This window comes from Neltuma alba, unplaced genomic scaffold, assembly GCF_004799145.2.
Source record: "Neltuma alba isolate B1F8T4 unplaced genomic scaffold, ASM479914v2 tig00012532_pilon, whole genome shotgun sequence".
Lineage (NCBI taxonomy): Eukaryota > Viridiplantae > Streptophyta > Magnoliopsida > Fabales > Fabaceae > Neltuma > Neltuma alba.
The window spans coordinates 99-67,488 of record NW_021636997.1 but is presented as its reverse complement, the minus strand read 5'-3'; the positions used below and the strand labels follow the sequence as shown (position 1 = coordinate 67,488).

General features: G+C 37.2%; 10 protein-coding genes and 3 non-coding genes across 22 annotated transcripts in view; 4 read left to right on the top strand and 9 right to left on the bottom strand.

The window, feature by feature from the left end:
* The window catches only part of LOC114728305 (transcription factor MYB108-like), a 1,019-nt gene extending 765 nt beyond the window's left edge, over positions 1 to 254 (bottom strand). The window contains exon 1 of the mRNA XM_028915191.1: positions 95 to 254. Coding sequence (XP_028771024.1) covers positions 95 to 254 — 160 coding nt within the window. The remainder of the gene's footprint in view (positions 1 to 94) is intronic.
* A 7,768-nt stretch (positions 255 to 8,022) lies between these two features.
* Positions 8,023 to 11,064, top strand: LOC114728304 (uncharacterized). Its single transcript, XM_028915190.1, has 3 exons — positions 8,023 to 8,486; positions 8,593 to 8,626; positions 9,873 to 11,064. Exons 1-3 carry the CDS (start codon positions 8,023 to 8,025, stop codon positions 10,332 to 10,334), a joined length of 960 nt encoding a protein of 319 aa, XP_028771023.1. The 3' UTR covers positions 10,335 to 11,064.
* On the bottom strand, positions 10,639 to 10,741 carry LOC114728314 (small nucleolar RNA R30/Z108). The gene has a single exon (XR_003738661.1). It is a non-coding gene; the product is annotated as a small nucleolar RNA R30/Z108 (small nucleolar RNA).
* Positions 10,841 to 10,950, bottom strand: LOC114728315 (small nucleolar RNA Z107/R87). Its single transcript, XR_003738662.1, has one exon. It is a non-coding gene; the product is annotated as a small nucleolar RNA Z107/R87 (small nucleolar RNA).
* A 2,898-nt stretch (positions 11,065 to 13,962) lies between the features above and the next one.
* Positions 13,963 to 15,343, bottom strand: LOC114728303 (transcription factor MYB78-like). The gene is made up of 4 exons (XM_028915189.1): positions 15,187 to 15,343; positions 14,921 to 15,050; positions 14,424 to 14,780; positions 13,963 to 14,083 (listed from the first exon to the last, which is right to left on the bottom strand). The coding sequence occupies exons 1-4, from the start codon at positions 15,341 to 15,343 to the stop codon at positions 13,963 to 13,965; spliced, it is 765 nt and encodes a 254-aa protein (XP_028771022.1).
* Positions 15,344 to 21,548: 6,205 nt separating this feature from the next.
* LOC114728307 (galactinol synthase 1) lies at positions 21,549 to 23,435 on the top strand. Its single transcript, XM_028915193.1, has 4 exons — positions 21,549 to 21,612; positions 21,644 to 22,020; positions 22,281 to 22,736; positions 22,830 to 23,435. Exons 2-4 carry the CDS (start codon positions 21,691 to 21,693, stop codon positions 23,055 to 23,057), a joined length of 1,014 nt encoding a protein of 337 aa, XP_028771026.1. The 5' UTR covers positions 21,549 to 21,612; positions 21,644 to 21,690; the 3' UTR covers positions 23,058 to 23,435.
* Positions 23,436 to 25,743: 2,308 nt separating this feature from the next.
* LOC114728299 (nitrogen regulatory protein P-II homolog) lies at positions 25,744 to 29,275 on the bottom strand. Of its 2 annotated transcripts, XM_028915180.1 has the most exons (8): positions 28,928 to 29,275; positions 28,806 to 28,851; positions 28,630 to 28,657; positions 27,654 to 27,741; positions 27,257 to 27,324; positions 26,954 to 27,023; positions 26,112 to 26,147; positions 25,744 to 26,020 (listed from the first exon to the last, which is right to left on the bottom strand). In XM_028915180.1, the coding sequence occupies exons 1-8, from the start codon at positions 29,121 to 29,123 to the stop codon at positions 25,965 to 25,967; spliced, it is 588 nt and encodes a 195-aa protein (XP_028771013.1). In that variant the 5' UTR covers positions 29,124 to 29,275; the 3' UTR covers positions 25,744 to 25,964. The 2 variants fall into 2 exon arrangements, with proteins under 2 accessions (XP_028771013.1, XP_028771012.1); XM_028915179.1 differs by lacking the exons at positions 25,744 to 26,020; positions 26,112 to 26,147 and adding an exon at positions 26,666 to 26,852.
* Positions 29,276 to 29,399: 124 nt separating this feature from the next.
* TRNAF-GAA (transfer RNA phenylalanine (anticodon GAA)) lies at positions 29,400 to 29,472 on the top strand. The gene has a single exon. It is a non-coding gene; the product is annotated as a tRNA-Phe (tRNA).
* Positions 29,473 to 38,681: 9,209 nt separating this feature from the next.
* Positions 38,682 to 39,425, bottom strand: LOC114728313 (protein NIM1-INTERACTING 1-like). The gene has a single exon (XM_028915201.1). The coding sequence runs from the start codon at positions 39,291 to 39,293 to the stop codon at positions 38,913 to 38,915; it is 381 nt and encodes a 126-aa protein (XP_028771034.1). The 5' UTR covers positions 39,294 to 39,425; the 3' UTR covers positions 38,682 to 38,912.
* A 3,855-nt stretch (positions 39,426 to 43,280) lies between these two features.
* On the bottom strand, positions 43,281 to 47,098 carry LOC114728310 (polygalacturonase At1g48100-like). 2 transcript variants are annotated; one of them, XM_028915196.1, is made up of 7 exons: positions 46,297 to 47,098; positions 44,876 to 45,437; positions 44,629 to 44,796; positions 44,499 to 44,543; positions 44,197 to 44,404; positions 44,033 to 44,114; positions 43,281 to 43,956 (listed from the first exon to the last, which is right to left on the bottom strand). In XM_028915196.1, exons 2-7 carry the CDS (start codon positions 45,203 to 45,205, stop codon positions 43,455 to 43,457), a joined length of 1,335 nt encoding a protein of 444 aa, XP_028771029.1. In that variant the 5' UTR covers positions 45,206 to 45,437; positions 46,297 to 47,098; the 3' UTR covers positions 43,281 to 43,454. The 2 variants fall into 2 exon arrangements, with proteins under 2 accessions (XP_028771029.1, XP_028771028.1); XM_028915195.1 differs by lacking the exon at positions 46,297 to 47,098 and having other exon boundaries at positions 44,876 to 46,099.
* A 697-nt stretch (positions 47,099 to 47,795) lies between these two features.
* LOC114728311 (glycogen synthase kinase-3 homolog MsK-3-like) lies at positions 47,796 to 51,986 on the bottom strand. Of its 2 annotated transcripts, none has more exons than XM_028915197.1 (13): positions 51,813 to 51,986; positions 50,800 to 51,067; positions 50,589 to 50,681; positions 50,435 to 50,494; positions 50,063 to 50,335; positions 49,862 to 49,936; positions 49,322 to 49,378; positions 49,096 to 49,236; positions 48,943 to 48,993; positions 48,752 to 48,847; positions 48,590 to 48,673; positions 48,321 to 48,423; positions 47,796 to 48,223 (listed from the first exon to the last, which is right to left on the bottom strand). In XM_028915197.1, exons 2-13 carry the CDS (start codon positions 50,911 to 50,913, stop codon positions 48,138 to 48,140), a joined length of 1,233 nt encoding a protein of 410 aa, XP_028771030.1. In that variant the 5' UTR covers positions 50,914 to 51,067; positions 51,813 to 51,986; the 3' UTR covers positions 47,796 to 48,137. The 2 variants fall into 2 exon arrangements, with proteins under 2 accessions (XP_028771030.1, XP_028771031.1); XM_028915198.1 differs by having other exon boundaries at positions 50,800 to 51,012.
* A 2,483-nt stretch (positions 51,987 to 54,469) lies between these two features.
* Positions 54,470 to 62,264, top strand: LOC114728298 (probable protein phosphatase 2C 49). Of its 3 annotated transcripts, XM_028915177.1 has the most exons (6): positions 54,470 to 54,482; positions 59,223 to 59,227; positions 59,682 to 59,965; positions 60,723 to 60,920; positions 61,007 to 61,242; positions 61,473 to 62,264. In XM_028915177.1, exons 3-6 carry the CDS (start codon positions 59,777 to 59,779, stop codon positions 62,035 to 62,037), a joined length of 1,188 nt encoding a protein of 395 aa, XP_028771010.1. In that variant the 5' UTR covers positions 54,470 to 54,482; positions 59,223 to 59,227; positions 59,682 to 59,776; the 3' UTR covers positions 62,038 to 62,264. The 3 variants fall into 3 exon arrangements, with proteins under 3 accessions (XP_028771010.1, XP_028771009.1, XP_028771011.1); XM_028915178.1 differs by lacking the exons at positions 54,470 to 54,482; positions 59,223 to 59,227; positions 59,682 to 59,965 and adding exons at positions 59,976 to 60,090; positions 60,224 to 60,304; XM_028915176.1 differs by lacking the exons at positions 54,470 to 54,482; positions 59,223 to 59,227 and having other exon boundaries at positions 59,634 to 59,965.
* Positions 62,265 to 62,578: 314 nt separating this feature from the next.
* LOC114728300 (uncharacterized) lies at positions 62,579 to 66,369 on the bottom strand. 5 transcript variants are annotated; one of them, XR_003738659.1, is made up of 9 exons: positions 65,902 to 66,365; positions 65,426 to 65,525; positions 64,911 to 65,006; positions 64,743 to 64,795; positions 64,217 to 64,265; positions 63,903 to 63,950; positions 63,520 to 63,633; positions 62,698 to 62,797; positions 62,579 to 62,623 (listed from the first exon to the last, which is right to left on the bottom strand). XR_003738659.1 is itself a non-coding variant. In XM_028915182.1 (8 exons), exons 1-7 carry the CDS (start codon positions 66,138 to 66,140, stop codon positions 63,559 to 63,561), a joined length of 660 nt encoding a protein of 219 aa, XP_028771015.1. In that variant the 5' UTR covers positions 66,141 to 66,365; the 3' UTR covers positions 62,581 to 62,797; positions 63,520 to 63,558. The 5 variants fall into 5 exon arrangements, 3 of the variants coding, with proteins under 3 accessions (XP_028771015.1, XP_028771014.1, XP_028771016.1); XM_028915182.1 differs by having other exon boundaries at positions 62,581 to 62,797; XM_028915181.1 differs by lacking the exon at positions 62,698 to 62,797 and having other exon boundaries at positions 62,581 to 62,697; positions 65,902 to 66,364.
* Positions 66,370 to 67,390: the final 1,021 nt, after the last annotated feature.

Below are 67,390 nucleotides of genomic sequence, written 5' to 3'. Positions count from 1 at the left end.
ACGAAGAAAAACAACAAAGAAAGGTTGGCGTTGTGCAGTAAAGGATATTTTAACTGAATTAAAATTAAAAATAAGGATGAATACTTGCCTGCACAGCGAGCAACAGAGCTCCATCGGCCTTCGCCGTAAAGGGTGATGTAGTTGCTCAGAATAGAGTCCTCTTCCTCTGTCCATGCACCTTTCTTTATTTCTACTGTCTCTGCTTCATTACCGCACGGAGCGGATGAGCCACAATTGGACACACTTCTTGTCATGGTATGCTCCCCGCTGCAATCTATCTCCCTCGGTTTAGAGTAAGAAAAAATCCGGACTCGTATTTCTCAAAATGAATGTTTTGGTCTAATTATATAGTTCAACACGCTTAATTAAGAAGCAGATTGCTTGAAACCGTCGCCTCAATCTGTATTGGATTTAGAACTAACTAGACGGAAATTTAAATGTTTGCAGCCTACACTTGTTAATAAATTGTCATCAGTGCGGTTCATTGTTGTTTACATGTAAAACATGAATTAAAAAAATGTAGAAGGCTTAGCTACCCACCTTAGAGGTTGTGCTCTTTGAAATTTTTACGCTGGGAGCTAATTGAAGCACCACGCCATAATTATAATTTACATTTGCGAAATTAAGCCTAATATTTGATCCCTTGAACACAAATAGTCACACTGGTGGGTCCTATAATGCAAAAGGTTAGGGCAGTGGGATGCCAGTGCTGAGTCGCATAAAATAATTACCTTTACTTACAGCACAATTGATGATTACTAAATAAGCAAATGAAAAATGCTTTTTGACCTGAGCACTTTGATGTTTTTGACCTTGTTATTTTGAGCTTAGCCTCTGACTTATCGTTTTTCTTTTTTAGGGCAGGGTAGGAGAGGAGGGGAAGGATGGGATAAGGGAGCATGACAGGGTTTTAATCTTATCTTATTTGGTTTGATTTAAAAAAAAAACAAAGAGAAAAGAATATTTAAAGATCTCTTGTTTGGTTCAAGGGAGGAATGAGAATGATAGTAATAATCAATTTACTATTTTATCTCTATATATTAGTTTATATTTTCATTTATATAATCCTCTGGTCTATAATACAAGATCTAATTGTTAAGTTAATTTTTATCCTAAATATAAAACTTATTTCTCATATTTATCAATTTTTCTAAATTACTCTTATTGATATTCCCTCAACTATAATCAAGTAAAAGAGAGATGGAGGATATTAAAGAAGGTGATTATAGTGTTTTAAGCAAAACATATCATATTTTTTATTATTAACTAATTTACCCAATCAAATTAGTTAAATAGCTCTTGTATTATGGACCGAAAAAGTATTATATAAATTTATTTACATCTTATTTCAAATTGTAAAATGGTATAGTTCAATAATTATTCAGTCTTATCATATTAATATTTAAAAATTAGTACAGTAGTTTTTTATTTTAATAAATACAATATAATTTAAATAATCAAATTAATAAATTTTATATGCTCCAAAAAAAATTAAATTTTCTTTCTTTTCCTATTATTTGTTTTCTTTCCAACTTTATCTTAATTAATAACATAATTAGATTTGTAAAAATTAATTCATTTTGTAATAATATAATTTTTCGTTGCAATATTTTTATTTTAAGTTAATTTTTATTATAATATATTTTTAATTATAATAATATCTATTTTTTATTTTTTCTTATGATAATATATTTTTATTTAAAATAAATCTTATAATAATATATTTTATAGATATTAATGAAATATCACAAAAATATAAGAATAAAATGGTCTAGTATTTTGCCTCCATTTCAACAAATCCCAACTCGAGGAAGCCAAAATGGGGCAAGGGAGGCTCTCTCCTCCCCTCCAAAATTTCTAAATTTTTCCTCCCCTCCCCTATCATTCCCTCTAACCAAACACCCCCTTCCCTTGGGGCCATATTCATAGACGCAAAAAGGAGAAACCTCTAGTATATTCCGCAATCCTGCACCGGGAGCGGGAGCAACCGCATGGCTAGAACATGGAATCCTTTATTTTCCATCAAACAAGCATCCGCGTATTAGTGAGCTCAACTATTGACTCTCTATGGTATCTTCTCTGCAGCTATTTGATCTTTCTGTATTCTTGCCTCAAACATGAAAGTCCCCTGTTTCTTGCAAGTAGTCCAACAATTCAGCATTCGTAGCATCACTGATCCCTAATGGGAGTAATCAACAATCCGATTGTCATAAACTTATATGATAACACCGCCACAGCCTGCACAGCCACGACTTCCTTTACCATTTAGCAGCAGCATCATCATTGAATTTCACTCATCCGTCCCATTCAACTCATTAACACATTCTGTCATCCTAGGAGTAAAGATGCCCCTATAGAGCTAATTCGGATCCTCTACACTATTCTGCGTTTCTACTACGCAGTCTTAAAAAAAATGTTTATTTAAACCTGTATCAATTGCGGCAGAACTTTCTTGATGATCTCCAGGTGCCCAAATCTTGAAGTCTTTCGAAGTTGAGCAGCGCAATAATTGTGCATAAAGAAACTTGGAGGCCAGCATGAAACAGTCAGATGCCACACTGGTTAAAGAGAATTGCTCCTTCAACTATGGAACTGGTCCGTGTAAGATTTCTTGTGGCATTAAGAGATTCAAGTCCCTTTAGATATCTTATTCATGCTTTAACTGATTTCCTGACGGGCACGGTGATTGACACACTTATTCCCAAGGTGCTTTCCTGCTTGATTATACAAATGCAATCGATTTGCTCTGCCCTTCCCTGTCCTATTCTTGATTCGGTTCCCCATCTTTCTTTAGGCCAACTGTTCAACCTGAAACACCCTACTGACTTTTTTTTTTGGACAAGAAAAACACCTTACTGACTGAACTTACCGCATATATCCCGGAGGATTCGTTTAGCAGGGCAGGCAAGATGTTCCAGCCCGCAGTGCACCTTGTTTAACAGCAGGGGCTTCGCAATTCTTAAGTCATTCTTTGTTGTTCTTTTTACTAATCATCAAACAGTCTCGGGTTTCCACTCTAATCAACTTTGGGTTTCTTCCTTATTTTTTTTTTTTTAAAAAAACTTCTTAGATTTATCAATCGCTAAGCCTAGCAGATGCGTTTTCCCATCTTTTTCCCACCGAGCAATCATACTTCAAAACAGGATTGCCAGGATTTGGCAAAACAAAAGTCCTCAGGACATGTAGAATTGCGTCATTAATTTCAGGTGACGTTCTTTTTTTATTTAAATCAGCCTGACAGAAAAATTATCCACGAGTCATCTATCTTATTGACTCATCCAGCATTTGTCATAGTTAACAAAAGAAGACAGGTTCGGGTACCTGTATATGCAGAGTCAATCCGGCTGCCCCTGCACCGACGATTTCTGGGTAGAGACATGTATTTATTAGCAAATTTTCAAAGGTCATATCGATCAGATACTGATTTAAGTCCGCGATTTTACTTGTTTGTTAGGATTTAATTGTTAAATTCTAGTTGAAATATAATAGCATGATTGGAATAAAAATTGTTTCGTCTAATTTATTCCGTCATTATATTTTTACATATTAATAATAGAAAAATATATTTCATGACATGATGAATTTTACTTTAACTTCGTTAGCAAAAAAAAAAAAAAAGAATTTTGCTTTACCTGCGAGAAATTTCTACCTGCAGTAAGAATGTACATGTGTCTTCACCAAAAAAAAAAAAGAATGTACATGCGCACATGTTGTTAGGAACTGTGACCATTGGCCAGAAAAATAAATCATATATAAATTGTTTAAAAAAAGTTAATCTAGCATTTTAGCAGCAGCAGCGAGTTACTTGTTTGGTGCGAGGGGATGAGCTAGAGGAAAGAGGGAAGGAGGAAATAAAACATTTAACAAGTTTAATTTTAAAAAAATTAAAGAAATAGGATTTTAAAATTTTGGTAAAAACTATGTAAAATAAAAGAAGAAGAAAATTTAATTAAAAATTTTTAATTTCACTTTTTTAATTGTTTAAGTCAAGCTCAAAAAATTTTTCCTCTCATCTATTTCTCTCACACCAAATAGACGCTTACTCTATATTTGATATGAGAGAAATAGAAGAAAAGAAAAGGGAAAAAAATTTAATAAGCTCAGTTTAAAAAATTAAAGCAATAAGATTAAAAAAATTTTAATTAGTTTTCATTACTCTTTTATCTTACAATTTTTTTATATTAAAATTTCAAAATCTCATTTTTTTAATTTTTTTTAATTAAGCTTATTAAAAAAATTTCTCCGCTTCCCTCATCTGAGTCATGCCAAACGATCCATTACGGGATTTAAAATATAACAAAAATGAGAGCAAACCTTATTTTCATAATACTTAACTCAATTAATATTTAATGAGAACACAAAAGAGAAAGAAGGGGAGAACAACTCTTATGCTTTACCTGATGGGAATAAAAGTTGAGAGGAAGAAAAATATAGTTATGCTTAGATAGACTAGAGAAAATAAAAAAATTTATGTAAAATATTTATGAAAATATATTATATATAAAATTAAATAAAATTAAAATTGTAATAAGAAGAAAATTATACTAATATTAGTGTCATCAAATAATTTAAAATTAAGTTATTTGGTTTATATGTATTTTTTAGATCATTATATCTTAAAATCAAATTATTTAGTAAAAATGTTGTCTTAAGATTAAAAAAAATTAAAAAGTGAATACTTTTTAGAGAATAGTAAAAGAAAATAAATAGAGAGAAAATAACTTAAGAAAACATGTTCAGTGTTCAATGTTCACCCCTCGTTTAATTAGGGATGAGTATTCGGTTATTCAGTTCGATTAATGTAAATAACCGAAAAACCGAATATAGCATAAATACAACACCGAACCGAAACCGAACATGATAAGATAACCGAACCGAAATAACTGAAAAAATTTCGGTCTGGTTAGTAGAGTAATTCAGTTATTGGGCTTTTTTAATACTATTATGGCCCAACTAAGCTGGACCCTTTTTTTTTTGGGGTAAATCCGTTTAAATTGGTCTCTCCTTGTATGTTTTTTGCCTGCTGATGACACCAAACCCTTTTTGCATGTTGATGACACCAAATGACCCATTAAAATATAAATTTGAATCACCACTTGCATCTCACAAATTTTCCAGGTCCTCCATTTTCAATTTTTATATGTTAGTTACATATCAAATTTAAAATATACATATATAACAGTAGAATAAATAATAATTAACCTCTTTCAAGCATCAGTCTATAAGAACATACAAACCAACAAAAAAAAATCCAAATATAATTAAAATTCAAACAAACCAACCACGTACCAATAACATAACATGTGAAATTTAAAATTACAACAAATTCCAGCCCCTTGTATCCAAATTCCTTGCATGCAACTTGCCACCAACACCTAATTAAGTAAAAAAAAAAACAATTACAACAGATTATATAAGAAACCAAATGAAGAAACCAGTTACATGAGAGGTATTCTGGATTTAGACACATATCATATATATTGTTCTGGATTTAGACATATATCATATATCTATAATTTACATTTATGCGTATATATAGTTACATACTACCAAAATGACGTGCTCTTGTATACTGCCATGTTAATTTCCTTGAAACATCAGTTTTTGACTTGCTAACATATCATTCGGAGAATTTAAGGGGACATATCATTCGGAGAATTTAAGGGGACTAATGCACGGTAGAGACTAGGAAGGCCGCATATTGATCTTTAACATATGCTTTACTTGAAATTTCAAATTGCAAACAATAGTTTCTTCAAATTATTGATAATTCTTGTACAACTCCAACCCAACAATCCTTTGCTATACATTTTCATTAGCATAACATATCTTTGGTATTCTGGATTTAGACACATATTGTTCTGAAATAAAAGTATAGAAATATTTCTACTTAAAAAAAAATACTTGGATTTTGTTTTGTGAATTGTGATCTAAAGCTCACTTGAGCATAGTGGAGAGTGAATATTACGAAGTTGAAATGCGCTATCTTTACATCTATCTGGAGAAATAGATCATTATCTTTTAAGAAAGCCTGAAATGGAGGAAACTTCAGTCACATTTTCAAATATTCCACATAATAAAGGAAATCAAATGTTTGTTTATATATGATGGAGGAACAGATCATTAATCATGGACTCACGACTCATCACTCATGGTCACTGATGCAGATGAGGTTGTGTCACTGTCAGAGACTAGAGAGGACACCAGAGAACAGCAGGCTTCGTAGGGGTGGCTATTGGCAAAGACAAAGCAGGGGTGATGTCCAAATGGCAAATAAACTAAACTGACTGAAGGCGGCAGTGACAATTGAGGTAGGAGAAGAAGACGGGAAGTTGAGTGAGAACTGAGGAAGAAGGAGGGGACTCACAGGAGGCTGCGGCGTGCGACTGGGATTAAGGCAATGGGCGAGTTCGAGTGAGAGTGTGATCTATTACGTTCGATTGGGTGGGGTGTGAGTGTGCTGAAGGAGTAAACCTTGAGTCGCGTTTTGCGCGAGAGGTGAGGGTCTGAGAGAGGGACCGAAATATTTAAGGAAGAGGAGAAAATAAAAATAATAGAAAAAAGAGAAAAATAAAAGTAAATAAAAACAAATTTTAAATTCGATTATTCGGTTATAACCGAAATATTTTTATACACATTAAACCGGACACCGAAATCGAAATAACCGAAAAAAAAAAAAAACCGAATTAATTTCGGTTCGGTTCGGTTTTGCTCACCCCTGCGCTTAACCATATGCTGCCCCCAGTCCTCTTGCTCTTATTCTCATGAATAATCTCCGAATAGTAATTGATGATGGGAGAGGAATGCAGTGTGAGATGGATACAGGTGTCAGAATAGAGTGCGGTGAGAAAGATGCATGATTGACCTATCATTATTGGGAGCAAGTGGTTGGTCCAATCACATCGCTCACTCATGTAATTTTAGGAATCAAGGCTTCTCACTACGTGAGCCGTGAGCATACAAAATCCTGTCCCCTCCTCCTGTTGCATGTTTTACTGCCAAACCTCGTCCAGCATTTGGTCCCAGTTAAAAATATTTTACAAAAGGGGGAAAAAAAAACCAATCCAAACCAAACAAATCGAGACGAGAGGCCCTGTCTAGATTATATTGATGCTTCGCGGCAGACGCTACAAGACTGGAATAATAGTGTTCAAGTGAAAACAGACAAACCGCCACAGAATCACAAAGACAATTAGTTAGTTAATAACATCAACAATAAGATTAAAAGAAACGCATTGATCCTGCCACGCCCAACAGTGCCCACGCGATTACTGCTAAAGGTCTGCCTAACTAATGAGCAGAATCCTTCTTTATCCCTGGAACGAGGCTAATGAATCTGGTGCGTTCATATAATTTAGTTGCGTGCAGCGAGCAGTGGGCGGAGGAAATGGAGAACAGAGAACGTGTCTCAAGTCTCAGCTCAACAAAAAGCGCCTGAGAGAAAAAGGGCACCCGACAACGTCTTCTGCAGATATCTGAAAGGCCAGATTCTAGTATTCCAGTTTGCCAACATTTACTCAGCATCATCCGCTTCCCACTTCTGACCTTTCCCGCCAGTCCCGTATAAATATATTAATCAATACTCATTTACATTTTTTTTTCTAAAATATAGGTATCTTTTGATGGGAGGTAATCCTTCGAGGCAGAGAAGGGCATGCCAACATGTCTCACTTCCGACTTGACTTTGAGATTAATTGCTCCCACCAAGTAAATCCTTTTTCATCTCATTTTTACCCGAGTTAGCTTTTTTTTTTTAAAAAAAAAAAAGTCCACGCCTCCTTCGTTAAACATCCTTAACAAAAATCAATTCCTTAATTATTATATGATTACTAAAGTCACCCAGCACCCCCACCTCTGTCTATCATATTATTAATCGCCTCTCTCTCTTCCCCCATCTTCCTCCTCCCCTCCCTTATATATACACGCAGGCACACAATGCCACCTTCTCCAACCGCAGCTATCCCTCTGTCCATGTTCTTTATATCCATCTCTATCCTTTCGCATCCTTGCTCCTCCTCAGCTATGGTCGTTCCCTCTTCAAATTCCATGAGAAGCAAGAAAACAAATGCCGTGGGAATCCCGACTGTGGATCTTTCCATGGAAAGGTCAGAGTTATCGGAATTGGTGATAAAGGCATGCGAGCAATATGGCTTCTTCAAGGCGGTGAACCACGGCGTGCCGGAGGAGGTCATTTCCAGATTGGAAAACGAAGGAATTGAATTCTTTTCCAAATCCACCTCAGAGAAGCGACAGGCTGGTCCGGCCACACCGTTTGGTTATGGTTGCAGAAACATAGGCCCCAGTGGAGACATGGGTGACCTCGAGTATCTCCTTCTGCATACAAATCCTCTCTCCATCTCCGACAGATCCAAAACCATCTCCAACAACCCTACCGACTTCAGGTTACCACTTACTGCAACTACTTTAATTATTCTTTCATCTTTCTCCCATATTTATATATACTTCTTCATTAGTTACATATTACAGTCTTCAAACATATTAAAAAGTCGCGTCTTATAGAATTAGAATAACAGGCACAGACACAGGGTTGGCCAAAAATTAATCTATATTATATGGATTTGACTTGGATAGCAAACCCAAGAGGAAGAGGGGGAACAAGAGCTTGGTGTGTGTTTCTTATATGCCAAGCAGGATGGCGGGTCTGTGCTGACTCTCTGCTGAGTAGGACTAAAATTTTTCTCTCTCTAAACTACGCTGACGTTTGGACGATCATGAATTATTGTGAATCTTAATTCGTTCATTGTTTGTTACTGACAGCTGGCCGATGAACGTACAGTATAGTTTAAGCTGATTTTGCCCGCCAACTGATGTTTGTTATGTGTCCCAGACCAGACATGTTTTATTTTGCTGGTCTCTCAAGCGCGCAGAAAGAAAAAGTCAGGATATTAAGCTTCACGCTTATTTAGTAAATACATGATTAGATGATTGTGTGGACTTTCTATTTTGAGTAGATGTGTGGTGTATGTATTCTTGTTTTCATGTGGCTGCTTCGTCTGTCTGAAAGCGACTCGCACGCACTGTGTTATATGCGCGTCGGGACCGATTAGTCGGCCATCCCACTCTGGTTCCCGACTTTCCACGGGGTCCTCCGTTCTTGACGCGTCTAGGTTTTTAACTTAACATCGTCATGATTTTCTCACCCCTCTTTGTAATTATTTGATTGTCTCCCTCTGTCTACCGCTTGATTCCTTGCAGCGTATGTGAGTAAGCTAAGCTTGCTTACGGCTGAATTTTCTATTAATTCAGAACTGAACAGGTTTGCAGCAACACGTGCACTACTCCCACATGCACGTGTTTCATTTCATATTTGTTCGCAAAAATAAAATATATATGATTCTGTTTTTTGTTTACTCTAATCAACATATATATATATATATGTACACATGTGTTTTTACATATATATACTGACACGGCTTTTGTTCTGCGCTGCTATTGAGTAGTGTATATATTTTTGAGACACTATACGTCATAGCAAATCAAATAAAACTAATTTTACAGGAAGAAATGAAATGACTCTGCCGGGTGAGCTTCTAATCAAACTATAGCCAGCCAAACTGTAGACTCTGCACTAGCAGTGCACAACTTATTGGTAGCCAGGGGGAGTGGCATCCACCGCGCTCGTCGAGTATTCTGCTAATTTTTTCTGGAAGAAAAGTATGACCAGAACAGTGGGCCCTTCCCTTGTAAATCATCATGTGGAATTGCTTAATCTCTGGCTGTTCAGCTAACCACCGATGATTACTTCGTGGAATGGATACGTGAAAACTCCACGAGCATCTAAATGACTAAATCTTTTGAATGAGTTATGAGCCAGCCACCACCAGTCCAGAATTCATTAAATGGGACACTAGGACAAGTGGCAAACACGGGGGTTCACTTGGAATATACATATATGTATAAATATTTCTGCTTTGGGCAAAACGCCAAGTGAGCACATAATCATGCTGCTCAAGGAACATACTAGATTCATAACCAAAAGTCAGAAAGACATCAATAACTGGAGGATTATTATATTAAATCGAGAGCTGATCAGGGACGCTCAGAGCCACTCGGTGCTGAGGATCAATCACTACCCTCCATCCAAGAGCAGCGCCAAGCGGGACCCATCCATGGGGTTCGGGGAGCATTCAGACCCTCAGATACTGACGATCCTGCGGTCTACGGAGGTCGGGGGACTCCAGATCTGCACGCGGGACGGGCTCATCCATCTTATTGACTCATCCGCATTTGTCACCGTGAACACAAAAACAGGTTCGGGTACCTGTATATGCAGAGTCAATCCGGCTGCCCCTGCTCCAACGATTTCTGCGTAGAGACATGTATTTATTAGCAAATTTTCAAAGGTCATATCGATCAGACAGTGATCTAAGTCCATGAATTTATTTTCAAATATCGAATAAAACATCTCAAGAGGTCTCAGACTATAGGAGACATCATTATCTAAAAAAGATCATCAGCCAATGTCGGCAATTTTAATTCATCACTGACCTCGCCCATCAAACACCTAATCAAGGATAATATTTCAATAGGAAAAATATAAACAGAACAACATGAAATTTACGGTTTAAATAAGTGTGAAGCGAGTGGAGGGATCGATGATATAGAGGGGGAAAGAGACCACTCAGTGGTGGCTATGGAGTATAAGGTTCGATTCTGCCAGCAGTCTTCCTCAATTTGAAATATCAGAAGAGGGAGCTTATGTATCCGTTTCGTGGATTCTCTTTCCCCAAAATATGAAAGAAAAAGTCGATTAATTTAAAATCACACAGAAAAATAACATCGGGAAAGAATATAAAAGAAGAATAACGAGGAAGGAAGAGATCACTCAGGTCAGCGGGGTGGTCGACACGCAAAGTATCATCTCAATATAGAGAGAACCCTGCATTCCGGTCTGTTGAGCTTGAATTTTATGGGGTCATCACGGTGATCTCTTCATAAAGGTTACAAAAACATACTGAAAGATGAGAGAATTGCGTAGTAAAAGGGAAAAGGGAGGTTTGAAACGAAATCGGAAACCCAGAACCGCCAAAGCTTTTTCTTAGCAGGAATGACCATGACGGCTGCCTCAAGAAACTGCTGCCAGCTCCCGGCATCTCTATTTATAGGACGCATATACTTTGGGGCTTTTTTTTTTTTCTTTTTTTATGGCCAGCATACACTTTAGGTTTTCAGAGATTAGCGACCTATCCGGAATAAATTGCCGTCAGTATTTTTTCCCTCTTTTTTTTTATTTTTTTACTACTTCCAATCTTAATTATAAGAACTAGTTAACTAATTTAAAAAAAATTAAAAAAATAAATTAAGTTAAGTTATTTATAATAAATAGGTGTTGTCTTTTCTAAAATATTCTTACTAATCAAATTTACTAGCTAGAATTACTATTATTAAAGAGACTACCTTGGAAAGAAATGCATAAATATGATAGACAAAGTGGATTGTGGTCTTATAATTAAGACTAAAATAAAAATCAAACGATATCTTATATTAAAGATCGAAACTAGTATTTTTTATACAGTACCTTTTACGATTTTTTAATTTGACTAACCTATGAGCAGATAAATAATGAACGCCTGGCCAAAAAAAAAAAGATAAATAAATCATGAATGTTTTATTTTTTTTAACTATGTTAGAAAAATAGGGATAAAAATTATTTGTTTGTTAGGATTTAATTGTTAAATTCTAGTTGAAATATAATAACATGATTGGAATAAAAATTGTTTCGTCTAATTTATTCCGTCATTATATTTTTATATATTGATAATAGAAAAATATATTTCATGACATAATGAATTTTGAGAGAATGACTAAAAAAAAAGTTGAAAATTACAAATCCCAAATCAGATTTAGTAACACGATTTTTTTTGTACTGATAAGTCTAAATTTACAAATGACAATAAATTTTTATTGTTGATATTTACAAAATTCTAACTTTTTTTTTTGTCATTGTCCCATAAATTTTACTCTAACTTCGTTGCCCAAAAAACAAAAAAGAATTTTACTTTGCCTGGGAGAAATTTCTACCCGTAGTAAGAATGTACATGTGCACATGTCGCTAGGAACCGTCACAATTGGCCAGAAAAATAAATCACATATAAATCATTCTGAAAAAGTTAATCAAAATCAATCATTTCTTTAAAAATATAAATAGAGCATTTTAGCAGCAGCGAGTTACTTGTTTGGTACGAAGGAGTTAGAAGAAAGAAGGAAGAAAGAAATTAAACATTTAATAAGTTTAATTTTAAAAATTAAAAAAATATTTTGAAATTTTGGTAAAAAGAATATGTAAGATAAAAGAGAACAAAAATTAATTAAAAACTTTTAATCTCATTTTTTCAATTTTTTAGATCAAACTCATTAAAATTTTTTACTTCATGTTATGAGGGAAATAGGGGAAAGAAGGAAGAAGAAAAATTTTAACAAGCTAAATTTAAAAATTAAAGAAAAGAAATTAAAATTTTTAATTAATTTTATTACTCTTTTATCTTATAACTTTTTTATATTAAAATTTTAAAATCTTACTTTTTAATTTTTTAAATTAATTTTATTAAAAAAATTTCTCCTTTCTCTTTATTTTTATTATACCAAACAAACCATTGTGAAATTTAAAATATAGCGAGAATGAGAGCAAATCTTACTTTCATAATACTTAACTCAGTTAATACTGCCTCTGGTCCTTTTATGCTTTACTCGAAGGGAAGAAAAATAGAGAAAAAGAAAATTAAAAATATTATCATTCCTATTATTGAAATAGATGAAAAAAATTAAAAAGAAAAGAAAAGAAAATGAGTAAATATCTAAACGAGTAAAATATTTATGAAAATATATTATGTATGGAATTAAATAATCAAATTAAAATTAAAATTAAGGAAAATTATACTAATATTTTTATCATCAAATAATTTAAAATCAAGTAATTTGGTTTATATGTATTTTCAGATTATTATATTTTAAAATCAAATTATTTAGTAAAAATATTGTTTTAAGATAAAAATAAAAAATAATACTTTTTAGAGAATAGTAGAAGAAAATAAATATGGAGGAAAAAAAGCATGTGAGGATGGGCAACTGAGGAAAACTTATTTTCCTTCCCAAATTTTTTCATTTGAGAGAAAATTTGAAGAGCAAATAAGACATGAAACCCACCTTACTTTTTCTTATATTTTTCTTCTCTCTCATATTTTCAGATTTTCTCTCCTATCAAAGCAGAAAAACTCATTTTTCTTCCTATTTTTTTTAATCCAAACAAGGGTTAGTTTAAACATTAATTTCAACTTTTTAAAGCACAATTAAAATAATGTTAAATTATATTATCAATCTTTTATATTATTACATGTTTGAGTATTTTTACGTATCCTATTAAAATGAAATGCTATATCACTAAATTTATTTAAAAAATCCTAGAAAAATATTGGTCAGTATGAAAAAGTTTGGACTTGAACAGGGAAAACGTAATTCATAGGAAATAAAAAATTCCGTTAAACGATAGAAATCAGCTTCGTGGAAGCCACATTTTTTTTTTCTTTTTTTATCAAATTGCCCCCTTGCATTCCAAACTAATTTTCACTTTTCGGCCTCTGCAGTTCTTTGCTTCATCGTCGCTTCCTGTTAGCAACTTCACTGTCCGCTGTTCACAGCTTCGTCTCCGACCACCGCTCACAGCCTTGTCATCTCTCATTTACATATTTACTGTTGTAACATTAATTCCATGTTTAACATGCACAAGTTAAATTGTGGGCTTCATTCCCACAAATGCCCTTCCACCAAAGCAGTCTGATCAACTCACGAGCACTAAATAAAATCAAATCCCAAACACAAGGCTGTGATTTATTGTTTGAAACCAAACCATAATTTTAAAAGTATTTTTACGATTTACAAAGTAAATATGTGGAGGAGGTTGTTAAACACTTTTTTAGTTTCATTGCCATCCCGCAAGCTTCATCTTTAACGCCGTTTTCCTTCACTACTTCGCGTCAACACAGCAATTTCGCGGAGATCACACTTTTCACGGAGGCCGTGGAAGAGGCCCCACTGCCCCACAGAAAAGAATGAAAGAGCAGAGAAGCTGCGGTTTACAGGTGATAAAAGTCAATGAAGTCATTCAGCTGTGCTTCCCCTCAGTGGCTTAACATGCACGAGTTAAATTGTGGGCTTCATTCCCACAAATGCCCTTCCACCAAAGCAGTCTGATCAACTCACGAGCACTAAATAAAATCAAATCCCAAACACAAGGCTGTGATTTATTGCTTGAAAGGAAGAAGGCACTTTCATTGGCATCATCATTGAAACTCCTCACTGTGTTTCCTCCCTTACTACCTATCTACCTATATACATGTGCGTGTGTGACGCCAAATTACAAGACTGCAGCCCCTTAGAACTCATCACAAAGTTGTTGCCGCAAAAACCATATATTCTCATCGCTCCATAGATTCTCCAGCGAGTCTTCCTGCTCTACTGTCTGGGACACCGACCCGTTTACCGTTGGATGATCCGTTGTTTCACTGCTGCCTGAATTCGAAGCAACTTGGAGCTTAGCATAATTGGGTCTTGTCCACTCTGCTCTCGAGCTATGCTGATAGTCGGACGAGGCCCGAATCCGCTCCAGCATGCGGGGAATCCAAACGTAATGCATGGCGTCTCTGAACTGTTTGCTGTTGACGTCACACTTGAGCTGCTTGGCCTGCTTCATCACTCTGGTTCTCCAATAATTTTTTATCTCGTTGTCTGTTCTCCCTGGCAATTGCTCCGCGATTTTAGACCACCTAGTACATCATGTGACAACCAACAAAAGGGGGGGAGATGATTAAGTATAAGGGATTCCTCCAAATGGGTCAATATCCTCATTCATTCCATGTGACTGACTAAAGTGTCGTAAGTCATAACGAAAAATGACGATTCATACCTATTTCCCCAGCGAGAATGGAGGTCGAGAATCAATATCTGTTCCTGGAGTGTGATATTTCCGCGCCGAACATCGGGACGCAAGTAGTTTAGCCATCTCAGTCTGCAACTTTTGCCCGTTCTATTCAGACCTGTGGTTATTCAACTATTTGCCGTTATAGAATATAAACTATACACGTGACGATGGATGGTGGAAGGCTCGAAGCGCTCAAAGCTTGAACCATGGAAGAGATATTTTGCCAGTAAGACAGAGTGCTCAGTGGTTACCTGCACAGCGAGCGACAAAATTCCACCGACCTTCGCCATGAGTAGTCACGTAATTGGCGAGAATGGTGTCCTCTTCAACAGTCCATGGACCTTTCCTCACGCAAATATCGTCCTCACTTTTATTTGCTGCGGACTCCCATATCATCTTGGAATCCATCCCTCTGTTGTCCAGGAAGCAAGAGAGTACTTGGTGAATGAGGCAAAGGTGGGGAGAAACAAGTGTTCTGGGTTTTGTTTGTTGAACCCGTTATAGGGGGATTGGGAGTTATATATAGAGTCAGAGAAGACTCACTCACTGGTAAGTCTATACAATAAATGAGTGGATTGGCCAATAGTTTTGTGCGTCCAAAAGAAGAGAGCGGAAGTGCGCAATGCTCGATTCATTTAATCTGTAGAAAAGAGGACCTGTTTCAATAAACTATTGAGTTTAATGCGTTTACGAGAATTATGCTGTTATATAGAGTTTGACCCATTGACTTCTGCTTTATCCCCCCAAAGGCACGCGCGACGGAAGATATCATATGCATAAGTTGGGCTATATGTATCTGGCAAACATATCATTCGATCACTTCATTCAATTGCTGAGTTGTTGCACTGCGACGGTGTTATTAATTTTCCATACGTGCCATATCAATAAAGATTTGGAAGCCTTTTGACCGCTATGATCCTTGCTTTTTACCTGTGAGGAATGAGGATGATTAAAGGCCACGAGTTGCACACGCAAGGCCAACCACTGTGCCATACATCTTGTGCTTTAAATATCAAACTGACAATTATCTATTGGGCGAGAAGCATAGAAATGGGATTATAGGAGTCTCTGATTGTCTTGCACGCCCAAGAAAGGCTTTGACCCTTGACAGTTTCCATCACTCAGTCTAATGGTTGCTTCATGATTCAATGTTTGGGCCTCGTCACTCATCTAATGAGAGTAGGGAAGAATTGGACTCTGTCTCCGTGTGACTGAACAACGAGGGAGTGATGAACACGACGTGGACATGAAGAATTGGACTCTGTCTCCATGGGAAACTTCGTTTAGATCTTGAACGTGGAGTGAAATAAACCAATCATACGATATGAATTTGGTTTGAACTGAATAAAATGAGTCTTCCCTGCAAAAACTTTCAACCCCCTCAATCATGAATCGCGTAGAATTCAATTTCAATCGATCATATTACTTGTATGAAACAGAAATGACGGTAACATGACCAGGATAGTCCGGTCCACGGCTTGCTGTTAAATCCCTTTACATTATGTAGAGTGAGTGAACCAATGTTCATTGGCCACGTGAAGAGAGAGACTTTGGGCAGAATGATGCTGATGCGGAATGAAGACGGGATATTTGACGCATTGCCCCCGTCAGGGAAGGGGAGTAGAACAGAGAAGGAAGAAATGCCAACATTCACACTCACAGGGCTAGGTTTCGAGAATGCAGTTATTCCTTCCACGAAATTGCATTCCAGTTTCCATTCCCATCTTCTCTTCCACTTTTCCGTATTGACTCTGGCTGCGTACAGTCCGCTAGTTTACCGTACAATATTCCATCTATGTGGAACTTTTAGGATCAGATATTCGTTTCTTAATTGAGAGGACATCCCTCGGTCAGAGCATCCATATTCCCCCCTTAATACGCATGCCTCTGAGCATCTTAGTTTTTGGTCCGAGTTATTAATTGCTGTAAAACGCATGCCTCCCAGACTTGCATTTTGCAGTGTTGTCCTACATCAATTCAACTGGATGTTAACGAATTAATAAATTATGGACCACTACTGCTTCGATGATAATTTAGTTTATGTTGATATATAACACATATACCTTATATTTACAAATGAAATCAGAAAAGTAACTGAATATAAATTTCATAAACAATCTAATTTACTGTTACAAACACCGATCTATAACAGCAAATCTACTCGTGTCTCGGGGCCTTTTGTTAAGTAACGTAATAGTTTTCATTCGTGAACAGGACTATATAGGCATTTTTCTCTTTTCTCTTCTTAAACGGGAGTACAAATAACAAGGTCACAGGGTTACGATGCTCTGCATAAATTAGCATTCGGGAGAATAATCATTTTTTTCCTTTGAAAAAAAAATCATTCAGGGGAACCAGTCTCGGATACAGAGACTCGAAGCTTATGACATATGAGACAGGGGGCAGTGTTTTCCAAGTGAGAGATTGAGACCATAGGCTGCAGAGGAGTGTACGCACGAGTATTAGTAACATTATATTCTCGATAGATATATTACGAGAAATTTCAACTCTTCAGTCATGTACAACCATATTCTCAATTGACTTGCTGATTATTCTCAGATTCCAAAATGATTACGCGTCTTTACCCTGCCTACCTTGGCTTTAGATGAATGGAAAGTCTCGAATTGGTCGGATATCAATGCAGAATATGAAAAGCCACAATTAATCTAATCGACTCCATTTTTTAACTAGGAGAAATGCGTCCCCAGAGAGAGAGAGAGATGAAATTTGAATTTGGAATCCTGGTCAGTTCAGAATACTAATCAATAAGCTATGCTCTTATGTTGTACAGACAATCATATTCTTATAGGCGATCATCCTATGAATTAGGCGGGTCAGTTCTGTGAAGCAACAGCAGAATAAAATGGTCGCTTTGGTTACCCATGGAGAATACAGCTTTTTTTTTCATTTCATGGAATGTCAAGCCATTCGTTGGCAAAAAAGAAAAAAAAAGAATGTCAAGCCCTGTGGTGGACGTCAATCAATTTATTCTGCAATGCCCAAGAGAAGAAAGAAGGAAAGAAAGACAGTGAAGATTGATTGTGGAGAGGGTAATTATTAACTACTAGTAATTATGAAATCGTGTTGTTGCAGATGCTCTGCTTTTACGCTGTATTCCATAGGATGGCTAATGTTCCCCGACCAACAAGAATCCCTTCTTTCCATGCTGCGTTGACTTGTGACATCCTTTTGTTGTCTGCAAAAGGAAAATTATTAATAAATTTCAGTTTTCATCAGATGGTGATGGTGCTTGTCTTTACTGTTTATCTCTCATTTACCAAACCATTAAAACCAATGCAACGCATCAACTTGTCCACATTCTGAATCATGATCAGCACATATATAATCATGGTATCTGCATTCATAACATGGCTGGAACACAAAACCAAAGCAGAGGGCGAGGCGTACGTAACAACGATGATGTCGCTGGGTGCTTGCACTGCACTCTGAAAAAGGAATATTCTTCCATGCCTATCATCTCCTCATCTTTATCCAAAGTTCAGCCATCTCAGGCCCCACGCAATTCTCTTCTCCATTAAGTGGTATTGTTTAACACGTATAAAAATCCCACTACCTTTAACTTTTAAGCGACTCCCTTTCCAGAAGATCAACCATCTGTATTGAATGGACGTGTATACCCCCATTTCATTTTCAGCCGAGGCAGCACGTCGCCCTTTTCCCTGCGTCCCGCTTCCAAAGCGCCGATGGGCCCATTGGACTACAACGAAGCCCATAATATCGGGCTTAAGCCCATTTCTGTTCTTTGTTGCGAACCCATCATGATGGGCGAGCCTGTGGGCTTCAGACACTCTATTCGGTGCACGTCTATGGATACGTTAATTGGGACGGCAACTGCCATGAAAAGGTTCTCCGTGCAAGTTAAGAACGACATTGCATTTGGACTATATGCAACTCTTTTATTTTCCGACGTGCAGAAACTGGGAAAGGAAAAGGATCGGATCGAGGGTTGAAACGAGAAGGCGATGGGTGATAATTCACCAAATAATATTAATAAAAGGTGAGAGAAGGGGCCCGGAGGGAGCGAGGTTGTAATGTAATGTAAAGTTGGGATGGGGGGTGTTGCGTAGTGTGGCAGGGATGGAAGTGGGCGCACCGGGCCAAATTTTGTTGACACACTCCCATTTATCTTTTATGCTATTCTATGCCATCTCATCCTTTCACACGCACATGATACTAGGTTTCAATTATAAAATTTTATTTGCAGAATTTTATAATTAAAACCGGAGGTACTATTTCATATCTTTAATATAAAAGTTAGTTTGATACTTAATTTGATCATAAATATACAATCCCAATTTATTTTGTTTCTCATATTTACCTAATTTTTTTAATATAACAGTTACACATTTTAAAAATTTATCAAATAGTAGTTTTAGGTAATATTTTGTGAAAAACAATACTTATTAATTACAAATAACTAAATTTTGTTAATTTATTTAAATTAGATAACTAATTTTTATATCAAGGAGGGGACCACGATGTATATTTAGTATTTCACACACGCACCTCTCAAAACCAACTCATCCATTTGAGTTGTCACCTTCGCTATTTTATATTATTTCCTTGGGGGGGGGGGGGGGATCACATCTCTGTCACGTTTCCCACGCCAAATTCCCCATTTACTGGCTTCGTCTCATCATGTCTTTTAGTTGCACCGGATTCTGTCCTTTGCTCTTCGCTGGCAGACTGGCAAGTGGCAACTAAGATTCTTAGGATTTCTCATTTAACTGTGATTATAGTTAATTAATCAATGAGCTGCATGGGTAGAGCGACTGTCCAGCGAAACGGGAAGTTTACTCCTTCCGCGACATTATTGATGCTAATAACCATGATCACAGGTCATAAATTCTACACAGTCGGGTCAATAGTTGGATCAGTCGACAGCTCGCGACCAGACTCCAAGCCTGTAGAAGCATCCACGTCTTTTCGTAATTAACCTCTCATGCCAAAAATAATACAAGCATGTGAGAATGACCAGAGGTGGGAGCAAGCAGGGAGTTGGGCTGCAATTTTCAAACAGGTTGAAGTAAATTAAACCAGTAGGTGCTGATATCAAAATCGCCAATTAGTGGCTGCCCATGAATTGCAACCAATGAAGTCGCACAGAAAATGAGTGGCCATACTTTACAGCAGAGACTCAGAGAGATGAAAAGGAGCGTGCGAGAAAGTTCAAAACCACAGGCCCCACCATGTCACGACAAAAAGCCTGGTTCATGCTCCTTAAAATTGCAACTCAAATAGAAAGAACTTTCATAAAGATGCTAAATATTGTACGATTGACCTATCCTGCCGGACATAAAGTGGGGGTTCTTCTGAGCTGGAAAGCGTATCTTAACAGATAAAAGCAATGCAAAATTAATTAATATAGTTTACATTCGATTACTTATTATTTAATTAATACGTATAGACAGCACATTGTATTAATATTTTATCATTTGTGAGACTGAAGTACCACCTCCAGCACCCTGAATTTAACACGTGATTTGGAAGAAAAGATTTGTATGAATAGGCCCCATCACGTCAAAAACTCTGGCCTAATACAATCACAATAACGTATGCTTGTTATATAATTAAATACGTAATATGTTCTTTATCAGGAAATATATCAGAAAATACAAATGATATATCAGGGGAGGAGAACTGAGGAGCGTCGGGGATTGTGGAAGGTCCTTCCTTGACATGACGCCTGCATCGCAACTCTGAATTTCAACCACGATTTAGATTTCCATTCCGTGATGGCGTCCCACGCACTTAAATTTGTCCATGTCCAATTGCCTTTTCTCTACTTCTCTCTCCATTCTTCTCAACCCACATGCTTACTCATATTTTCTTTTAAGGGGTGTTTAGAAACTAAACTATAATTTTAAAAATATTTTTACAGTTACAAAATAAATATAAAGGAGTTTGTCTGTTTTATAAAAAAAATGCTTTTCAAAAGTGATTTTGAGGGTAACAAACACTCCCTTAGTCCATCTCTCATAATCTACTTTTTGTTACTACATCGTCGTATCGGATTGATTTATTCATAATTAACCCCCCCAATTTTGACCGGAAATTTTTTAAAAAAAAACCTCACAATTCTCAGCCTCATAATCATATTCTGCTTTTTCAAAATATTCATATATGTATTTATTCAGCTCCAAAATCAATGTCGGGGGGGTTCTTTACCATACGCACAACAAAAATTCATTTTATGTAACAAATTAAAGAAGGAAAGAGAAGCTCCTGGTAGTGCGAGGACGAGATGCGCCGGGAGAAGGGAATTAAAAATTAAGAATTAAAATAGTTGTCAAATGCGCCTTGTCAAACTGGGAGGATGCATTCACGTACATATGGGGAAAACAGTAGCGTCTTCTAGCGTGTTCCGAGGGAGATAGTATTCCCGGGGGACCCTTTTCCAGAAGCATCCTTTGACTCTTCCACGCCGTCAGATCATCCCTTTTCTCCACGTGGTCCACATACAGCCCTAGATCTCCTCAGCACGTACTGTTACCGCAACCCCCATCTCGTAAAATCACATCGCCCCTTCTTGCCTATAAATTTATGCTCCACACTTCTTTCCCTCCAGCTAGCATCTTTGTTGTGGTCGATTCCTTCAGCTCGGGCATCTTCCCCGTTCTCTATCCTGATCTCTTCTGCTCCCTGTTACCTAGGAGTCTAGAAGCCTCTTTCATTCGGATCCTTTCCTCTTCAACGCTTGCCGTCTTTGATTCGTCCCTCTCACTTTTGAAAACATGGCTCCTGAACTCGTCCCTACCGTAGTTAAATCCGGTGGTTTCACCGGCCCGGCCACGCTGCCGAGTCGCGCCTATGTCACATTTCTTGCGGGGAATGGAGACTACGTCAAAGGCGTTGTGGGTCTGGCGAAGGGTCTGAGAAAGGTGAGGTCGGCGTATCCCTTGGTGGTGGCCGTCCTCCCCGACGTACCGGAGGAGCACCGTCGGATCTTGGAGTCTCAGGGCTGCATCGTCCGGGAGATCGAACCCGTTTATCCCCCCGAGAACCAGACTCAATTTGCCATGGCCTATTACGTTATCAACTACTCTAAGCTCCGCATCTGGGAGGTACCTTCTTAGTTCCTGCTTTCTTCGTCGTTACGTCTTACGTTGTCTAGATGTCCTGGTAGGATCCGTTGTAGAACTCATGACGTTGTTCGTCTTCTCACTGGGCCCCGTGTCCGCGGAGGTCCATCAGCATTTGTGTAATTGAAAGTTGATAATTGAAATTCAATTATTTGAATGGGTTTACCAAATCTTTTACCGGGCGGGTGCTTGTATTTCACTTATTTTTGTGGTCGTAATAAATTCAAATGAAATGATTGCAGTTCGTGGAATATAGCAAGATGATATATTTGGACGGAGATATTCAAGTGTACGACAACATCGACCATCTATTCGATCTGCCGGGCGGACACTTCTACGCAGTCATGGACTGCTTCTGCGAGAAGACTTGGAGCCACACCCCGCAGTACAAGATCGGGTACTGCCAGCAATGTCCTGACAAGGTACAGTGGCCTGCTGAGATGGGTGAACCACCTGCTCTGTACTTTAACGCCGGCATGTTCGTGTTCGAGCCCGGCATGGTGACATATTACGATCTCTTGAAAACACTCCAAATCACTCCTCCCACACCTTTTGCGGAGCAAGATTTCTTAAACTTGTACTTTAAGCCCATTTACAAACCTATTCCCTTGGTCTACAACCTCGTCCTCGCAATGTTGTGGCGCCACCCTGAGAATGTGGAACTTGACGAAGTCAAAGTTGTTCATTACTGCGCTGCAGTAAGTTATCAGTCCCCGAAGTTTAATTGGTTTAACAGTTCAATTTTAACTAGGTGACACTGATAAGAGGATTGTATGATGAATGTTGAACAGGGGTCGAAGCCGTGGCGATATACAGGGAAGGAAGAGAACATGGATAGAGAGGACATAAAGATGCTGGTTAAGAAATGGTGGGACATATACAACGACGAATCCTTGGATTACGATAAGGGCAGAAGTGGAGTCCAAGGTGATGCTGAATCAGTGAAGAGGGAATCATTGATGGCAGCAATGTCGGAGGCTGGTCAACTCAAGTACATAACAGCCCCTTCTGCCGCTTAATATAACTCCCGCCACGATGGCCGGACTCTACCCACAGAATGGGACCCAGATGGAGCGTTGGTGTTTCAACGAGATTGGTTCCTTTGATTTCTTGTAAAGGTCGGGGAGGTGGTTTTTAATTTTCCATATTGGGTTGGGATTTTGTTTTTTACGCTTAGGTTAAGCCGTGCCTGTTCAAGTGTTGGGGCTTGGCGCTTCTCGGCAGGGGGATCGCTTTTGCTCTGGTCCTTTTTAGAATTTGCACGCCCGCGTATATTTGTCTTCGCCTATAGGATGTGTCAACGTCAATATTTGTAAAATTTGCTACGTAAGTAATGTTTATGAAGTGAAATGTATTTCACGATGCAAGGAATTGTACTATTTTCTATGTCCGCTGGCCAATTGCGAACAACGTGCTTCTCTGCTCCCACGGTTTTTCCGGTTCGCTTGGGTATCATCTATACTTTGTATGTTGTTTTTGTAAGATGTAGCATAGATGAGAAAAAATGTAGTTAAAATAATACACAAGGAACATTTAAAAAGTAAATTGTATTTGTTCAAATAGATTTTTTTTCTAAAATATCTTTTTATCGTGTATTTAGAACTATCATTGTTATGTTATTTTGGACAATGTATAATATAAGAGACAAAGTGGACATAATAAAATAAAAATCAAATAGAATATCAAAGTATCAAAATAATTTCAAAGTAAAGTTGCGGGTTTCTATTGTAATATTATCAGAACAGTTGGGGGGAGTGTGTTTTGAGAAAACGTTAGTCAAGCGTTTCTTGAAAATTCTGTTAAATGTAAAAAGTGCAGCTGGTCCGCGTGAGAAAATATATGAGCATCATGAAAATATTCCGGCTGGATGTCTGAGCAAGACGTCAAGTGGCTTTCAGCAGGTACTGAAGGGTCCATACTAAGCGGTGGAAGAAGGGCCTCGGTTTGAAGCAATGTTGTGAATTAATGTGACATTTTAGCTTTTGTTTTCCCTGTTTTCCTGCCGAGAAAGGTGAAATGAATGGACCATATGAAATGACGGTCCATCGGTGGGTCTCCACTTGTAGAATGCTTCAACCTTCAATCAGTAACTACAAACTCGTAGCAGTGAGGTGAGCAGTAGCACGCCAACCTGAGGTTGATGCCGAGCTTGTAATGGTGAACGAGTTTTGGCAGGCTGGAAGAAAATGATTGATGCTTCTGTGGTTGGAAATTGAAAAGGGAGCAGAATTCAGCTCAACATATGGAATAGGAATCCATCGTCCGAGCCAAGGCAATGCCTGCTGCTTTTAGCATGAAAATGAGATTCCAACCCTCTGCAGTGCTTTGAGGACAAACGCCTAGTATCGTTAAATTTACGGTTCTAATATATTTAGAATGGCCGAAAACATAGTTTTGACCATTGGGTCAACCGGCAGGTTGGCCCATAACCAGTTAGGATTAAGTGGTGCAGGTTGAAAAAGGTTCGTGTAATGATGGGTTGGCTAAACTAACTCGTTATGGTGAATTGGCCAACCTGCTAACTATTATTATTATTATTAAATATTTTTCTTATACAATATAAAGAAAAATGTAATGAAATTTTTATTTTTCTTTCAAATATTTAATTGAAAACACTAAATAAATGATATTAATATTTTTTAAACTTTTTTTAGGTAGGATGTAACATATAATGATATAATTATAATAATTAATAAAAAATTTTAAAAAAATGCGGGCTAGCCCAACACGACAAGTTGTAGGTTATGCTGTGCGGTTAAAAAGTTTCGGGCTAGAAGTTTGATTTTTAACCAATCCTAACATGTCTTTTTTAGCGGGTTGACGGGTTAGACCTTTAGGTACAACCTATAGTACTGACTCTAGTCCCGTGTTACCAGGATGATGTATGAGTTCCTTCTTAATGAGAATGAGCTGCAAATTATCGTCGAAAAAAATTGTTGGAAGAGCACGCAGTGCCTCAGTTTTCAAGAGCGCGTGTGATAAAAATTATGCAAGTACCAGATTTTATCAAATATTTAATAAATCATCTTAGTAATATGCAGTATTTTCCCATTTCCTTCGGCAAAACAAAGTGTTTTCCCACTTCTCATACAATATGTAGTTTTCTTCTATCACTGGCACGTAAATTTCTGATTTTTATCGATTCTTTATGCCCTCTAGATTTCAGGAAAACTAGACACATATCTCCATGTTATTTACTATACTAACTCCCATCCTAAAAATTTATAACTCCAAAATTAGTACTAAGTTTAAAAATATTAAGCAAATTAGTTAAGTTAGTTATTTGTTAAAAATATGTATTATTTTTCTTAAATTATTATCTTCAATCATATGTATCAAATATCAATAGAAATATTTTAAGAAAAATAAAAAACAAAGTAAATTAAGATATTATATTTAAAATTAAATTCAGTCCCACAATTAGTTCTTATATTAGAAATCACTGACTATTTTTATATTAAGGAGTCGAGATATTACATACATATTGGTATTGATATTCATGTCTGATTTTAGTTACAATCACTAGAAGAGGAATTACCAAAAGCCTCTTTTTTCAAAGTGTGAATTTTTAGGGCGATTTATAAATTATTTCCAAAAACTACTTGCATATAAATTCTGCGTATTTAAAACTACTTTCCTCCTGTTAACTCCTTTATGCTTTGATTTATGTTTCCGACATAAAAATTCAGTTCATCAAGAAGTGACTACTTAAAAAAGAGGAAATCAAAATTTCGACTCAAACCTCCACTTATCAGTTACTATTGGCTATCAGAGCATATGTTAGTTGATTATTGCTTCACAATCTGCCTTCAATGAAGTAACAGTTAAATAGCACTGCGATGTAATATTTGAGAAGAAAAGGATCATGGGTACAAAGCAAAATGCTCCGAAGAGGGCCAACTAGAAGTCTTTCTGTTTCCAAATGCTCATACAGCAGAAGCTGGCCCACCAGTCATCCTCACTGCCATTTCCCCACGTTCACCTGAAAAATTCACATTCAACTGCTTCTGAGTTTATGTGCTGACAGAACAAGTATGCAATTTTTCATGTGGACAATTCCACAAACAGGTTACCTGTGCGAACTCTTATAACATCTGCAACAGGTATCACTGCACAATCAATCGATAATCAATAATTCATTAAAACTGAGATTCCATCTCGAGTGACGACATTAAAATAAAATATTTTCTTCAATATATAGATCGTAGCATTGTTCTTTCTTTCACCAAAACATCCATTATGCGAACCTAGGCAAGTTAATAGACCCAATTCCATTCGCAAGAAATGCGCATCAGGTTAGTCTAAACTTTCACGTCCGGTTATCCTGATGGTTCTTGAAACAGCCCATCCAAAGCCAAATCTTCCATGCAGTGTAGTAAGTTTGATGCACACGAGGATATGAAACTAAACCAGAATTGAAGTATTTTACTTCCTCAGTTCTAACCTTGTCACAAGTAGAAGTGAAAAGAGAAGCACACATTAAACTTCATCTGCTGTGTGATGCAGAAGTTCTGCGGCATGGGGGCACTTTCAATGTTCTAGTATCTGAACTCACTGCTATATAATTAATCATTTCACTTAATCTGCATAATTCTTTTCTTTCTCTTGGCTTTTAGTTGAAAAAACTTTACTAATTACTCATCTCTAGCACGTAGACAGAAAAGCAATTAATTGCTCAGCAGGAAATCAATTAAGCTTTACACAATCTCGGGTTTGGAAAATCCATTCTCCCTGGAGACGAAGTAGAGGGATATCTACTACATGAGAATACGTAATGATCAACTTGAGACAGCCCATCAACATCCCTAAAACAACTGCACGTAAAGATTTATCCACATCCACACATACAATATAAATAAAGCTGCAAACAGTCAAGACAGTACACGTGGATTGGCAAAGAATGTTGAAGCCTTACAAAAAATTTTGCCATCACCAATCTCCCCTGTTCTTGATGTCTTGATAATCTTGTCTATAACTGCTTCAACCTAATTAAAAGATAACATCTAGTCAGAAATGATGCAGAGGGGTTATGGACTTATGGCTCCCTTATATATGATTGTTAGCAATTTTGAAAATAAGCTAGTAGAAAATCCAAGGCATATTAACAACTGAGGATTTCTCCTCTCTTCTTTACAAAATTGTCCATGCTTAACAAGAGAAGTACACGATCCATTTTAATGCAAAATGCCGCCCAAATTACCATCAAATGTCCACATACCTGACCCTTGCTCACTACTATTTCCAACTTAACTTTGGCGACAAAATTGTCTTCAGAAAATTCAGAGCCTGCATTGAAATCAGTAACCTAAAAGAGTCATGTAAGGCAGAATGTGATCATCTACTTAGGTATAGAATATGCATAGGTTAACATGCTAAACATGTTATTCCAAAAAAAAAAACTATGCTAGTATTTTGGTGAAATATATGAACGGCGTTGTTTTACTTTTTCCTTAAATAAAAGGAAAGTCACAATGACGTGAAATTCAACTCATTCAACATGACTCCCGCAATAAATTGGGGTAACGTTGTTATAAAGGCATTGAAGACATGTAGAAACAAGATGATATTTCTTCAGTTTTAAGTTTTAACTATTTGGTAGTTCGAAATGAACTTACCTCCCTGCCTCTCTTTTGAACCACCCTGAGATCCAAAGCCCCGGGCATCAGATACTGTGACGCCACGGATTCCCATTTTCAACAAATCCTTCATGGAAAAAATAATAATAAGGGAGGAATGGCACTAGGTCACTCAGTGGTGGTCGGTCAATAAAATAGCACAGGCCCGCCCAAATGAACAGTGCATCAGAAATATTGGCCAAGCCAATCCTTTAAATAAGTGGAGGAACATGACGTGACAAGAGACAACGATAGTTCTGGGAGGAAAACAAAAATCGGTAGGTTGGGCTTAGAAGACTTCCTATATGAAGATGCTTAGCCACGATCTTGAGTCCAAATATGACAAGGAAGCCATGAACTTGTCCATGGCCATGACCCATGCATAAATATTCGGAGGAACAATTACGCTGAACCTGAACTAGTTATTAATGCTGGATTCTACTTGTCTATTACCAGTTTAAGCGCCTACGAAGAGAGATGATGGGAAGTCACACCCAATCCAATGGAATTAAACCGCGGTTACATTTAGGCAGATGAGAACAAACAAGCTTTCAATAAGAGACTGGAAATTGTTACGAAACTAGCAAGCCTTTTTCAATCGATGGCCCATGGTGAGGATTCAGAATTTATTAAAACTACATTTAAGAAGGGTGATTACGTACCAAAGCAGAAACCCCCCCCCCCAAAAAAAAAAAAACACACACACACACGCAGAGACACACACACAAAAAAAAAAAAAAAAAAAACCTTCCTGCAGGGAAAAAGAGAGGAAGAAAGGAGAAATCGCAATACAGTCTGTGAGGATTTTGAAGAGTGAAATGAGAATATTCATATGTTGAAACAGTAAGCAAGCATTGTTAACGTCACTTTCACTGAAATGAATCACCTTCTCATAAGGTATCCCTGCCCCATTTAAAGAAATTACCGCAACGCTTAATTGCACATAATAGTGATCAAATCAAAGGTTAGCCCATACCGAAGAAACATGAGGGACTCGCCAAGGCCTGCTCCGTAGCAAATTCAACAAAATATGATCAATTAAGATCATTAGTCAGTTCACAAAACTTATCTCAACTTAACTAAGAAAACATCGGTCATTCCTTCCACTCCACATGCAGACAAAAAAGAAAGGGAGTAAAAAAGCTTCAAAACCTGAGAATCGCTTCCACCTTGTAGAACTTGGAATCGGGAACATAATCTGGGAGAGTGAGCAATCAATTAAGTAACAGAATAAACAGAGTTTGAACAATGAAGGACATCGTCGGCATTTGTACCGGGAAGACTCTGAGCTCTGATTTTGGGGACAATCGGGGCCGTGGCATTGCGTTTGTGTCTAAGGGCGAGGCAAGGAAATTCATAACTATGGAAACTGGGAGCAATCGATCTGTAATCTTGAAAAGGGACTTCGAATTTTTTGAGATGAAAGTTTGAAGGACTAATAAGGAGGGATCTTGCCAAGATAGAGGTCATTATTTCCCAGAAACAGGAGATGAGCAGAACCGCGAACTGAACGCTACTCGTGTTTCGACCAGGAAGGGCAGAAACCGATGACTCAAGCGAAACAAAAGCCCAGTACCATACTGTTCATGGCGATGATGTTGAGGGGGATCGAGAACGGAAATCCTAATATGGCGCTGCGAAGGAGGATCTGAGAAAGTATTGACACGCGTACAATTTCATGCAGGGACAATTCAAGCAACACGGATTAAGAGTATGATCAAGTTTTACGACTGAGGATCAGACGTCGCGGGGATAGCTCAGTTGGGAGAGCGTCAGACTGAAGATCTGAAGGTCGCGTGTTCGATCCACGCTCACCGCAATCTCAGTAATAAATTTTCCATAATTAATTTTTATATGCTCATCATTTATTTAAATATACTCGCAAGTATATTACTTTAAGACCTATTTAACTAATTTGATTAGATTAAAAAAGTTAGATAAGTTAGTTAATTATAAGAAATATGACATGTTTTTTTTAAATATTATACTATCTTTCTTAATATACTCTCTTCCTTACTTATTTGATTATGGTTGAGATAGTATCCATGAAATAATTTTAAAAAAATTAATGAATATAATAAATTAGTCTTATATTTAAGATTAAAATTAATTTAATAATTAAGACTTGTATTAAGGACCAGAGGAATATTAAGTGCCTGTTTGGCATTAATTATTTTGGGCTTATAAGTAGCTTACAAGCACTACAAGCCCGATTGACACAATGATGCTGTTTGGATGAGCTTTTCTGCAATCTGGTTTTGTATGAAAAGCTCCAATAAATTATAAACTAAAATTAATAGCTTATGACTTATAGTTTTTAAAATATGGGGAGAGAGAGAGAAAGTGAAGAAATTTATTACCTCCTTTAATTCTTATTATAAGCTTCAAATAACTAATTTGTAGATAACAAAAAATCAATTAAAATTAGTTGAAAGTAATAAATAAGTTAGAAATATACTTTTATTTTTAAATATGCTCATAGAAATATACTTTTATTTTTTTATGTTTCACTTTATATTTAAAATATCTTGTATGATTTATCTAAAGCTTTAAAATTTAATTCACTCATTAAATTTGAATTTTTCATATTAAATTATTTTAATTTCATTGAATTATGTGAAAATATTTTTTTTAGTCATGTTTCATTATTTATTAAAACTCATATCTATTTTGGTTATTTTACAACCAAACTTACTTTTACTCAATCATAATCCAAACAACTTTTTACCAATCTTACTTTTACAAACTAATTTTTCTAAACTCTAATCCAAATATAATTCAACTTATCCAATTAACTTTTATCCAACTTCATTTTTCTAAAAACTATTTTTTTAATAAGTTATTTTTTTAATCGCTGATTTAAACGGACCCTAAATTGCTGGTGTGCGGCGTGCTTGGCAACTCATGCATCTTGTACCATGTTCAACCATTTCAGTACTTTTTCCGGCTTGCAGATTATGAAAAATACAGCATGCTTTTAAAAAGGAAGCACCATCGATGATTTGGGCGTTGTGATGTCATTACTCCCCGCTTTTTCTCACTCTTGTCAACTTTTATTGCTCATTCCTCCTTTAAATCCTTGACAATTCGCCATGGGAAAACTGCCGTTGACGACTTCATCATGTTTATGAGGACCTCAGATTTGCATAATTGCTAGAGTACCGTATCAAAATCGATTTGAATTATGAAATGACCAAAATGCTCGTTATATTTAAAAGGGTAAAAACGAATCGAAGCTCGCTATAGAAAAGACTTTACAGGCGGTGATGCATTATTAGGGAAAAAAAATCTGATGTGATTTACGGGTTATTTTACATTGTGTACAAAAGGGCCTGCACGATGTTAAAATATCAGATCTTAAAAAAAAATTGTAAAAAAGATTACTGAAATGGAAAAATTGTAAATCACATTAATATGAGTTTTAATAATAATAATATGGGTTTTGACAACGATTTTTGTAAACAGATTCTTGTATGTAATTTTTCAATTTCAGCAGTTTTTTTTATAATTTTCTCAACAAAAAAAAAAACTCACAAACAATCGTAATTTATAACAGGCACTGATTAATGCTTACGTTACAGCTAGTCTTCCATAATTTACACAAAATTAAAATTAAAAAAAATAGAAGATACAGGGGATAACTATAATTCATAAAAAGTTTTGCTTGCTTTACAATTAACTTTTTGTTATAGTGTGTCCACTGCGACGGTTCCCCAATGACTAATCATCTGGGTACTGCAGAGGTCCAAGAAGGGAGTGACCCTTCCGGGCATGCTTGCTCCATTCCCATCCTTTAGCAGAATTTTTTTTTTTCCCTAAAGCATAGGTATCCTCTTATTAGAGGCAATCCTATTTGAGGTATTGTCGGGCACTAAATGTGAGCACCTCTCCCAGCAGAGATTCGAACCTTGGTTCACCACGTTGTGGGAAACTAACCCCTTCTGCTAGACCTAACTCCCGTTGGTTCCAGTGGAATTGAACCCAAGAGCGATAGTTAAGGAACACAAACCTCGTCCACGTGTGCCTGCGTGCGCTGGTTTGCTTTACAATTAAGTTTTGTTCATACGCAAGAAGTCTTGTCCATAACTGCTGCATATTGTGGTCCTCCCATTAATTGTGTCTTGTCCCCTCGTGGGCTTTAATCATGCCCCGAATCGAATATTCGAATTCCATGGGCAGGCTAACATTCATGACATCGTCGTGGCATTTCTCGTCCGCGGCTTCGGTGTTCTGCCCATACCCCGCTCTGTCCAGTCACTGGGCTAAATTTGAGTTCAATAAGCCCATCAGTCCTGAAATTACACGGTACTCTTCTGGTTCTATTTATAGAGTAGGAAGAGAAGATAATTTTTTATCCTATTTATAGGATACTAAGAAAATTTTTTTATATAGATGTACAATTTTATTCCTAACTTATTATTGTGTTGATTTTGTTTACATGAAATATAATATATACTCCTCCGGTCCTTATTATAAGACCCAATTTGACTTTTTATTTGGTCCTAATTATAAGACCCAATTCATTTTCTCTCTTATATTTATGCATTTTTGTCCAAGATACTCCTTCTAATAATGATAGTTTTAGCCAATATACTTAATTAGCAAGGATATTTTAGGAATAACAACACTTATTTATTATAAATAACCAACTTAACTTACTTCCTTAATCTCCTCAAATAAGTCAATTGGGTCTTATAATTAGGACCGGAGGAGTATTAAATAGGAATAAAGTTGGAAAGTTACTAAATTTTAAATGAGAGTTAATGAAGTTTAAGGTTTTTTTTGTCTGTCTGAAATATGCTGGAAGTGCCTTATAAATAGAACCAGATAAGTAATTAAACAGAGATAATTATGATGATTTATGGATTTTCCCTCAAATTAACAAGAAAATATCAACATTCACGTCTAATTAATTAATCATTTCAGATAGAATAAACTAGGCGGATTAGGAGGTGTTATGTTAATTTTACAAAAAAAACACTGCGTTAAGAAGCAAAAGTGATAGGATGGGGGCATTAACTTGCTTATTGATTAAGCATTCCTTAGTCGCGACAAACCAGGGGATTAGGCGTGTAAGCTTTTGTTGGGTGGAGCAGGTGATCTCAAATTAAATGGAATATCCTGTTCATCAGCGCAGCGTAGCCCCAATCAAAATCTGGATTCCATCGCTAATTACACTGTGGCGTGGTTGTTAGAAGTTAGGTTTAACCAGTCTCCAAAATTAACGAGCAACCTCACACGGATCTCAGATCCATATCAAGGCTCAAGCACGTATTTACATTCATTGCCACCACCCAACCTCCGCCTCCCTCATCCTTGGTATGAAAATTAATCGGCTAATTTGAATAGATTTAAAAAGTTTGTTAAGTTAGTTATTTGTAATCAACATATGTTATTTTATCCAGAATATCTTATTAATCATGTGCAATACTGCAATGGCTAGCTATTTTTAAAAAAATAGATAAATACAAGAAACAAAATAAATTGAGTTCTTATATTTATGACTATATATATATCAAACTAACTCTTATGTTAAGAATTGAAATTAGCATTATATTAGCCCACCATAGTATTGATTGACACGTGGCCATTTGTTTTCCAAATTGAAATTATATGCCCCCTGTTGATGACCTACGCCAATGCCAACGAATGAATGGCACCAACACTGTAAATTAAAAACATCACTGGCTGAGTCCATATAGAGTAAATTAGACGTGAATAGTGACTCAGTGTGCATATTTCTTGTTACTGTACGCCTTCTCTCTCTAAAATATAAACTGAGTATTAAAAGAAGTGCTTTATTCATCGACTCTCAAAAGTATACATATATATATATATATATATATATATTTATATGTATATATGTGCGTGCGCATGTTGTTGATCATAAATGCCGGCCTTTTGTTCAAAGAGAAGGAATAAATGAATAACACGGATAATGAAGTATTCTAAAATGAAGAACCTGAGAATGAGAAGAGAGAAATAGCAAACAAAATGAAAGAGGAAGGGAACGAAGAGAGCAAGGGTTGCGGTAAAAAGAGAAGACAGAGCAGAGGCGTGAGTTATTACATTGAGAAAGTTCACACACGAGTGGAGACAGATGTGACATCAAACATAAGGACAAAACACACGGATGACAACAGAGCAGTGGAGACAGGGAGGGGTAAGGAAACTAGAGAGAAAGGGCCAAGTCTAGATCAGGCGGAGGAGGGGCCGTGTTGTCGTTGAAGGCGACGGCGCCATGATCCCCGGCGAAATCTTGGAGTTGAAACCTGGGTTCCCACCCTCCCTTCATCGTCTTGTCCCTGTGCTTCTCTGCAGTGGCTGCCCACCCCGCACGGCCCTTGAGGCTCTTTCCAAGGTTGTGGATGAGATCAAAGAACTTCTCCATCTTTGATTCATCGTCGGCATCATCATCTTCTACTGGCGGGTTGTGGTCGCGCTTCTTTCTCTTTCTGCAGCTTCCTCCTCCGTTAGGCTCATCCATCCAGAGACCAGCGACCTGCTGCTTAATTTGCTCTGATTAAAGCTGAAGCTCGTGTCCTGAACGCTCCTTCATGGCATCTTAAAAAAAAAGGTGACGAAGGCACGAGACAGCGATGCAGAGCGGCAGAATATTGCGTCAAATTCTTCCTCCCTTCGACATCACAAAGATGCCCCACACCCTCTTTGGTAAATGACCATCGCATCCTCATCCCAGTGCTTTTTGGGAGCACATTTGATTGGCGGTGGGTAAGGGAGGGCCCGCGGAATTTTAGTCTACGTCATTACACGTGGTCACCCTGACCTCCCCATGACGACAGCGCTCAACCCGCCCACTCCTTTTGGGAATTAAAGGAAGTATTAACTCTTAAAACACAGTTGTAAAAGTTATTTGAAATGCTAAGATTAGGACTGCAATTAATTAACCAAAAGGATAAGAGGAAAACATGATGCTAGCTTGTGTGGAAATAAAGGGGTTGTTAGGAAATAGTGAAGAGCGGATGATACGTGGAGGTGAATGAAAGATACAAGTGGGAGCGCCACACTTAGCATGTCCCACAAAGAAACATACGCGCGCACTCCACCTCAAAACAAGCACGACAACTAGCCCGGGGTCTCCCTCGTGAGCCACGCATCCTCCTCCTTTGCAACCGCTAGTCCAATTTCATTTTTAATTTTAATTTTTATTTTTAAATAAGAATGACTAAAATCAATCTGGCAGTCTCTTTCTACCGCTGAGTTGTATTGTACAAGATTTTTTTAGTATTCAAAACGTAAGTCATCACGTAAGAAACATGTAGGCAGCATTACATATTTTTCCACAAGCGATGTGCATGCATATGAGGACGGAGAGTCGTTTTCGAATTTTATTTGTTTATTCGGTAATTAGATACTGTTGGGAAACAAAAACGTAGAATATTAATATCACGTGCAGTTTTTGCCAGAGCCTTTAATGAACAAAACTGTGATAATGTGATGCGCGCCGAGGACTTCTCTGCGATTAGGATATGACGAATTACGCCGTATCGGTTGTTAATTGCCAGCAGAGGCCGACAAACGTGAAACGAAAGCGCATACATTACAGTGAATCGTAACGTGATCACTGTCATTAATAGGATCGGAGCAGCACTTAGAAAGCCGCGGCTTCCTTTTCTGGCCTGCTTATTTTGACTGTGCCACATAGCGTGATTCCCATCCGAACTAAACTAAATCCACGCTCTTAATCGATTATCAAATCCAACGTATTATTACTTTCAATTTTTAATATAAGAGCTAATTTAATTCTTAATTTCATTTTAAATAATATAAGATTATAATTTACTTTGTCTCTTGTATTTATTTATTTTTTTAAAATAATTCTTGATTGCTAATAATATTTTAAGAAATACAATACATATTTATTAAATAAATAACTAAGTTAACTAATTTTCTTAATCTACTCAAATTAAGTAACTAGCTCTTCTATTAACGAGTGAACATAGTAATTATCAGCCATGCGTTCCCTGGTAGATATGCGAGGATACCATACAAAACCCCACGCGTGTAAGCTGTAATCCGTCAATGGCCAATCGAGTTGCATCTCAACCACAAAAGCTTATTAAAATTTCAGGGTCAAGCTTGCTATATGCGTTCCCAATCATTCAAACAATTTCCAATTCCGCTGTTTATTAATTATTACCATGTGGTCATCCTTTTTCCCTCGTGTGTGAATTTTCACTACGAATTTTATATCACGCAGGATATATATATATAACTTAAAACGATGTGGATTCAGAAGGGAAACTGACGCCGTAAGAATTGTTAAATGTTGTGGTTAAATGAACGCATCTGGATTGGCAACAACCCCCCTCTCTTTTTCCCTAGCAAATTAAAGATTTATAACAACGTGATGATTGAGAACGATTAATCCTTAAAACTAGGCGAACAAAAGGAAATTTAGAATTCTACAAAAGAGATTATTGCTCTTGGGGTACGGGTCGTGGAATGAATGATGAGGGGGCAGAAAAATAATTATAATGGCAAGAAGGACGATAATTCCGTGAGGTTCCAGCATGTGGGGGTTGGGTACAGTGACAAAGCTGTGGCGTCCATACTATTCAACAGCGACGTGTCTTCGTTACGTACATTACCATAATCCAATTCGCAGGTTCGTCACTTCTTTCGTTTCCAGTTAATTTATTAGTACTGTCTCTTATCCTAATTATAAAATGTCACCTGTAGTTCTTATAAATAAGAACGGAGGTTGTGTTTCTTAACGTGCCTTCATTAAGCAAGGAGATTTTACGTGGTAAGGCTCTTCCTCCTGCGAGAATCTTGCATTGGTAGAGAGGTGGAAAGAAAAAGAAAAGCATAGACTCTCAGAAAAGGCGAGGAAGCCACTCCAACAGCCGGCATCCGCATCACAGAAATCAAGGCATTGACTCTGCCTTTTTTTATGGGAAAATCCCAAAAAAGGTCCTTGAAATATGGGAAATGTCAGATTGAGCCCTTAAATTTTAAAAATGACAGAATGGGTCATTGACCCAATCTGTCATTTGTTAAATTCAGACGAATTGACAATTTTGCCCTCATTTATTCATTCACTACAATGATTCAAGGAATCACTATAAGAGTTTAGGTGTTACCTAGATTCGTATAACGAATAACTATTCACTTTTTCATAGTCAGATGTCTTGTTATTAACTACAACTAATGTTGTAATCACTAGAACAATGTAAGCATTACCTAGATTTGTGTAAAGAATAACTACTCATTTTTTCATAGTCAGGTATCTTATTATTGTCAGGTACCTTATTATTAACTACAACGAATCTTGTAATCACTAGAACAGTATAAGCGTTACCTAGATTTGTTTAGAGAATAACTACTCACTTTTGCTCAGGGGTAAAAATGTCAATTCGCCTGAATTTCACAAATGACAGATTGGGTCAATGACCCATTCTGTCATTTTCGAAATTTAAGGGCCCAATCTGGGATTTGGTATATTCCAATGGCTTTTTCTGGGATTTTCCCTTTTTTATCCCATTTATAAAATTATACTGCATAAAAATATGTGTAAATTTTACATTCTTAAAATAAAGTATATACTCCTCTAATTCTTAATATAAGACCCATTTAATTAATTTGATTAGATTAAAAAGTTAGGTAAATTAGTTAATTATAAGAAAAGTGACACATTTTTCTTAAAATACCATAATCATCTTTCTTAATACCCCCTCTCTTTTCTACTTGATTATGGTTGAGAAAGTATCTATAAGGGTAATTTAGAGAAAATTGATAAATATGAGAAATGAGTCTTGTATTTAGAACCAAGACTAACTCAAGAATTGGATACTATATTAAGAATCAGAGGAGTATTAAATAAAAATAAATTTATTAAATTTTAAGACAATTAATAAGATTTAATATTTTTATTGACTCCCATAAAACATATTAAAAATAATTTATAAATAAGACTAAATAAACATTATACTTACTAAAATATTTTTAATTCTTTTTAATTATAAAATTATCGTCACACAGTTTCAAACTCTCAATTATTATTATTTTGCGCCATCACGTCGGTCATTATTTTAGCTACGCACCATCCTTCACTGTACTGCCGTAATTAGTACTCCCGTCCTTTTTATAAGATTTAAATAATCAAATTGCATGATTTAGGCAATATGTTATAATTAATTAAAAGTAATAAGTACGTGAAAAAAATATAATTTTGTCTAAATATATTTGTATTTACAAGAGGATAAGTGAAAGACAGAAATAATGAGAAAAAACATAAAAAGAATATGTCAAAAAATAATGTAATTAATTGTAGGGTAAAAATGATAAAAATGCTCTCTTTTTTTATAGCAGTAATTAGTACTCCCGTCCTTTTTATAAGGTTACAATAATTGAGTTGCATGATTTAAGTAATATGGTATAATTAATTAAAGGAAAAATTGTCAAAAAAAGATATTAAAAATTAAAAAATTACATATAGGGACCCGTTCACAAAAATTATTGTCATTTACTCATCAATTATTATCAAAATCAATATTAATATTGTAAAGAGTCCCAATTTGTAATTTTTCTATTTTCAAGATCTTTTTTTACAATGTTTTTCTTAATTAAAAATAATAAATATGTAAAAAATATTTTTGTCTAGATATATTTGTATCTACAAGAGGCTAAGTGAAACACAGAGATAATGAGGAACAAAACATAAAAAGAATATGTAAAAAAAAATAATGTAATCAATTATAGGTAAAACTGATAAAAATGTATTTAATGTTTAAATAATTTCAAACTAAATCTTACAATAAGAAGCGAAGTAATTTAAAAATTTGAATGATGTGAAAGGTAGAGGAGTAGTAGAACTTGTTAAGAGCAAGACGGGAGGCGAAATTGAAATTTTAAACCCTCAATCCTTGGAAGAGGAGGCCTCCATAACCAAAATCCAGGAACCAAATTCCCAAGCCGAACTCCGGGATATAGGATTATATAAGAGAAGTTGTTCGACCTGATACTCTGTGCGTGGGTATATATGTGAAGATCAAATGGTGGGGCAGAAATTGTGGCTGGAACTGAAAAGCCACACAGGCAAACACTAAAATGAAAGCCATGAATTAAGGATTAACGAGCTACAAGATGCAGCATACAGAAAACAAGCTAGTTGGTAGCTGCATCTGCGTGTGGACATACAAGCAAACACAACGAAGAGGGTATGCAGAAGTCGGACTGAACTTAATTGGAACTGCTGGTCAAAAAAAAAAAAAAAGAACATAATTAGAACTAACTTCAAAGCGAGAGGCTGAGATTCATGCCCTTTTCTGCTTCCCTCTCCTCATCCGCTACTTTCTTCTTATCAGGAGAAGCATGATCTGGTAGAGAGGAGTTCAGAGGAGCATGCTTTTGGCTCCGATCCTGATGAGGATCTACTTCCATGAAATCTTCAATCTGAAACTGCGGCTTCCAAACTCCCACTCTATTCTGTGCCTTGCCGCTCCCATTTTCTGTCTCCCCGTACGCATCTGACCCAAACTTGATCAGCCGTTCGCGGCTCTCTCGAATGCTTCTGACCAGAGCGAAGAATTTCTCCATTTTGATTTCATCATCTTCTTCTTCGTCATCCTCCCCGCAGCAAATCTTCCTCTTCTTGCTGTCGCTCGTGCCCTCCATGCTCACGGGTTTTGATTTAAAGGAAGAAGGAATGTATGGGAAGGAGTAATAGATGAATTTTCCGAGAAAAAAGAGAGAAGGAGCGGTAATGGCATGCAGTTTCCGGGTTGCTTCCCTGGCTATAAGGACATTCATTCCTGCCAAAAGGAATCTAGAAGATCAATATGCCAAGGAGTATGACGAGTTATTATTGTGACGTATATATTCCAAGTCAAGCCAAAAACATTCTATATACATGTTAATTATATTATACGGGCAAATAATTGTGCTTTACAAAAATAATGGTGTTAAATAGCTCGCGAATGAAGTTGAACAACAATCAAATAGCCCTGCCTTTCTGTGTATTCCATGCGTTGGTTCTCTTCTTTTTTTAAAAAAAAAAACGTAATGCGTTGTCGCTTCCCAGTAAAAAACTCCAAAAGGCAAAAAGAAAGCACACGAGATTTCGGTGATACGATGTTCCATTTATTTTGTTTTTCATATTTATTTATTTTTTTTAAAATGGTTATTGTAATAATTATATATGTTAAATATTTTATTAAATAATAATTGTTCTTAATACATATTATTAATAAGAATCTGATTCTTATATTAAAAAGCGGATCAAGTACATAATCATACATGTGTTTGGGGGTTCTTTGGTAAAAAGCAAGAACGAAGGGGTTAGTCTGGTTTAAAGCAGATCGAATTTCCCTCATTGGATGAGGCCCAGGGCTGACGTCGCTTCCGTTACGTCACTAACCACCATTCGGACAAACAATCTTTCTAAATAATTTCTCACATAAGTGAAGACCTGCCACGTCAACGCGCTTTCGAGTCAACAGAAATACAATTTTTTGTAAGGGAAACAAATCAGAGCATTAAAAAAAAATCCTTATCTAATTGGAATGTTACGTTCTAATCCACTGTAGAGCCGTTAATCCAATTAAAAATGGTTACCGTAGTTACCGCATTTTATACGCATTAAAAAGGGTGTCAATAATCAATAACGCAGTAGCTCTGCCTCGTAAACCGTTCATTTTTATTTTTAATAGACGAGACTGTGTCGGAATGAACTATATATATATTTATATATAGTGGTCACAAGACATCATAAATATCACATCGTATATGCATGAATTTATTGCCCTGATCTTTCTCTTGAAATTTTGGTAATTTTATTATCTTTTCAGTTTGTCATACTCCTAATAATTTTGAAAACTATTCTATAATGTAATTGGCTAGATTTTATTTAGAACAGAGTTGGTGCCGCATTTTGGCAAAAATCCTTCAGGTGTTTAGATTTATGAATTTTGTCCATCCCGAATTTGTTTAGTCGTGGGGCCTTTTTTCTTCTTCTTCTTTTTTTTCATTTTCACCATGCATTTCATTCCTAACATGTCATCCGGTCCTAAATATATATAGGACCGGCTTTATAATGTAAATTAGATTACAAATTGTGTCTTATATTTAGAATTGAAGGATTATTAATTAAGGTTGTCATTTGAGTAAGTTGATCCGGATTTAATTCTTATAGCATATGTTATGCCAAAAAAATTCCTCCAGTATATGAAGCATGCTTACTTGGAAAGATTTCACTTTATTTTTGCTATAAGAAGAAGAGTTTAAAATTTCATATTACCTAAAGTTCAAATTCTGGATAAAATGTTAAATATTTTAGGGAGTCTAAAAAAAATATTTTTAAATTTTTAAATTCTAAATTAGTACTCTCTCCGTTCTTTATTATAAGAGACATTTGATGCTTATAGCATGTTCCCATATATAAGAGACACTTAAAAGTTGGCTCTATTTTTTTGTATTGATTTCCTATTTTATCCCTATTTATTTTGTCTCCAACTCATACTCTCTCTCCCTCTCACTTCTCTTTCTTTTAATAATTTAATTGTTCTCTCTCATACTCTCTCCTTATTAATGAGGGCATTGTTGGAAAAAATATTATACTTTTTATACATTAATTGTCCTCAACTAATTTTAACTGTTTTTTTTATCAACGTAATTTGGTTATCTGTCTCTTATAATAAGGAACGGAGGGAGTATTGTTTAGTGTTTACTATATTTTAATAATAACTGACAACATTTAAAAATTAAATCACAACACATTTTTGTTGCTATTTCTGAGTTAAAATTTTGAAATTTTAAAAGTATTTTTTGGGATTTTGTAATATTATATGTATGGGAAGCAAGGAAAAATTAATTTAATCCCTTTGGCGGAGGAAAAGAGAAGGAAGGACAGGGAAAAAGATAAAATAGAATAATAATGAAGAAGAAGGAAAGCAAGGGATGGTGGGATGAATATGATCAGCCACCTTAGGAGGAGTGTAGGTAAGCAGTCCGGTCCCTATGAAAGCAGGTTGGAATTCGTAGGCCCATGAAATACGTTGTCCCCCACTCCGCTGATATTGTCAACTCATTTAAGTATCACATTTTAAACACACCTTTGGTAAGTAAACGAAATATTGTGGGTAACATGAGAAGAATAAAGAAGATTAAAGGGTAATTTTATCCTGAAGTGTGAACAAATTAAAAGCTTCCTCATTTGCTCTCATTTCTTGGAGTTGCTGTCTCTCTTGCTACACACCCCTATCTTTAGAGATAAAGAGGGGCGTGAACTTTTTGTACGTCGTATGCCTACTTTTTTTGAAACATTTCCGGTTGTTTTGGTAGACGGAGACGGAATTGTTAGAGCCGATGTTCCTTTTCGAAGGGCGGAATCGAAATATAGTGTCGAACAAGTAGGTGTAACTGTTGAGTTCCCTGCATTAGAAACCCAAAAGGTCAAGGTCATTACTCCTCTATTCTGGAATGATTAAAGCCAAAGCTAAACTGAGAAAGCCCACGTCCACAGTCCCCTCCTACGCTAGACGCTAAGAGAGAGAGAAAAAAGGAATAATAATTTAGCAGGAGTGAAGAATGAGAGGGCTTTTCCTTTTGCCCTCTCTTGAGGATAACTTGAGGCGGAAGCCTTCCATTGCCCACCTTTAAGCTGAGCTGTCCCCTTTAATGATTCAGCAGTTGAAAGTCTGGTAGTGCCACAACCCTCATCTCTTCTTTTGTGAACCTCCAAATAAAGCCATTGCCGACCTGCCTGGCTACCTACCTTTGCAACATCATTCTCAATCTTTCACTTTGCCTCCATTTCCTCTTCTTTAGAACAGAACACAGACATTTTGCAGATTAGCTGTTCTGTGAGATCCATTCATTATAATCCTTGATTGCACACTGTAGTCTGGTCGTCATAATAATAATGACAAATTGAAAAGGTGGGAAAATACTTGTGTTTGGCTATCTCAAATCCTAAACCCTGCCCCTTCTCTCTTTAACCCTTTTTCTTTTATTTTGGGTTTCCTTGGTGAACGCATGTCTGGTTTCTACCTACCTTCTTTGCGCATGAAGAATGTGGCCCATCATTTTGCGCGTGCAATGAAAAATCCAATTTGCCCCTCCGTGCTTCTTCATTTCGAGTATCTTGACGTTAAAATAAGAAAGGAGAAGTGAAAAAGAAGACTAAATAAAATAGTACTAGCATATCTTCTATGACTTCTCTCCATTTTTGTCTCCCTCTATTCAATTTAAAAATATCTTACGCAGCGACCGAAAGTCTCACCAGTCACCACTTTTCATTAGTGGCACGCGTAGAATTTATCTTCTTATGAAGCTTACTGATTAGTTTGTAATAACTATTGTCCTCTTTTCTAACTTCGATTTTCTTATTCTGCATTAACATATCTATTCGTTTTCCAATCTGATCACAATGTTATCATGCATGCCAATGGATTCTGCAAGCTTGCAGCTCCTCGGCTTGAGTAGACAAATAGTTCATCCGAGCCAAACCCACAATCCTCTCGTCATCATGGGAAACAGAAGTTTTGTTATTCTGTCAGACATCAAGTCCACCGAAAGAACCACTGTCTGTGCAAGAAACAGTCTTACGTTGTTGAAGCACCCAAGCATAACATTCATTTATAAACTAGCGAAACAAAGAAGCTCTGAAGGGGTGAACAAGTCCAAACTTCCATTCCAAACCTGATTAATTGCAAGATACAGTTTAGCAAATAGTTGGGGGAGGAGCATCTAAAACTCAACTCCTAACATTCATTCGCCTGTAACTTATACAAGGACACACAACACTTTCACAATTATAGAAACGGGTATAAGATTGGATCAGCAACGATCCAAGTCATTGTGTAAAAAGGAACGAGGAAGCCTATCACGCAAGCAAGTGACGGGTGGGATTGTGGGGGTCTGCAAATCTCCATAAGCATTCCAACAGAAAGGATCAAGCACGGCGTCTCGTTGAGCAGGATGAAGCTCTATGTCTGAGAGGGCTAGGTGGGTGCAGGGGACTGAGTCACTACAGGCAAAACGCATAGGTGGGCTCCTAACATCGTAGCTTCCCTTGATGTTGGTGTACACTATATCTGATACAAACACTGCTGAACTCTTGTTGGTGCAATCCTGAGTGACGCAGTAGAACTGATCTATTATGATGGGGTTCTTCACACTCTCCATCTCAATGTTACTGAATGACACTTTGAATACTGATCCCGATCCGCCTTGCCACGTCTTTATTCTAACCCCATTATCTGACTCTTTGATCACCGATTCCCTCACCTTGATGTTCCTAACACAGGCTCGAGTGTTGCGTTTCCCCAAACTTCCAATGCTGAATTCAGCAACAACGTAACAAAATTAGCTCACAGGACATGTACGTTTGGGACTGGAACTTTTATGAAAAGTACCTTATTCCATGACCAGGTCCACATGAGATATTCTTGATATCCACATCATAACAACCAGTTCCAATGGACACACAGTCGTCGCCTGAAAAAAATCAATATATTACGGGACAAGTGTAAGAGAATTAGAGCGAGGTTATGTTTTCCGGTGTAGTTTTGTGACTGACCATTAGAAATCACAGAATTGTATATTCTAACGTCCTTGGTATTTTCGATGTGAATTCCGTCTGTATTGGGACTTAGTGCCGGGGATGTTATGTGGATTGATTCAACGTGGACGTTTGTGCAGCCATCAAATCTGAAATGAAACTGGGGGCTGTTCTGGATCCTCACTCCTTTCACAGTCAAATTTGAGCTCATAAAGAACCTTATGGCCTGAACCATAGACATGCCGAGCATCATGTCCTTTATCAAGTTATAATGCAATGACAGAAAAAACAAAATGGAGAAGAATGTGTCCACAACTTACAACTGGGCTATCACAACGCCCTGGCAATGTTGTCCCCTGAGGTCCCTGTACCGTTCAAGGTGGGTTCAACAACTGTTTGATGCGCACCAGTTTTTAAAACTTTCGATATTAAATTTCAAATTATCAATACCTTGTGAGGCTTACAGGGAAGGTCCCACCATTTTTCTCCTCTCCCATCTATTAAGCCTCCTCCTTCAAGCGACATGGGGTTGATTCTGTAAAATACAAGCCATTGGCGCCGAGTGATGTTCCCAGGCCAAGATTCAGGTCCATCAGGTGGCATGATAGTCCCATCAACCTAGCAGAAGTCCATCACTCAGCTTTACTTAACTACCCCTTAACGCATACAAGAACCGAATAGAACAAAGTAAGATTACCTTTACAACCAAGCGACCTCGGCAAGGGCCTGTGAAGATGGTAGACTGGACGATGAAGGAAAAACCAGAGGGAACATGTATTACATTCACTGCCGATTCACTTTGGCAGGCTGTGTCCCACGCCATCTTGAATGCCTCTGTATCATCTGTTATTCCATCCCCAATGCCCCCAAATATTCGTACATCAAAGTAACTGGTGGCATTATGGTTATTCTGTTTCCCGGGTTGAGGTGATTTATGAGAATGATGTCTAGCTTGGGTGCAACAAAATGAGCTCAAAATTATACATAATGCCAGTAGTGAAATATGGGAATTCTCCGTTTTAAGCATTTTCCAGGTCTAGAGACTTTAAAACCAGACCAAAATTGAAAAAAGGAAGGGAGAATTCTATTAGTGTCAACAACAAAAGGAGAAGGCTCTCAAATTAACGAACAAGCTATGGCACCCTGAGTTGCAGGAAGTAAAAGTAATTGACCTAAATGCCCACTATGAGCACTTTAAGTAGTAGAATACAGGTTGAACGGAGTCTGGAGGCCTTGAAGTGCATGCAGCTGCAAAAAAGCTGGTTCACAATACATGATAACAAGTCATAGTGGAAGCTCAGCACGGTACCTGATATTCAATGGTTTTACTGTGGAAAGCGACAAATACATTATAGGCGTTGGCATTTCTTTATACAAAGTGGACTCTCCATACACATGAATGTATATATGACTGTTCTGAAAAGCAGCAAAACGGAATAACGAGAAATCAGAGGAGTGGGCAGTCCTTAATCCTCCCATCTTCTTCCCATAACTGTCATTTTCTATTGGTCTGGCTATGCCATTCCCATAACATAGCCCTATCTGTATCAAAACTCTGCCTAGTATGAAGGATTAATTTAATGGACGCTTAATTAATTAGACTTTAACTGCTTTACAGAAAGTATAAAAGGTTAGCGAAGATTCCCATGTGCTCTGGTCTCCCATGACGGTGTCTTCACACCGATGATTACGGGAAATCAATCACAAATGATTAGCCTCACTTTGAGTATTGACATTTGCTTTTGACTCCAAAGTACTAACCTCAATTTCTTGCGTGTAAGATTTATATGAATGAATGAATGGACCTTTGTAAATTACTAGTATCTGAGTAAGACCTTCTTTCTTACCGGTTAATATATGTAATACACATTATATACGAAAACAATTTGAAATTCGTTACTTAGGTTTTGTGTGGATTACTATTAGGGGGGGGAAAAAAAACATATGCTCGAATGCTCGCAACTGTCGGTCCACTAGAGTGACGCAGGGCTAGTGGTGGAAGAAATAATACAGCGGCAACCACAAAGTGAAGATTACAGTAGATTAATAAAAGAGATAAACGAGATGAGGGGAAGAGAATGGCAGGTCACATTAAAGGCAATATATAGAGAGGCAAACCTTTGTGCTGACAGGATGGCGCATCATGGCCTCAAGCAGAATCAACGAAGAAGACTACGGAGCACACCTCCACCGGAGATGCAGGAACACTTGCAACGAGACTTACTTGGCATTGGAACCCCAAGAAGAGTCCGCATAGAGTAGATCGCGTTTGCGTGGTGTTTTATTTCAACCCAAAAAAAAAAAAAACACTGTCGGTCCACTGCGAAGCTAATAGTTTCTGAAATCGTAGCTTACTTTCGCGGCTCAAACAGCGATGCCATTACTTCTGGCGATGCTTTTTGACTCCATTCAGTCTCTGGGAGCCAATAGTGGTGGCTTAGTATTATCCAACTCATTCTGTCTCAGACAGTTCCATAGCGCTAGCTTTCTAGCCTTTATTTTCAGTGCAAGAATCAGCTTAGGTTCTGTGATTGATTCCTACCACTTTGTTTACACTTATCTCCCATTTGCGTAAATTCCAGTTTCTTTTTTCTTTTCTTCCCCTAAACACTAATCCCAAATACTGCTCCATCCCATTCCATCAATGACCATTTGGGCTATCCGCATGTGGCTTTGTATTATTCTTATTTTGTTTTGTGAATACACAAAAAACCCGGTTGTGTGCTTAATATGATTGTGCAATTGATGTTATAGCGAGCGTCAGTTTCGTTATTGCCATTGGGAGCTGCGAAATTAGAGGAAAGGAGGATGGACAGGACGAAACATCTTTCGGCGCAAAATCAGCAGACGATGTTTAAAGTAGAGGTGATTATGATTTCAGTTTCTTTACATTACAGGTGATTAATACCCGTCTTTTCAAGAACATCAATTAAGGAAACTTTTATAATGTTATGTCTAAATTTTTCACAAATTTTGTTGGCTTTGTATCATCGCGTCCAAGCTCTGTATTTTTCCCGAAGTCCTGTTGGGTATTGTATTTTTAATCACCAACTCACTCCTTAAAGAAAACAAAACATGCTTCCCATAGTCTCGCATGGAATGAAGAACAAATTTCACGACTTACAGTGCAATTTTTGCGAATTTTTATATTACGATATTAATATCAACATCAAAAGCAGGAGTTTTCAAACTCTTCCACGCAAGTGCACATCTCCAGCTGTATGCCGGGCAGCATATCTAAGCTGCTTCATTCCGCCAACTTTGCTAATCTTATCTCTCATGTAATTGTTTTGTTTGTATTATCACACGTTACCAGTTTTGCAGTGTATTGAAAAAGAGGCTTAGATTCCTTATCTTGGAGCAGAGCGAAGTCACAAATAAAATTTATTTAGGCAGGACTTGTCCATTGCTTAGGGTTTGAGAAATACACGTCATAGATTTTTTACTCTACACACACACACAAACATTAAGATGAATTAAATAAGTCATATCCAAACGAACCCTACCAGCTCCTTCCAGCAACTACCAACCGCCCACCGCCGTCGTTGTGGACGCGGCCAAGTTTTATAACGGGGAAAGTTAGAAACCAGAAATGACAATTGCCTTGAAAGCAAGAATATCGTATCGTACGCTGCAAAACTTGCCATCAACAAGGGAAAATAATCGACGAAGAAGCTTTAGAATAGCTACCATCTACATTACAATGCCATGTCGATAGTGGTCAATTATATTCAAATAAATAACTTCTCTAGTTAATACAACCTGTTGAACCTTGAGGGCTAGCAAAACCCATCAAATTCTATAAACAACTCGTAACTGTGAAGCTTCTAAAGCAGCTTTGTACGGCATGCGATTTAAAAAAATCAACAGAACAAAACAATTTTGACCACCTGAACGAAGAGGAGACTTAAATACAATTCTACAGGCAGAGACTAGAATTTTAACTAGGGAAGGCCGCATCACGATGACCCAAATAAGGCACACTGCTTTCGGGCGTGGGGCGGAATTAGCTTCACGAGCATCTCTGCAGGCACTCCCTTAAGCTCTGCATCAAATCATCAGCATCAATACTAGCATCATTGAACCCCTCAATATCAAGATTATCATATAATAACCACTTGTATGGGAATGGAGATCATTACCATTGGCCTTGAAGTTAAATAGTGGAGGAAGAAACCGCCCATTTGGCAAGCGTGTATTTGGATCCCGCAGCTCATCAAAGAATGGATGGGCAAGACCCTCCAACTACATTTGCACATAGCACAATTGAAATAGTAAGCACAAGGTCGTTTGTATGTTATTGAGTGATTATATGTAACCATAAACATTGCCGAATGAAGCCAAAGGATGCACTTGATTCAGAAAACTACAAGACAAGCCATTTTATAATCTTGAAAAATTAGATACTCACAGCTGTGCATCGAAGATTTGGAGAGTACTGCAGTAGTCTTGAGACAAGATCCACGGCTTCAGGTGGCATGCGCTTGTGGAAGATCTGGAGATGAATCATTCGAATTAACATTGCAATGCAGCAATTTCTGTGAATGGATAGAATAAAAGGGCGTTACAATACCTTGTGCCATGGATGGGCTTTAATTTGGGGAAATTTGTACTCTGTGTAATTAGGATTCATGCATTTAATTTCTTCTCTCGTTGGGGTACCCAAAACCTGCATTTGAATGCCATGGATATTGAGATATAAGCATCAGCATGAAGAGGCAGAGAACCATTTTTGCATCTAATATTCTTCACAACTTATCTCACCTTTATAATTTCAACAAGCTGATCCACTCCACTCTCACCAGGGAAGAGAGGCTGGAAGTAATAGAAACTTTGCTTAGTTTCCATAAAGCAAGGAATTCTCAATATAAAAGAATCCACAATCAACATCAAACAATATATAAAATGGTTAAATACCTGTCCAAGCAATAGTTCGCCTAGTACACAGCCGGCAGACCAAATGTCAATAGCTGTGCTGTACTCAGTAGCACCAAATATTAGCTCAGGAGCTCTATAGTACCTAGAGCAGATGTAAGATATGTTTGGTTCACCTTTCACCTGTCATATCCATTAAAAGAATAAAGTCATGTAAAAATAGAACATCCAAGAAAACAGAATAGAGGGTTTCCAAAAATATACAAACCAAAACTTTAGCACTTCCAAAGTCACACAGCTTCAACTGGTGAGTGTGAGGGTTGACCTGTAATGGAGAAGCAAATGAATTGAGTTAAGAAAATAAAGCCACAGAGAAAGAGAAAGCCAAAACTGTATGATTAAAATCCATGCATTATTTTGTATATGCCACAAGTTAAAATTCTGAGCGTTACACAGACAGCAGTGTCTTTAAAGTTTCGTAGATATTATGTTTAACAATTTCATGCATATAACTACAAATGTTTAATCACAATAATCAATTTTCACATCTAACTTTTAAGAATCTGTTAGCCTTGTAAAAAGACAAAAAAATAATGCCAAGTTAATATTGACTTCTTCAATAACAACATGACAGTTGTACGTGCTTACTTTCCAGAATGATATTGACATGTGACACTGAGTACACCATCAAAATCAACAGACAGAAAAATCACAAAAGTACAAATAAAGCAACACATAATTTGCACAGTGCATTTTAACCAAACGTATGTGAGAGGAACATTAAATACTCGGTAGGATATCAACATACCAGTAAATTTTGAGGCTTTATGTCTCTGTGACACACTCCTATACTGTTGTGAACGTACGCAAGCGCTCTCAATATCTGGTAACAAAAATAATGATGATAATGATAATAAAGAGACGTGAGATTCAACAAAATGATATCCATTGAATACTCAGTAGGGTAAATATGATTAAAGACATACTAGCACAGTATACAGAAACATACTTGGTAGAAATAAAGCTTCACATATATCAACGGCATCCTTTGATTCATTTTATTGTAGTGTCTGATCACCCGATGGACAGTTTCAGGAACATACTCAAGTACCAAGTTAAGATAAAGCTCATCTTTTTCAGTAGTTGAAAAGAAGCAATGCTTCAAAGATACAACATTAGGGTGGTCAAGAAGACGCATAGTTTGCAATTCCCGGTTCTTGTATCTCTTGTCTTGAAGAACCTTCTTTATAGCTACTGTTTCACCAGTCTCCAAGCACTTTGCCTGAATAACAAAGGCCAAACAACATACAGTAATCATTACATGGCAAAGTTCCAAAAGCACCAAATCAAAAGCTTCCATCTAAAGAATAAAAGGACTAACCTGGAAAACCACACCAAATGAACCTTGTCCAACAACACGCTCAGCCATGTAGCTTATAGTCTACAGCCATTAGGAGGAAAATAAATAAGCAACTGAGCGCATTTTCTTCATGTAAAATATAAAAAGAACACGCAAGCAATTAAAAAAAATATACCTGCTTTGGCTGGCCATTTTTACCGCCAATGGTGGTCACAATTATATGGCCTGTTTCAGTCCCATTCCCATCTACAACAGTTGCCTCCATTTCCTGTAATTTATTTAACAAGCTTCAACATAAATAGACTGGATATGTATCAAGAATGTGTTCAAAGGGGATGCAAAAAGAAATGCAATCGGAGGAAGATGACGTGGAGGTTTGCTTTTACCTTGTCGTCTCTAATTTTCATGTCACTCATCTCCTCAGGCAGCTTGTCAATGCCAACCGTATTTGCATTTACATCTCTCAATCCAGAAGCAGGTGCTACACCCGCTGATGCCATCAAAAGAAGTGATTTGGCAGTCTAGCTTGCAGATTCAGCCACCTCAAACAATAGGTCATACAGACCCTATAGAGGCTAAATGACTTATAAAGAGCAACCCTGGGATTGAACAACAAATCGATCTTTCAAGTCTTCCAAAAAGTCAATGGTTCACCTGTACAACCGTTACACAGAAATAATAGGTAATTCCAACTTACAAAGAATAATGAGTTCAGCAGTGCACTACTTAAATGGAGATGATACCAAGCATACACACACAGATACAGGCCTAAATAAACTAGCTTTCTCATGCAACACCAATGAAAGAAAATTAACTATAAACGTAAAGCAATTTCTCTCGGTTGAGAAGGAGAGTATCTTCCAAAAGAGGACCCGGATTCTGTCCAGGTGGACATGGACAGCTTGTGGATCTAACAAAGCACTGAAGACCTAACAGAAACACGCCCAAGCAATTAAGATTTATAACAAAAAAATCATGCAATCTGAGTACAGCACCCCATCTAGTGCCGCAAAATAAGTGTGGCAGTGGCATACTACCCTCAGGACAGAGAGGTGGCATCTAAAAAGCAAGGCATAAAATATCTGACAGTCTAACGCAGTTTCTGGGCTAATATACAGATTTCTCGACAAACAACCAAAAAAAAAAAAAGCAAGCAAATGGATATCCAAACTAGAACCGAAAAGAGCCCGAAACAAGAAAAGTGAGGTAGCCTGAAAGGATTTTCACCCGGCGATCAGCGTACAAGAAGGAATCGTATTTGTATTTTGAAAAATCTAAAGAAAAGACTAAATTGAAGACTGACCAACCAAGATGTGAATTAATAAGAAGCAAAAAAACACAAAAATTGAAAGCAGTCGAAGTTTCGTCGTTGCAGGAAAGCGCATGAAGATAAACTCACCGATCTCGGGGGGAAAATTCAGCGGAGGCCGGTTGAGAAGGAAGACTGAAGATGAATAAAAAGGTGGGGGGGGGGGGTCGGGAGCTTGGATCTGAGGTTGCTGTATCCCTCGGATTCGGAAGAGAAGGGGAAAGAGACAGAGAAAGAAAGGAGGAGAGAGGAGCAAATAATTGACAACGTTGGGGTCGGGTTGGGCGTCTTTTGCTTTCTTTGCTTTTTATTTGCTTTGTCTGGTGACGGTGTCGGATCAGTCAACATAAGCACCCAACGCCTATCCCAAACTTCTTCTCCCCTCTCTTCCCTTTGAAGTTTGACCCTTCAACGTTCAATGCGATACTTCGATCTCATCTATCCGATTCACCCCCCATTCCCCGTCTTCCTCTTTTTAATTTTTCTTTTTTTTTTCTGTTCCCTCATTTTATCCCTCTTTTCTTGTAATAAATACCTCCTCTATTGCATGTAATAAACACTCCCCCAGTCTTATACATAAGCTTTAAATAATCAGATTATATTTAAGGAACTAATAGTTAGAATTAGTTAAAAATAATTAATAAGAAAAGAATAATTTTTTTAATTTATTCTTATTTATTAAGAGAATAAATGAGAGAAATAATAAATAAAAAATGATTAAAAAATACAAGAATGAGAGAGTACTAAATATAATTAATTAAGAGTAAAATATGAAAAAATAATACTACCTCCGATCCTTAATATAAGACCCTGTTTGACTTTTATTTTGATCCTAAATATAAGACCTCAATTCACTTTGTATATCATATTTATACATTTTTTTCAAAGTGACCCTTCTAACAATGATAGTTCTAGTCAATACACTTTATTAGTAAGAATATTTTAAGAAAGACAACACCTATTTAGGACAAATAACTAACCTAACTTACTTTCTTAATCTCTTCAAATTAGTCAACCGACTCTTATAATTAGAACTGGAGGTAGTAATAAATAGTTAAAAAAACTAAAAAATAAAGCTTATATATTAGACCAAATCTCTCTCCATAAGTGAAGTTTATATACAGTGTAAGAGGGAGTGCCTTCTACCAAAAGAAATCCCATTTTTATCCCAAAAATAAATAAATAAATAAAGCTTTCACTAAGAGGCTTGTTTGGATTCAATTAATGGTCAGTCATAAAAGCTAAATTCCTGATATTCTTAAAAATTATATGAATACCCCCATACAGACTAAAAATCAGTTATAAACATAGAACCATACAACTATGGATGTGTCAAAGTTAGTCATAAATCTATAAAATAATGGTTATCTAATAAGTTATCAAACACTCACATGCATGTAACTGTGGATCTTTTAAAATTAGTTGAAGCACCTCAGCGTCTAGATCAGAATAGCTTCCTCCCTTCAATCCTCTTTGGCCCCCATTTGGCATCTTAAAAGTGTTTCAATGCCATGCATAATTAAAACTAACGAATATTTTATATAAAAAGACTAATAAATACTTGATTGAGAGTGAAATTAAACTAACCCTTCTTTCACGTTGGTATCCAAGTATGGTCGTCAGGACAAGAAGATCGTCTCGGAAAGATTGACTTGGTCAAGCGACGCAACGCGCAAGGTTTGAAGTTTGAAGAGAGCGCTTAGAGGGATAGTGCTGCGCTGGGTCTCAGTTAATTGAACATCCATCTTAACCAATTTATTAATTAGAATATTAACATGTGAATTTTGAGCACTCGACTCAGGCCTGACTCATTCCTCTGTTGGCTTTAGAAAAGACGTACCATTCTTCATTAATTCCTTATGCCCTCCTCCACCTCCTTCCCTCCGCCTCGTCCATTTTACTCACTCATAACTACATTATCCTTTCCCCTTCATCACAACGTCAAGGTCCAACAAAGAAAAACCATTGCAGAGAATTATGCCGAGTATAAGCCTGTGTCACAGTACTTTGCCTTCTTAATTATCTAATGGGTCGAATATTCTCACGGAATCTGAAATTTCTGCTGTGCTTGAAGCGAGGATCCAACGCTTTTCTCATGGCATCTCTGCTCTCTCTCTCTCTCTCTCTCTCTCTCTCTCTCACTCACACACACAGACAACATACAATTTCTGTCTTTGTTCTTTTCATTTATCTTGAACGATTTATAAAAGACATGCTAGCTTATTATTTTACAATATTATGCATCATCTTATGCGGTTGGAAAATGAATAAGCAACGCGGGCGACGATGATTTATCCAGAGACGGGGGAAAACAGATGGACAGGGCGTGCAAAAGATCGTTTCAGTTATGCCTCTGGTTTTAGAGGGATCCGAATGAGTTTGAGTGAAATCTTCTCTCGTCATCCCTGAACCTTCTTCGGCCTCTCTCTCTCTCTTGCCAATCTGCCAGGCTTTCTGTTTTAAGATAGGACATCCGAAGTCACATAATCATGTATCCATATACGTGTGTGAAACAAAAGAGAAATCAGATATCCGCAATTATATGATTATGCAGTACAAGAAAAACTAAAGAAGAGACGGAAAATCACTTTTAAAAAGCTACATAAATACAATGACAACTGATAAATCTTAATGTGATGGCAGCCAAACTCGGGAAATCTTGATGCTTTACGGTCCAGCTAAAATCCTGATCTCACACGCACGCACATACCCCAAACATCACCCAGATTCAAAGGACAAAACTTTGCATGGGATCAAACTGTGCCTGTGGAAATGGCTCTTAGAAGACTTTAATTAAAACCACCAAGAACCCCGCCCCCCGGGGGGGGGGGGAATCATACCGTTTTGTTTGGTAAGTTAAGTGAAAAGGGAGGCTCGATCTGTCAAAGCAAGGGTTCAAAATTAAGTCCAAAGTTTTGAAGTTTGAACAGGCCTGATTGTTTGGTTGTGTTTTTCTTTCCTACGAAATGTCGGCCTTGTATAAATTGTGTTTGGTTTACAGGAACGGGAGGTGCACTCTTTTGACCCGAAGACGTCAAACTTGTCAGGAATTACCGCATTTACTTAACTCGAAGCCTGCAACTGCAAGGAAACCAAGCTTGAAATTACTCCATCTTACACTGAGATAACGTCATTAATTGCCGTGAGTTTTTTGTTAGACTAGATGTGGATGTGGATTACCATCAAATAACTAACTAATGGGGACATTCACTCTTGTGTTAAACAGTTGGCCTGATCATAATATGAAGCCTAAAATAGATAGACCTCAATTTGTGTGTTATGTGATAGATTGGTTCGCGTGAACTTCTGTGTGTTTTTTGAGATATATCGAGCATTTATAATAGGGAGAATTGCAATTAGGTCCCACTCAAGGGAATTAAACGCAAAAAAATCCCTTGAAATCATGAAATTGTTCTGAAGTCCCAAGAGACCTTTTTGCAACAAATTTTATTTGTTTAATTACCAAATTACCCTTCTTTTTTTTTAACTTTGTATTAACAACTGAAAGAGCAGTGGTTGACAACTCAGGGTGCAAGGATTGACAACTATCGTGGCTGGTTTGACAACTTAGTCAATGCAAACTTAAAAAAAAAAAGAAGGGTAATTTGGTAAGTAAACAAATAAAATTTAATGCAAAAAAAATTTAGGACTTTAAAATAATTTCATGATTTCAAGGGACCTTTTTGTATTTAATTCCCTTGAGTGGGACCTAATTGCCATTTTCCCTTTATAATATCCATTATATGTATAAATGAATAATATATGTGCCATATTTCGAGCACACACATGTATAATACAGGATTTGAAAGTCCACCCATACACCTTGAGTTGCTTTGACTCAGGCGTATGACTTCTTGTACTTTTCATATCACCAATTTTTTTTTTAATATATTTAGTTTTGTCGACTTATCCTTGTTTTATTTGTGAGATATAATTGTTGGTAAGGTCAATTTGGAAATTTATGCGTTACTAATGAGCACTGGTAGCTGATTAACATTGACCTCGATATGTTTCGAACTGGTGACGGCTACAGGATGTGGGTAGAAATTGCAGGATGCTCAAAAAATTATGGGGAGTCAGTTTTTTTTTTTTTTGGGTATTAATATGCGGTTACCTTTTCCGGGCCAACACCATAAACATATGGATCTCTCCTGCCGACTGAGTTCCACAAGGAAGTGAGAATGAATGCCCGCAGCTGATGAAATGCAAAATGCAAAAATTTTGATACGTGTATCGCAATAAAGGCTTTAACTATTTGGTGTTGGCATTAGGCGGCTGTGACAGGGAGAGTCATGTGTCCGTTCAAGAAGAGGGAGGAGTCTCTCCACTCTCTTTCCTTTCCATTTTCCTTCACTTTTTATTTCAACCATCATATTGTGATTTTAACTGTCCAGATTTCATATTTTATAAAATCATAAACGAAATCTTAAATTTTTAAAAAAATGAATGAATAAAATTAAACTACTAAATTAAGACATGAATCACCTCAGTCCTCACTAGAATAAGGGACGTTTAAATAAATGCTTGTTTTGAATGATAACAAGGCTCTTAAAAAGACAGTCTCTTAATTGTGATTTGTGCAATACAACGTAACGCTGTCTTGGGCCTGTTGGCTTCGACCCGGGGGAAAATGCAATAAGGCAAAGGCAAGGAACAAATGAAGAACTGGGCAAAAAGGGGACGGGCCCAGATAGTCCGATCCCTTTCCCTCTCACTTTCAGGGGCCTCGCCTCTGTCTCGGCTTCCGCAAAACTATAGTTGTTCCGAAGTCACAGAGAAGCGCCATCATGCGACAACCTCGTGCTCCTCCCTCCGCCGCACAGTCGCAAGACTGAGATCCACTAAAAGCGATTATAGTAGTATTTTCCTTAAAGAAAATAATACTGGTTTAATTTCAAGTTTACAATGCTCAGGAGTCAGATGTTTCGAAAATAATTTGCGAAGAATGTGAAAGTTTGAAAATAAACATGTCCATATTATTTCTTTGGAAAACCTTATTTGAGGGATTATCAGGTTATTTTTGGTTATATATTTATTGATCATTGATATTGATCTTATCAAACAATGGAATGGAGGCCTGGCCTAATTTCTAGCACTAACGGTGGATAAAATTAATATTTAAAAACAGCAGCAGAGAAGACATGATAAACTTTTTAGTTTTTACAGAAGGGTGGGGCGTGAGTCCAAAAAAAAAAAGAAGGGTGGGGCGGTGGGGGCTGAGCGAAGGAGATCATAATGGATAAGGACGAACCACCGCCGTGGCATATCCCAGAACATGTTAGTGGAGGCATCCAGCGTGTCAATACCCCCCATCATCTGTTCCTATCGGGGCGTGTGGCGCACGCGTGGCCTCCCTCAACCCTTTTCCCCTCTTCAACCCCCCAAATTATTACTCCTCTTGTCCTTAATATAAGACCCGTTTAACTAATTTGATTAGATTAAAGAAGTTAGACAAGTTAGTTAATTATAAGAAAAGTGACACATTTTTCCTAAAACACCATAATCATCTTTCTTAATACCTCCTCTTCCTCTTTTTACTTGATTATGGTTGGAGTATTCATAGGGGTAATTTAGAGAAATTGATAAATATGAGAAAGAGCTCTTATATTTAGGACCAAAACCAACTCAAAAATTGGGTCCTATATTAAGAACCGGAGGAGTATTATATTTTACTGCCTTTTATCTTTAATATAAAATTTTATTTGATTTTTATTTTAATCTTAAATATAAGACATTAATTCATTTTATTTTTATATTTATTTATTTATTTTAAAATAGCACTTATAATAAATGACAGTTCTAACCAATAAACTTGATTAGTAAGTATATTTTTTAAAAAAAATAATATTTATTTATTATAAATAACTAACTTAGCTTACTGTTTCTTTAATCTACACAAATCATTCAACTACAAGATACTCCTCCGGTTCTTAATATAAGACCCATTTAACTAATTTGATTAGATTAAGGAAGTTAGGTAAGTTAGTTAATTATAAGAAAAGTGACACATTTTTCCTAAAACACCATAATCATCTTTCTTAATACCACATCTCCCTCTTCTACTTGATTATAGTTGAGGGAGTAATCATAGGGTAATTTAGAGAAAATTGATAAATATAATAAATAGGTCTTATATTTAGGACCAAAACCAACTCAAGAATTGGGTTTTTATATTAAGGACCGGAGGAGTATAAGAAACGGAGGTAGTACACTACGAAAATACAATGTTATGGTATTTCAAGGCCCCCCCCCCCCAAAAAAAAGCTGAAGGATATGGTTCAAAATTAAAAAAATGGAAAATAAAGAAGCATGACAAGATGACGATTTTGTAGGGACCATATCAAACGAAATAAAGAATTGCGTCTCAAGCTAGAAGTGACAACCCCTCTTTCTCAAATAAAATTGGACAAACCTCTAACTGGCCAATGGGAGGCTCATCTCAAATTCCCTGACCTGCTTCGCCAAGGCTACTTTTGTCCATAAATTGGGCCTTCCTGCTTCCGTATCGGATGTTCTTTCTTTCTGCCGCTTTGCTTGGAACCACGAAAATTAAAAAATTACTCCTCCGATCCTAATTATAAGACCCAATTAACTTATTTGAAGAGATTAAGGAAGTAAGTTAAGTTGGTTATTTATAATAAATAAGTGTTGTTATTCCTAAAATATCCTTGCTAATTAAGTATATTGGCTAAAACTATCATTATTAGAAGGATTATCTTGGAAAAAAATGCATAAATATAAAAGAGAAAATGGATGGGTCTTATAATTAGGACCAAATAAAAAGTCAAATTGGATCTTATAATAAAGACCGGAGGAGTATTAGAAAAGCAAGCCCAGTTTAAAATTTGATCATTCGAGGATGCTGTAAGGAAACTTCCCCATCTTACCCCTGGCCCATCCGTCCATCGCATGAAGAAAGTGGAAACTGAACCTGTTTGGGATCGCGTTACACGATACCAAACGCTCATTTGAAAGCTCAAACGAATTTCTGCCTAAATTTTATTGTTTGGGATCACAGTGGAGCAAATAGGCTTCTCATAAAAAAATCAGATTGAATGAGAAGCTCAAAATTGTTGCTTCTCACTTCTCAACCGTGGAGAGAGAGAAAAATAAAGATGAAAAAAGAAAAGGGTATTTAAATGGTCCCACTTAATTCAATAATTTTATGTTTATAAAAACATTATATGAAAAAAAAACAAATAAGATTTAATTTGGAGAGTTTACTTTTAATAATTTTATTTTTCTTACATCTTTTAAAATAGTTACATTATATATATAATATTATATATGTATTATTTAATAAAATTCATATCCTTTTAAGTCATTTTACATCCAAACTTACTTCTACATTTATCATCCAAATAAGTTTCAGCTTCTCAAACTGACTTTTTTTCAAAATCCAATTCAAACATAAATCACATTACCCTATCTGACTTTTATCCAATCTGACTTCTGTAAAAATCAGATTGAAAAAAAAGCTACTTCTCCATTGCTAATCAGAGGGGGTGTTTGGATAGAAACCAAACCATGGTTTCAGAAGTGCTTTTACGGATTACGAAGTAAATATGTGAAGGAGATTATCTCGTTTTACGAAAAAGTACTTCTGAAACCATGGTTTTGGGTTTTCCAAACACCCAACACACCCTCAAACGTGTAAGCTAACGTGAAAAGGAGCTCTTGCGTCCCTTCCCGGTCGCAACTCCACTCTCCAGACTCTCCAAATGCTTCAAAGGTCACGTGTCGGTCAGGCAAAGCCTTTACGCGTGTGGGACGAACGCTTCTCCAGAACCGTGTGGTAGGCGGAACTACACGTGTCCGGTAACCGACTGAGTTTACCGTTCTGCCCTCCTCCTCTGCTCTGACCCCTTATGTGGCGGTTCAACCCCTCCCTCCCCAATTTTGATCCCATCACCTCGACTTTGAAGAAACTGCAAGGGAATTCCTGAGCAAGAACCGCAGGAGGAACGCAGAGTGTCGTCTATTTGTCCTGACAAAACAACATTTAGCTCCAAGAGTTTCTGCAAAACGTTCAATTCTTGACGTTTCATCTGATTATGGTGGCTGAAGCAGACGTTGTTTATCAACAGAGCCTGCCTCTGTTGGATGTACAGTATATTCCCAAAGCAAGCAGTATTCATGAGATCGAAGAGCCACCCTTCGTCTCGCCATCATCCGGCCCTTCTGGTCCTGACAAACTTCGCGCATATGACGCAGTCTCTGCCCATTTACTGAATTCACAACAAGTGATTTCTTCAGCACCCTTCTCGTGTTTTCATTTATATCTTTCTTCTTTTCCATGACATGGACGTTAGCGAATTGTGAGCTAGTACTTTTGTTGTTTTTGCTTCCGATCGAAGGTGTTCACCACGTCGGTTTCGTTTTTAGTTTCTACCCCGTTCCCCTCGATTGCTTCATCAGGAACTTGTGCATATTATGAGCTTAGCTGATGAAGATACCTGAACTCTGCGAGGTTCATCTAGATTACTCCATGTTTGTTGTAGGAATACCATCCCTCCGGCACCTTTTCCTTCAGAGAGGCTTGAGCGACTTCCCGACTTGGTCCATGTAGTATCCGGTATCCGGTATCCTATAATTGCTTATATCTGTTCATATCAAATTTATTCACGGCAATTTAAGTATGGTAATAGAACTTGTGATGAATGTATGCGAGGGAAGCGGTCCCGGCCTGCTTCCCTACTTTTTAGGTGCCCAGATAGATTTTGGCACGCGGTATCTGTTGCTTACGAATGAGTGTTAAAAGATAGGTTTTCCCTGATTACTTTGTAAATGTTCGTGATTTTGCAACGTTACAAGAACTAGTATGTGACCCGTGCTACATTGTTAAATTTGAAATTATTTACTTTTGATTAGAGAATCGCAGGAAACTTCATGGGTTGTAGGACTGTTTAATGTGATGCATAAGTTATGCCAACTCTTACATAACTGCCTCCCATGCACAGAGTAAAATTTTCTGATTCGTGTTAAACTACCCTTGTGCAGGACGTTTTAGCTGCAAAACAAGTCCCCCGTGCTTCTCTTGATTCTGCTGTTGTGCAGTTTGTGCCCACCATCCGTTCTGGTAGTTATGCTGACATTGGGCCGCGTAGATACATGGAAGACGAGCATATAATGATAGATGATCTGTCTTCTCACCTGGGATCACTTTATAAGTTCCCTAAACCCAGTGCATTTTATGGGGTAATCAACTTTTCAGTTTTTAGCTTGTATGTTTTTTAATTTCTTGTAAATGTTTTAAATCTAACTGGTGTTTAACGAATTACTAGGTGTTTGATGGTCATGGAGGATCTGAAGCTGCCGCTTATATTCGTAAAAATGTGATAAGATTTATTTTCGAGGACGCCAGCTTCCCACAGTCATCTGAAGTTGATAATGTTTTCCTACAAGAATTAGAGAACTCCCTTAGGAAGGCATTTCTTTTGGCCGACTCTGCTTTAGCTGATGATTGTAGTGTGAGCAGTTCGTCAGGGACCACAGCGCTCACAGCTTTAATATTTGGAAGGTATCCACGCGTCCCCCCCCCCCCAAAAAATTACCTACTCCATTTGTCTAATGTGCTTGTTTCTCCTCTGGGTTTTTTGAGCTGCTTACCGTGAAGTTTCCAGGTTATATTCATTAATTTTCGATCTACTGTGTAGTGTTTCCCACTATCAATATCTGTATTGCCAGTCGCCGGCTACTTTGCATGCTTAAAATTTGTTGCGTTGCTGATTACTTTGGTTCTAATTTCAGGCTGTTGATGGTGACCAATGCTGGTGATTGTCGAGCAGTTCTTTGCCGTAAAGGGGAGGCAATTGACATGTCTCAAGATCACAGGCCTATATATCCATCGGAACGGAGGCGCGTTGAGGAATCAGGTGGTTTCGTTGATGATGGTTATCTTAATGGGGTGTTATCAGTTACTCGAGCACTAGGGGACTGGGACATGAAGCTCCCACGGGGTTCTCCTTCACCTCTGATTGCAGAGCCAGAGTTTAGGCAAGTGGTTCTAACAGAGGACGACGAATTCCTCATCATAGGATGCGATGGAATTTGGGATGTTATGTCAAGTCAGCATGCAGTGAGTGTTGTCAGGAGAAGCCTGAGGCGCCACGATGATCCGGGGAAGGGCGCCAGAGACCTGGTCATGGAAGCTTTGCTGCTGAATGCGTTTGACAATCTCACAGTAATTGTTGTGTGCTTCACATCCCCTGATCACAGGGAACTATCACCCGCCCACAGGTTGAGACATTGTAGCCTTTCTACAGAAGCACTTGGTAGCTTGAGGAGCTTGTTGGAAGGAAGTGCTAGCAACTGAATGAATGTATATAACAATTTGTCAGATACTGGCATCTCGGATATTTCATTTTCTGTTTTTCAGCTGCTTCTAGTTAAGAGATCAGGAAAAACAGCAAACCATTTTTTGGTCCGACGTCGGTTGATGTACATGGTTTAGGGTGTGGCTGACGGCGGTGTAAATATGAAGTCGAAATGATCCAGTTTTGTATGAATTTGTTTATTTTAGCGAATTTTTAGTCTTGAAAACCTCGTTTTTATTCTCGCCTTCTTGAAAGGCGAACTGGTTGCAATATAGGATGAAAAACGTGGTTTGATTGAAAATCATATAGCAGGCGGTAACTAAAAAGGCCACGAACCGACAGCAACATATGAAAGAAATAAAACTCTATCTTGGGAAATCAAGAACAGATAACGGCAAACAAGTGAATAACTAAAAGGCCACGCATGATATGAATCAAGATTCGTCTTAAAGAAGAATGAGCTATTGGCATTCAAAAGACGCTTCGTCACTCCACGGCATGATCATAATCTCCTCTGGCTTGTCCAATTGTTTCGGTACAATAGATATAAATATAAATCCCCGGGGAGCATTTGCAAGTGCAAACCTGATAGGGGGAAGAAAATATTCAAGACCTTGAGAGCAATTCTTATGCGTTATAGTTGTCATGAGCAAGATTACCTGTAAACATCAAGAAATAAGTAGTACCGAAAAGAAGGAGCCTTTACGGATTTCTGTCATAGCAAATGATTTTCTCCAGTGGATTTATCCAGAATCCAACCTAAATTTTTAAGCATGCTGAGCTGAAGCCAGAGCAAAAAGTAAAACTAACTTTAAGCATGCTGAGCTGAAGCCAGAGCAAAAAGTAAAACTAACTTCATACTCTATTTAATGAATTTGAATGTAGAATTGCATTTTCCTTTGATCCCATAATTTAGCAGGAAAAGGGAAGAGTTAGAGCACATCTTTGTTGAAGTCTTGGGAAGCCAAGCAAATGGGTAGATGTGGCTTCGTGCTCTCAAGCTTAGGCATTCGCTTCAATGTTCCAATATACTCCCTCCGGTCCTTAATATAAGAGTTTGTTGGACTTTTATTTTAGTCCTAAATATAAGACCTCAATCCACTTTGTCTCTCATATGTATTCATTTCTTTTCCAAAACAGTCTTTATAATAGTAATAGTTCTAGCCAATACACTTGATTAGTAAAGATATTTTAGGAAAGACAATACTTATTTATTACAAATAACTAATCTAGTTAGTTTTCTTAATCTACTCAAATTAGCCAACTAGCTTTTATATTAAGTACCAGAGGTAATATAATAAGATTAGAATTTCCATCAACAATAATAGGAAACTTTTTACTGAAAGTTAGCATGATAACTAAAATTTTTACGAAAATATAAAACAGTAGAAATTCAGGGGCGGATTTTAAAAAAAGAAAACTTTGAAGGTGTATTCCGGTGTCAAAGAAATAGGACAATCAAAATATAATAGGATGGTTACCATTTAGAAAGTCAGAAGGGCTCCGCCAGGCCAGGTGATTTAGTAGCTCTGTGCCAAACTAGCAAATCGTTCCAAGCCACGTCGCAGTAAGCGCTCAAGAAATGGTTGCAGTGCCTGCAAAAGATATTATAGAGGGAAGAAAGTCGGAGTGGATTAAAGCCATATTTAAAATTTTAAATGTCAATCTCCTGTCTTTCCCATTATTCTCTCTCATGACACGGGGAAAAGGTGACGAAATGGCATGAACTAGAACAATGTCTTTCAGGTTTGTCTTACCACCTTCCAATCGCTAATTCTGCCAGCTACCAAAGACATGGATTTTCTCTTTGTATTAACTAATTGTCTACTTCATAACTTCATTTTATTTACGTCTGACTACTTACCGATGCCACGGGAGCTAAGAGTTGAGGAACTTCGTATGATACTGTCAGCTGAAAAGGACAAATGCAGCAATAAGTGCTTGAATAAAGTTTGGCCTAGTTGAGATGTAAAACAGATGGAGAAGAGTCAAAGGGCTAAATATAATGGAAACGTGTTGATAGGAACAAATACAGGAAAATGATCCGTGACATATCTATGCATTTGCTCATGTGAGGAAATATTGCCAATAAAATTTTGGACAATTATGCTAGGGACATTAGATTGTGATTTAGATATTCGGTAAAAACTCAAGAAAACATCGTATAAGAAGCCTTACTTCTACTACACATGATGAAGGACTTTTTGGATAAAATCGAACAGCGCCCCTGTCATGGGAACAATCAACCAGTTAATTTTCTTTTGTGAGTACTAAATGATGTTTCAGCGCAAGATTAATTCAAAATCACAAGAACATTGTGGCTGTAGATTTCAATTATAACTGTAATGACATTGATGAAATTTTAACATGTAACCCAGTGGTACAGATGATTATGCAGCGTGTGCTTTCGAGCCAAGCTGAAGGCTTGAACAAAATATGTACGGCTTCGAATTTTGTTTAATCATGATAGGAGCATAGATAGACAAAGTGTGACTGTTGGCTACCAGACTTCCAGTCCAGGCAGAAGCCACCATGTTTATCACAGGACACTTCAATATCAAGATAGAGAGATTTGCGCAACTGAAACTTTCTTCCCAGCCTTGTATGTCCCGTGTCGCTTATTCTGTGAAGTACTAGAAATTTCGACAAAAGGAAATTAATCATGTTATTATTTCTCAGCCAAAAGCCTATCCTTGTAAATTACCTGTTAGGAAGACCTTCCAGTGATCGCCAGTGTATTTTCTGATTTGGAATAGGCTGCAAGAAGGTGAGATAATATTAATTAAAAAAATTCCAACTGACATTTAAGATAAAGCAAAGAAGACCTACTAAGAAGTTATAATAGTATTATAGTTAGGATGGTGATCATTTCCTGCATATTACGGGCAAGCCAAGAGTATTCGATGTCACGACCGAATGCTTTATACTTCAAGGACCACCTTGACAGGTCAGGTTTATCAGGCAAAACCTGTGAAATGAACTGAACATTTAGCCAATTCAAAAATCATAATATGACATTCAACTTGTACTGTTCTGGCCGTTTAGTCAAGATTGCTGGGTTTCAATATTCAAATTGCAGCAATTCGACCAGAAACAATAATGCACTGATGCTGAACTGATGGCCCACTTCACCCACAAGCCAAAGGGGAATGAATAGGTTTCAAACTAATGAACTGTCTCATTGGAGACGAAAATCCATTAAGCTTGTTAGGTTTCAAAATGTACTACCATCATTACATTTTATTGTCAAGAAAAATAGTAAGATGTGTATTACAGGTAACATGTGGCCAACTTCTCACCAGATCTTTATTCAATCAGTACATCTTGATTGCGTCTGTGATTGACTAAAAGAGACTGTGACAGAGCATTGAGATTCGATGTACGCACCGTAACAGAGGAAATAAAGGGCATCCACCGAGGGATGGCTTCACGATCAGAATAAAAATTATAGGCAGCTGAGGCAGGCACATCAACCTCCATCTTAACCCTGCAATTACGACATAGTTATCCTGTCGCCATCAGAAAATGATTAAGCTAGAAATTATACCAAAATCATGACAGTCAACCCAGGGCCTGCACATTCAAGTTGATGACATGACCGGTCAAATTCCCAAAATATGAAAATCATCCAACATAAATCGGAGAGAAGGCATTTATTGAGAAAATATAGATAATGTAAATTACTCCTCATCAGTCCTGATACACTTCCCACTTCCTTATTCTAAATAAAGATATTTATTTTTCTTGATCATGAAACGAGGAATAGATAGAAGAGCGTAAACATTTATCGCATAAAATACAAACGAGAAGAAAAGGGGAAAAAGACGGAGGGAGATCAAAATTTGTGCGGGAAGAGGAGTTACGTGCAATCCTGCCACTCCATGACAGGGGAAAAGCGCCTGAAGCCATGGAAGGTTGAGGTCCGCGCAAATGACCTGGATGTTAGTCTGAGGAAGCGGTGATTGAGAGAGTGCGAAACCGAGGAAAAGGTTCTGCAAGAAGGAGTGGGGCCACACAAAACGGAACAGGTGGTTTTAGAAGAGGAGGACAGGTGGCCCAGATATGGAGACCCAGGACTTGAGATCGAAGTTGCAGCAGACATGTTCTTTGAATGCCCTCAGAAATCAAACAACGATGCCGATGCAGATGGATAGTTGGGCTTCTAGTCCACAGCCACAAGCCGGGTCTCAGATTTCCCCCCGCTTCTTGCCTGCTTCTGACTCAGCTATGGTTCAATATTGTTGCCTCATGTTAATCACACGCTCAAATATCTGTTCCTGCACGGCTGTCATAAATTCAGTATCGCCGATCAATCACGTGTCGCCTAATACCGCTTTAGAGCCTGTTTGGGTATCCCCAAACCGTGGTTTCAGGAGCACTTTTCCGCAAAACGAGATAATCTCCTCCACATATTTACTCGTAATCCGTAAAAACACTTCTAAAACCATGGTTGGATCCAAAACACCCTTAGTAACCAGTATTGGCTATTGCTATTGCCTATTGGCGCTGCCCGCCGCTCTGTCTCTCTCTTGTTTTATTTATTTATTTATTTTTTTGGTGAAGTGTCTCTCTCTTGTTTTAGGCCAAACTGCCCGCTGCTCTGCCAAAAATAAAATATTGCAACTGGATCGTAAAGCACCCGCATCCGACCAAGTGCCGATCCATCCCGACACCTCGAAGTTGTTAATGGGCTTCTTATGCGATTTGGGCTCGCCCAACCTGATTCGGTTTGCTTTTTACAAAAGCAAAAAGAGAGACTGATTCACTTTTAATCTAGCTCAGAATAAAAATTTTACCAAAATAAAGCTTAGAGCTATAAATAAATAAATTTGTCCTTTTCTCACCTCATGAAATGAAATTGAACAACGTATTTAAAAACATTTTTAAAAGTTGATACACTGGCATTTAGTAATTACCAGAAGAAAAAAGCTTTTGTAAGATATATTATCGAGCAGATTTGATGTGTTTTAAAAATTGTTTAGTTATGATTTACATCTTGTGTTTAATAAAAATTATTTTTTATATTTATTATTTAAAAATAAAATTATATTTTAAGAATATTGATTGGCGAGAGGGATTTTTTTTTTCCTGATGGATAAATTCGTGTCATTGGAATTGCCACGGCAAATTATGGGCATTTTTTCACATTTGTGTGTGTTCCACAGGTTCAGTCCCACAAAAAAAAAAAAAAAAGCGTGTTCCCCTTGTTCGATTTCATTGGATCACCGTCACCGCCAACTACTTTTCGGCAACAGTGGCTTATACTACCTTCAGTCTTAATTATATGATCTTATTTGTAAATTACAAACAAAATTTTATAATTAAGACGGAAGCAATATATTCTCTCGGTTT

Coding starts and splice junctions, on each gene's coding strand:
- LOC114728313 (XM_028915201.1), bottom strand. CDS start 39,293: ATGGAGGGCACGAGCGACAGCAAGAAGAGGAAGATTTGCTGCGGGGAG.
- LOC114728300 (XM_028915182.1), bottom strand. CDS start 66,140: ATGTCTGCTGCAACTTCGATCTCAAGTCCTGGGTCTCCATATCTGGGC. Junction 65,007..65,425: donor CCTTTATTTCCTCTGTTACG/GTGCGTACATCG, acceptor TTCATTTCACAG/GTTTTGCCTGATAAACCTGA. Junction 63,634..63,902: donor TCTTAGCTCCCGTGGCATCG/GTAAGTAGTCAG, acceptor TATCTTTTGCAG/GCACTGCAACCATTTCTTGA.
- LOC114728311 (XM_028915197.1), bottom strand. CDS start 50,913: ATGGCATCAGCGGGTGTAGCACCTGCTTCTGGATTGAGAGATGTAAAT. Junction 50,682..50,799: donor TGAAAATTAGAGACGACAAG/GTAAAAGCAAAC, acceptor AATAAATTACAG/GAAATGGAGGCAACTGTTGT. Junction 48,674..48,751: donor AAGCCCATCCATGGCACAAG/GTATTGTAACGC, acceptor ATTCATCTCCAG/ATCTTCCACAAGCGCATGCC.
- LOC114728298 (XM_028915177.1), top strand. CDS start 59,777: ATGGTGGCTGAAGCAGACGTTGTTTATCAACAGAGCCTGCCTCTGTTG. Junction 60,921..61,006: donor AACCCAGTGCATTTTATGGG/GTAATCAACTTT, acceptor ACGAATTACTAG/GTGTTTGATGGTCATGGAGG. Junction 61,243..61,472: donor ACAGCTTTAATATTTGGAAG/GTATCCACGCGT, acceptor TTCTAATTTCAG/GCTGTTGATGGTGACCAATG.
- LOC114728299 (XM_028915179.1), bottom strand. CDS start 29,123: ATGACCTCTATCTTGGCAAGATCCCTCCTTATTAGTCCTTCAAACTTT. Junction 27,325..27,653: donor TTCAAAAGAGAGGCAGGGAG/GTAAGTTCATTT, acceptor ATTTCAATGCAG/GCTCTGAATTTTCTGAAGAC. Junction 27,024..27,256: donor TAGTAGTGAGCAAGGGTCAG/GTATGTGGACAT, acceptor TCTTTTAATTAG/GTTGAAGCAGTTATAGACAA.
- LOC114728304 (XM_028915190.1), top strand. CDS start 8,023: ATGGTCGTTCCCTCTTCAAATTCCATGAGAAGCAAGAAAACAAATGCC. Junction 8,487..8,592: donor TTCATTAGTTACATATTACA/GTCTTCAAACAT, acceptor TGACTTGGATAG/CAAACCCAAGAGGAAGAGGG. Junction 8,627..9,872: donor AGAGGGGGAACAAGAGCTTG/GTGTGTGTTTCT, acceptor ATGGGACACTAG/GACAAGTGGCAAACACGGGG.
- LOC114728310 (XM_028915196.1), bottom strand. CDS start 45,205: ATGCTTAAAACGGAGAATTCCCATATTTCACTACTGGCATTATGTATA. Junction 44,405..44,498: donor GGCGTTGTGATAGCCCAGTT/GTAAGTTGTGGA, acceptor TCTATGGTTCAG/GCCATAAGGTTCTTTATGAG. Junction 44,115..44,196: donor CAATTCTGTGATTTCTAATG/GTCAGTCACAAA, acceptor GATTTTTTTCAG/GCGACGACTGTGTGTCCATT.
- LOC114728303 (XM_028915189.1), bottom strand. CDS start 15,343: ATGGATTCCAAGATGATATGGGAGTCCGCAGCAAATAAAAGTGAGGAC. Junction 15,051..15,186: donor TTTTGTCGCTCGCTGTGCAG/GTAACCACTGAG, acceptor GAATAACCACAG/GTCTGAATAGAACGGGCAAA. Junction 14,781..14,920: donor CATTCTCGCTGGGGAAATAG/GTATGAATCGTC, acceptor ATGATGTACTAG/GTGGTCTAAAATCGCGGAGC.
- LOC114728307 (XM_028915193.1), top strand. CDS start 21,691: ATGGCTCCTGAACTCGTCCCTACCGTAGTTAAATCCGGTGGTTTCACC. Junction 22,021..22,280: donor CTAAGCTCCGCATCTGGGAG/GTACCTTCTTAG, acceptor AAATGATTGCAG/TTCGTGGAATATAGCAAGAT. Junction 22,737..22,829: donor TTGTTCATTACTGCGCTGCA/GTAAGTTATCAG, acceptor AATGTTGAACAG/GGGTCGAAGCCGTGGCGATA.